Raw genomic sequence first — 62,636 nt, 5'->3', positions numbered from 1 at the left:
CCAGTGTGTGTGTGTGTGTGTGTCCAGTGTGTGTTGAGTGTGTGTGTGTGTGTGTGTTGAGTGTGTGTGTGTGTGTGTGTGTGTTGAGTGTGTGTGTGTGTGTGTGTTGAGTGTGTGTGTGTGTGTGTGTTGAGTGTGTGTGTGTGTTCAGTGTGTGTGTGTGTGTGTGTGTCCAGTGTGTGTGTGTGTGTGTGTGTGTGTGTGTGTGTTCAGTGTGTGTGTGTGTGTGTGTGTGTCCAGTGTGTGTGTGTGTGTGTCCAGTGTGTGTGTGTCCAGTGTGTGTGTGTGTGTGTGTGTCCAGTGTGTGTGTCCAGTGTGTGTGTGTGTGTGTGTGTGTGTGTGTGTGTGTGTGTGTGTGTGTGTGTGTGTGTGTGTGTGTGTGTGTGTGTGTGTCCAGTTATTATTTCAGGGACACTGAAGAGTCAACATTATAAACCCTAAACCCTGGATAGAGGGGCTCAGTGAATGTGGAGGTGAATGTGATCAGGTGGGTCAGTGTGTCAGAGGAGGCTCTATAGAAGGACAGAGTGCCGGCTGGCCAGTCCAGATACACTCCTACTCTGTGGGGGCTGGAGGAGGGGACGTCTATGGTAGTGGAGTTATTATTATACCAGCTGGAGGAGGGGACGTCTATGGTAGTGGAGTTATTATTATACCAGCTGGAGGAGGGGACGTCTATGGTAGTGGAGTTATTATTATACCAGCTGGAGGAGGGGACGTCTATGGTAGTGGAGTTATTATTATACCAGCTGGAGGAGGGGACGTCTATGGTAGTGGAGTTATTATTATACCAGCTGGAGGAGGGGACGTCTATGGTAGTGGAGTTATTATTATACCAGCTGGAGGAGGGGACGTCTATGGTAGTGGAGTTATTATTATACCAGCTGGAGGAGGGGACGTCTATGGTAGTGGAGTTATTATTATACCAGCTGGAGGAGGGGACGTCTATGGTAGTGGAGTTATTATTATACCAGCTGGAGGAGGGGACGTCTATGGTAGTGGAGTTATTATTATACCAGCTGGAGGAGGGGACGTCTATGGTAGTGGAGTTATTATTATACCAGCTGGAGGAGGGGACGTCTATGGTAGTGGAGTTATTATTATACCAGCTGGAGGAGGGGACGTCTATGGTAGTGGAGTTATTATTATACCAGCTGGAGGAGGGGACGTCTATGGTAGTGGAGTTATTATTATACCAGCTGGAGGAGGGGACGTCTATGGTAGTGGAGTTATTATTATACCAGCTGGAGGAGGGGACGTCTATGGTAGTGGAGTTATTATTATACCAGCTGGAGGAGGGGACGTCTATGGTAGTGGAGTTATTATTATACCAGCTGGAGGAGGGGACGTCTATGGTAGTGGAGTTATTATTATACCAGCTGGAGGAGGGGACGTCTATGGTAGTGGAGTTATTATTATACCAGCTGGAGGAGGGGACGTCTATGGTAGTGGAGTTATTATTATACCAGCTGGAGGAGGGGACGTCTATGGTAGTGGAGTTATTATTATACCAGCTGGAGGAGGGGACGTCTATGGTAGTGGAGTTATTATTATACCAGCTGGAGGAGGGGACGTCTATGGTAGTGGAGTTATTATTATACCAGCTGGAGGAGGGGACGTCTATGGTAGTGGAGTTATTATTATACCAGCTGGAGGAGGGGACGTCTATGGTAGTGGAGTTATTATTATACCAGCTGGAGGAGGGGACGTCTATGGTAGTGGAGTTATTATTATACCAGCTGGAGGAGGGGACGTCTATGGTAGTGGAGTTATTATTATACCAGCTGGAGGAGGGGACGTCTATGGTAGTGGAGTTATTATTATACCAGCTGGAGGAGGGGACGTCTATGGTAGTGGAGTTATTATTATACCAGCTGGAGGAGGGGACGTCTATGGTAGTGGAGTTATTATTATACCAGCTGGAGGAGGGGACGTCTATGGTAGTGGAGTTATTATTATACCAGCTGGAGGAGGGGACGTCTATGGTAGTGGAGTTATTATTATACCAGCTGGAGGAGGGGACGTCTATGGTAGTGGAGTTATTATTATACCAGCTGGAGGAGGGGACGTCTATGGTAGTGGAGTTATTATTATACCAGCTGGAGGAGGGGACGTCTATGGTAGTGGAGTTATTATTATACCAGCTGGAGGAGGGGACGTCTATGGTAGTGGAGTTATTATTATACCAGCTGGAGGAGGGGACGTCTATGGTAGTGGAGTTATTATTATACCAGCTGGAGGAGGGGACGTCTATGGTAGTGGAGTTATTATTATACCAGCTGGAGGAGGGGACGTCTATGGTAGTGGAGTTATTATTATACCAGCTGGAGGAGGGGACGTCTATGGTAGTGAGATTATTATTATACCAGCTGGAGGAGGGGACGTCTATGGTAGTGGGATTATTATTATGCCAGGCAATGTATCTGTCGTCATCGCAGAACAGACTCCAGGACTTGTCATTGTATCCAAGACAACAGTCATCACCCCCTCCTCTCCTGCTGATTCCTTTATATGTCACTCCTATACCAGCCCCCATTATCCCACTCCACTCTACCTCCCAGTAACAGCGCCCAGTCAAACCCTCTCTACACAGCACCTGTTCACAGTCCTCAAATCTCTCTGGGTGATCAGGATACGGCTGCTCCTCTGTCCTCCATGTCACCTTTCTGTTCTCCTCAGACAGAGAGAGGAGTCTGTTTACTGTGTTTAGGTCCAGTGTGAGATCACAGACATCTGATGGATGAAACCAGACAAAATATTAGAAATCATCATCATTCACACACACACACACACACACACACACACATTGTTAAAGGAACTCTTTGTAAACGTTGGTGTCCCTGATTTCTGCTTCTGTAGAACTACAGCTGATATTTAATATGACCAAGTCAGTAATGATGGTGGTCTTTGACTTAACTTGAATTAAGACTTATTCTTAGTCATATTGTTCAGCAGTCAACACTCACATTCTCTAAGTCCAGGTTTCATTCTGTTCTCTCCACCATGTTCCACACTGTAGCGGTAAGCAGAAAAACAGACAGTCATTGAGGGATACACCTGAACTCACACACACACACACACACACACACACACACACACACACACACACACACACACACACACACACACACACACACACACACACACACACACACACACACACACACACACACACACACAGTCAGCATATAACATTGTCCAAGTGGTGGTCAGAATGTTTGTCTTAACTAGCCTGAAAAGTCAAACATGTCTGATATGAACATTGACATAAACCCTCTACATACTTGAGTTTCTCCAGTCTGCAGTGTGGATCCTCCAGTCCAGCAGAGAGCAGTCTGACTCCTGAGTCTCCTGGGTGATTGTAGCTCAGGTCCAGCTCTCTCAGGTGTGAGGGGTTTGACCTCAGAGCTGAGACCAGAGAAGCACAGCCTTCCTCTGTGACTAGACAGCCTGACAGCCTGCAAAGAGTCAAATCATATTAAAACCACACTGCTATTCTTTGGTGGTGAAAATAGTGGCAGTATATTTCTTCAACATATTCAGATACATCAGTGTCCTGAAACCTTCCATATCTATTCAGAAATTAATGTATCATATTATAAATTACAAATGATCAACGTTTTGCCTGCAGATAGAAACATGTATAGTACAAATATTTGAGTAGACTGACCAGACCAGTTTAAAAGCAGTATCAGTCAAAAGACAGACAGTGAGGTATCAGATTTAGATTGTATTGAGTATACAGTCCACAACATATCTATTTTGACAGTGAAGATAACATTTTAATTGGGGATAGGGGCCAGTATTGAGAATTTTGAAAAAAATATGTGCCCATTTTTAACTGCCTCCTACACCAACTCAGAAGCTAGAATATGCATATTATTGTTCAGGTTTGGATAGAAAACACTCTGAATTTTTATAAACTGTTTGAATGGTGTCTGTAAGTATAACAGAACTCATATGGCAGTCAAAACCCTGAGACAAATTCTGACAGGAAGTGGATACCTGATGTGTTGAATTACCTTTAAGCCTATGCCATTGAAACACACAGGGGCTTATTAATCTTTTGGCACTTCCTATTGTTTCCACTAGATGTCACCAGCCTTTACAAAGTGTTTTGAGTCTTTTACTGTGAGATCTGACCGAACAAGAGCCTTGGAACGGTGATGGCCGATTAGACTCTGGCGCGCGAGTTCATGTTGGGTACCCTCGTTCCAATACGTTTTAAAAGAGAATGCATTCGTCCGCCTTCAATTTTATTCATGTTCTGGTTGAAAAAGGCACTAATGATTTATGCTATACAACGTTTGACATGTTTGAACGAACGTAAATATTTTTTTTCACGTCTTTCATGAAGAAAAGTCCAGCGGGCTTAGTTCATGTGCTAACGACACAGAGCTTTTTGGACATAAATAATGAGCTTTTTCGAACAAAACTACATTTGTTATGGACCTGGGATTCCTGGAAGTGACATCTGATGAAGAGAATCAAAGGTAATGGATTATTTACATAGTATTTTCGATTTTAGATCTCTCCAACATGGCGGTTAGTCTGTATCGCAAAGCGTATTTTTCTGGGCGCAGTGCTCAGATTATTGCAAAGTGTGATTTCCCAGTAAGGTTATTTTTAAATCTGGCAATCCGGTTGCGTTCAAGAGATGTAAATCTATAATTCTTTGAATGACAATATAATATTTTACCAATGTTTTCGAATAGTAATTATTTAATTTGTTGTGCTGATTGACTGGCGGTTATTGGAGGGAAAAGATTTCCTCAACATCAACACCATAGTAAAACGCTGTTTTTGGATATAAATATGAACATGATAGAACAAAAAATGCATGTATTGTCTAACATAATGTCCTAGGAGTGTCATCTGATGGAGATTGTCAAAGGTTAGTGCATCATTTTAGCTGGTTTTCTGCTTTTGGTGACGCCTGTCTTTGAATTGACAAAACATTACACACAGCTATTTTCAATGTACTCTCCTAACATAATTTAACTTTATGCTTTCGCCGTAAAGCCTTTTTGAAATCGGACAACGTGGTTAGATTAAGGAGATGTTTATCTTTCAAAGGGTGTAAGATAGTTGTATGTTTGAGAAATTTGAATTATGACATTTAATTGTTTTCAAATTTGGCGCTCTTGATATTTCACCTGTTGTTGATAGGGTGTACCAGGGGTGGGACGCTTGCCCATAGAGGTTAAATGTGGCTCTAAACTCCAACATTTTGGATTTCAGATCAAATGTTTCATATGAGGTGACAGTATATAATGTCACCTTTTATATGAGGATATTTTCATACATATCTGTTTCACCATTTAGAAAAATAAAAGCACTTTATCTATCTAGTCCCCCTATACCTGTTAGGGCTAGGGGGCAGTATTGACACGGCCGGATAAAAACGTACCCGATTTAATCTGGTTACTACTCCTGCCCAGTAACTAGAATATGCATATAATTATTGGCTTTGGATAGAAAACACCCTAAAGTTTCTAAAACTGTTTGAATGGTGTCTGTGTATAACAGAACTCAAATGGCAGGCCAAAACCTGAGAAGATTCCATGCAGGAAGTGGCCTGTCTGACAAGTTGTGTTTCATCTTGGCTCTTTTTATTGAAGACTGAGGATCTTTGCTCTAACGTGACACTTCCTACGGCTCCCATACGCTCTCAGAGCCTGGGAAAAAGCTGAACGATATCGAGGCAGCCTCTGGCTGAAACACATTATCGCTTTTGGCAAATGGCCGATCAGAGGACAATGGGCTTAGGCGCGTGCCCGAGTCGACCCCATGCTTTATTTTCTTTCTTCTTTTTACCTAAACGCAGATTCCCGGTCGGAATATTATCGCTTTCTTATGAGAAAAATGGCATAAAAATTGATTTTAAACAGCGGTTGACATGCTTCGAAGTACGGTAATGGAATATTTAGAATTTCTTTGTCACGAATTGCGCCATGCTCGTCACCCTTCTTTACCCTTTCGGATAGTGTCTTGAACGCACGAACAAAACGCCGCTGTTTGGATATAACTATGGATTATTTTGAACCAAACCAACATTTGTTATTGAAGTAGAAGTCCTGGGAGTGCATTCTGACGAAGACAGCAAAGGTAATAACATTTTTCTTATAGTAAATCTGACTTTGGTGAGTGCTAAACTTGCGGGTGTCTAAATAGCTAGCCCTGTGATGCCGGGCTATCTACTGAGAATATTGCAAAATGTGCTTTCACCGAAAAGCTATTTTAAAGTTGGACATATCGAGTGCATAGAGGAGTTGTGTATCTATAATTCTTAAAATAATTGTTGTGCTTTTTGTGAACGTTTATCGTGAGTAATTTAGTAAATTCACCGGCAGTGTTCGGTGGGAATGCTAGTCACATGCTAGTCACATGCTAATGTAAAAAGCTGTTTTTTGATATAAATATGAACTTGATTGAACAAAACATGCATGTATTGTATAACATAATGTCCTAGGTTTGTCATCTGATGAAGATCATCAAAGGTTAGTGCTGCATTTAGCTGTGGTTTGGGTTTATGTGACATTATATGCTAGCTTGAAAAATGGGTGTCTGATTATTTCTGGGTGGGTACTCTGCTGACATAATCTAATGTTTTGCTTTCGTTGTAAAGCCTTTTTGAAATCGGACAGTGTGGTTAGATTAACGAGAGTCTTGTCTTTAAAATGGTGTAAAATAGTCATATGTTTGAGAAATTGAAGTTTTTGCATTTTTGAGGTTTTTGAATAACGCGCCACAGGATTACACTGGCTGTTACGTAGGTGGGACGATTTGGTGCCACCTGCCCTAGAGAGGTTAAAGAAGTCATATGTTTCCTGACCAATTCACTCATAGTGTATTAAATTAGTCAAAAGTTTACTATTTGGTTCCATATTCTTTGACTGCAATGACTACATCAAGCTAACCTCTCACCATTACCAATAACAGAGGCTACAACAAAACATGCTAACCTCTCACCATTACCAATAACAGAGGATACAACAAAACATGCTAACCTCTCACCATTACCAATAACAGAGGCTACAACAAAACATGCTAACCTCTCACCATTACCAATAACAGAGGCTACAACAAAACATGCTAACCTCTCACCATTACCAATAACAGAGGATACAACAAAACATGCTAACCTCTCACCATTACCAATAACAGAGGCTACAACAAAACAAGCTAACCTCTCACCATTACCAATAACAGAGGCTACAACAAAACATGCTAACCTCTCACCATTACCAATAACAGAGGCTACAACAAAACATGCTAACCTCTCACCATTACCAATAACAGAGGCTACAACAAAACATGCTAACCTCTCACCATTACCAATAACAGAGGCTACAACAACACATGCTAACCTCTCACCATTACCAATAACAGAGGCTACAACAACACATGCTAACCTCTCACCATTACCAATAACAGAGGCTACAACAAAACAAGCTAACCTCTCACCATTACCAATAACAGAGGCTACAACAAAACATGCTAACCTCTCACCATTACCAATAACAGAGGCTACAACAAAACATGCTAACCTCTCACCATTACCAATAACAGAGGCTACAACAAAACATGCTAACCTCTCACCATTACCAATAACAGAGGCTACAACAAAACATGCTAACCTCTCACCATTACCAATAACAGAGGCTACAACAAAACATGCTAACCTCTCACCATTACTAATAACAGAGGATACAACAAAACATGCTAACCTCTCACCATTGCCAATAACAGAGGCTACAACAAAACATGCTAACCTCTTACCATTACCAATAACAGAGGCTACAACAAAACATGCTAACCTCTCACCATTACCAATAAGAGGCTACAACAAAACATGCTAACCTCTCACCATTACCAATAACAGAGGCTACAACAAAACATGCTAACCTCTCACCATTACCAATAACAGAGGCTACAACAAAACATGCTAACCTCTCACCATTACCAATAACAGAGGCTACAACAAAACATGCTAACCTCTCACCATTACCAATAACAGAGGCTACAACAAAACAAGCTAACCTCTCACCATTACCAATAACAGAGGCTACAACAAAACATGCTAACCTCTCACCATTACCAATAACAGAGGCTACAACAAAACATGCTAACCTCTCACCATTACCAATAACAGAGGCTACAACAAAACAAGCTAACCTCTCACCATTACCAATAACAGAGGCTACAACAAAACAAGCTAACCTCTCACCATTACCAATAACAGAGGATACAACAAAACATGCTAACCTCTCACCATTACCAATAACAGAGGCTACAACAACACATGCTAACCTCTCACCATTACCAATAACAGAGGCTACAACGAAACACTTGTTGACCAACTACAGGAATACTGACCTCAAAGTCTCCAGTCTGCAGTGTGGATCCTCCAGTCCAGCAGAGAGCAGCTCCACTCCTGAATCCTTCAGGTCATTGTTACTCAGGTCCAGCTCTCTCAGGTGTGAGGGGTTTGAACTGAGAACTGAGGCCAACACTTTACAGGATGTGTCTGTGAGTTTACAGCCAGTGAGTCTGCCAACACAGAAGAAATACAATGACAGACATTTTGTATTAAAATGATACGCTTAGCTTTCTCTGTTTACACTGTTACCCGTTTACAAATAATGTGTTGGGTTTGACCTCAGAGCTGAGACCAGAGAAGCACAGCCTTCCTCTGTGACTAGACAGCCTGACAGCCTGCAAAGAGTCAAATCATATTAAAACCACACTGCTATTCTTTGGCTGGTGAAAATAGTGGCAGTATATTTCTTCAACATATTCAGATACATCAGTGTCCTGAAACCTGCCATATCTACTCATACATTAAAGTATCATATTATAAATGACAAATTATCAAAGTTTTGCCTGCAGATAGAAACATGTATAGTACAAATATTTGAGTAGACTGACCAGACCAGTTTAAAAGCAGTATCAGTCAAAAGACAGACAGTGAGGTATCAGATTTAGATTGTATTGAGTATACAGTCCACACCATATCTATTTTGACAGTGAAGATAACATTTTAAATGTGGCTCTATACTCCAACATTTTGGATTTCAGATCAAATGTTTCATATGAGGTGACAGTATATAATGTCACCTTTTATTTGAGGATATTTTCATACATATCTGATTCACCATTTAGAAAAATGAAAGCACTTTATGCATCTAGTCCCCCTATTTAAAGAAGTCATATGTTTTCTGACCAATTCACTCATAGTGTATTAAATTAGTCAAAAGTTTAGTATTTGGTCCCATATTCTTTGACTGCAATGACTACATCAACCCTGTGACTGCCATGATTGAGAAAGATCATGAATAATAATGAGTGAGAGAGTTACAGAGGCTACAACAAAACATGCTAACCTCTCACCATTACCAATAACAGAGGCTACAACAAAACATGCTAACCTCTCACCATTACCAATAACAGAGACTACAACAAAACATGCTAACCTCTCACCATTACCAATAACAGAGGCTACAACAAAACATGCTAACCTCCCACCATTACCAATAACAGAGGCTACAACAAAACATGCTAACCTCTCACCATTACCAATAACAGAGACTACAACAAAACATGCTTACCTCTCACCATTACCAATAACAGAGGATACAACAAAACATGCTAACCTCTCACCATTACCAATAACAGAGGCTACAACAAAACATGCTAACCTCTCACCATTACCAATAACAGAGGCTACAACAAAACATGCTAACCTCTCATCATTACCAATTTATTTATTTATTTCACGTTTATTTAACCAGGTAGGCAAGTTGAGAACAAGTTCTCATTTACAATTACGACCTGGCCAAGATAAAGCAAAGCAGTTCGACACATATAACAACACAGAGTAACACATGGAGTTAAACAAATGTAACCCTCTCACCAGGCTTGAATATGACTCTCACAATATTAACATATGTAGAGTATCTCAGCAGCATGGGATGTTAGGTGAGAAGGACATCTCCAATAAGAATTCCTATTGTAAACTTTCTAGGGTTATGACAATAGGGTATTAACTTCAGATGAAATGATTATAGGTTTCTGTTATTGAATCAGGATAAACCATCCCGTGCATTAAATTGAAACAATTAATGACTCCACCAAGGCAACATACATAATGTTCCATATGTGTATTAAAACATTTTCAAACACAAATACATGTTCAGACACAACATCAAAAGAAAAAAATAATAATAATAAACCCCAATGAGTCGTGCACAACCCGTGTCCAAATTAAGCACCTCACATTGTGGTTACTCACGAATTGGTAGATATTCCCTCAGCGAAGTATGGCAGTTCCATGCAGGTTTCCTCACCAAGTCCAAGGCAGCACAGCGACCCATGCAGACAGTACTCCTTAGTAACCGATATCCCCATGGCAACACGAACTCGTTAAACTTCCCAAGCAATTATCTCCCGGTGTCACACGATGCTAGGCTAACCTCTAGCTGGCTAATACCTCCACGACGAGTCGGTAGATTCAGTCTTTACAAAAGTTTTAACGAAATTATAACAACTCTTTTATTAAATAAAACATGTATTTCCCTTCATGTCTTAGTAGCTATGGGTTTTGTTGTAGTTCTGTCGTCTTCTTTTATAATTTTTCTTCACCAACCGTCCTGAGGTAAAACGTCCATCCTTTCATCAACGTCTTTTTCCCTCCCGTTAACCAGGTCAACTCCCATTGGCCACAACTTAACAAGCGACCTTATTGGTCAAAACGTAAACTTCAAAGTAAAACAAACTATTCACTTATACATTTAAATAAATATTTCTTCAAAAAGCATAATGCATTAACAACATTACAGTTTAGGAGCAATTCAATCATCTTTTAAATATAATACCAATTAATTATAACAAATGAACTCAATACTTGGTTCAAACAAGAGTATTACACAAACATACAGTCAATAATACAGTAGAAAAATAAGTCTATATACAATGTGAGCAAATGAAGTGAAATAAGGGAGGTAAAGGCAAAAAAAGGCCATGGTGGCAAAGTAAATACAATATAGCAAGTAAAACACTGGAATGGTAGATATGCAGTGTAAGAAAGTGCAAAGTAGAAATAATGGGGTGCAAAGGAGCTAAATAAATAATTACAGTAGGGGAAGAGGTAGTTGGGCTAAATTATAGATGGGCTATGTACAGGGGCAGTAATCAATGAGCTGCTCTGACAGCTGGTGCTTAAAGCTAGTGAGGGAGATAAGTGTTTCCAGTTTTAGAGATTTTTGTAGTTCGTTCCAGTCATTGGCAGCAGAGAACTGGAAGAAGAGGCGGCCGAAGGAGGAATTGGCTTTGGGGGTGACCAGGGAGATATACCTGCTGGAGTGCGTGCTACAGGTGGGTGCTGCTACGGTGACCAGTGAGCGGAGATAAGGGGGGACTTTACCTAGCAGGGTCTTGTAGATGACCTGGAGCCAGTGGGTTTAGCGACGAGTATGAAGCGAGGGCCAACCAACGAGAGCGTACAGGTCGCAGTGGTGGGTAGTATATGGGGCTTTGGTGACAAAACGGATGGCACTGTGATAGACTGCATCCAATTTATTGAGTAGGGTATTGGAGGCTATTTTGTAAATGACATCGCCGAAGTCGAGAATCGGTAGGATGGTCAGTTTTATAAGGGTATGTTTGACAGCATGAGTGAAGGATGCTATGTTGCGAAATAGGAAGCCAATTCTAGATTTAATTTTGGATTGGAGATGCTTATAGTGAGTCTGGAAGGAGAGTTTACAGTCTAACCAGACACCCAGGTATTTGTAGTTGTCCACATATTCTAAGTCAGAACCGTCCAGAGTAGTGATGCTGGACAGGCGGGCAGGTGCGGACAGCTATCGGTTGAAGAGCATTTAGTTTTACTTGCATTTAAGAGCAGTTGGAGGCCACGGAAGGAGAGTTGTATGGCATTGAAGCTCGTCTGGAGGTTAGTTAACACAGTGTCCAAAGAAGGGCCAGAAGTATACAGAATAACACCAATAACAGAGGGGGTCTGATCTTTGTGCCTCTGTAAATTTCTCATTCATCATCATTAATGATTCATTCATGATTATTCATAATCATGGTAGCATCCACATGAATGTAGAAGTGTTCAGAAACATCTTCTATTCTTACTGACAATACAAGTGAAGTGACTCCAAAATGACAGGACATTATTCACCATTCAGTTTCTATTAGGAAAAACATCTTCCAAAACACAACCAAGACAAACTGCAAAATGAATTCAACAAGTTTGTAGAATCACAAGCTTAATGTAATCACTGCAGGCATGGAACATGGGACTAAATACTAAACTTATGACAACTTTAATACAATATAAGTGAATTTGTCCGAATATGTACAACTTTTTCAAATGGGAGAACTAAATACATAAAGTGCTTTCCTTTCTTAACAGTAACACAGCTATGTATGAAAATACCCTCAAATAAAAGGTGACATTCTGTACTGTCACCTAATATGAAACATCTCAAATCCAAAATGCTGGAGCATAGCACCACATTTAAAACTGTAAGCTTCACTGTCCAAACACATATGGTGTGGACTATGTGTGTCCGGTAAACACATGTGGATCTGGTGAACAGTTATCACTTGTTGACCAACTACAGGAATACTGACCTCAGAGTCTCCAGTCTGCAGTGTGGATCCTCCAGTCCAGCAGAGAGCAGCTTCACTCCTGAATCCTTCAGGTCATTGTTACTCAGGTCCAGCTCTCTCAGGTGTGAGGGGTTTGACCTCAGAGCTGAGACCAGAGAATCACAGCCTTCCTCTGTGACTAGACAGCCTGACAGCCTGAAAAGGGTCAAATCATATTAAAACCACACTGCTATTCTTTGGTGGTGAAAATAGTGGCAGTATATTTCTTCAACATATTTAGATATATCAGTGTCATGAAACCTTCCATATCTATTCATAAAATAATGTATCATCATTAAAAATGACAAATTATCAACGTTTTGCCTGCAGATAGAAACATGTATAGTACAAATATTTGAGTAGACTGACCAGACCAGTTTAAAAGCAGTATCAGTCAAAAGACAGACAGTGAGGTATCAGATTTAGATTGTATTGAGTATACAGTCCTCACCATATCTATTTTGACAGTGAAGCAAACATTTTAAATGTGGCTCTAAACTCCAACATTTTGGATTTCAGATCAAATGTTTCAAATGAGGTGACAGTATATAATGTCACCTTTTATTTGAGGATATTTTCATACATATATGTTTCAACATTTAGAAAAATGAAAGCACTTTATGTATCTAGTCCCCCTATTTAAAGAAGTCATATGTTTTCTGACCAATTCACTCATAGTGTATTAAATTAGTCAAAAGTTAAGTATTTGGTCCCATATTCTTTGACTGCCATGATTGAGAAAGATCATGAATAATAATGAGTGAGAGAGTTACAGAGGCTACAACAAAACATGCTAACCTCTCACCATTACCAATAACAGAGGATACAACAAAACATGCTAACCTCTCACCATTACCAATAACAGAGGCTACAACAAAACATGCTAACCTCTCACCACTACCAATAACAGAGGCTACAACAAAACATGCTAACATCTCACCATTACGAATAACAGAGGCTACAACAAAACATGCTAACCTCACCATTACCAATAACAGAGGATACAACAAAACATGCTAACCTCTCACCATTACCAATAACAGAGGCTACAACAAAACATGCTAACCTCTCACCATTACCAATAACAGAGGCTACAACAAAACATGCTAACCTCTCACCATTACCAATAACAGAGGCTACAACAAAACATGCTAACCTCTCACCATTACCAATAACAGAGACTACAACAAAACATGCTAACCTCTCACCATTACCAATAACAGAGGCTACAACAAAACATGCTAACCTCTCACCATTACCAATAACAGAGACTACAACAAAACATGCTAACCTCTCACCATTACCAATAACAGAGGATACAACAAAACATGCTAACCTCTCACCATTACCAATAACAGAGGATACAACAAAACATGCTAACCTCTCACCGTTACCAATAACAGAGGCTACAACAAAACATGCTAACCTCTCACCATTACCAATAACAGAGGCTACAACAAAACATGCTAACCTCTCACCATTACCAATAACAGAGGCTACAACAAAACATGCTAACCTCTCACCATTACCTATAACAGAGGCTACAACAAAACATGCTAACCTCTCACCATTACCAATAACAGAGGCTACAACAACACATGCTAACCTCTCACCATTACCAATAACAGAGACTACAACAAAACATGCTAACCTCTCACCATTACCAATAACAGAGGCTACAACAACACATGCTAACCTCTCACCATTACCAATAACAGAGGCTACAACAAAACATGCTAACCTCTCACCATTACAATAACAGAGGCTACAACAAAACATGCTAACCTCTCACCATTACCAATAACAGAGGCTACAACAAAACATGCTAACCTCTCACCATTACCTATAACAGAGGCTACAACAAAACATGCTAACCTCTCACCATTACCAATAACAGAGGCTACAACAACACATGTTAACCTCTCACCATTACCAATAACAGAGGCTACAACAAAACATGCTAACCTCTCACCATTACCAATAACAGAGGCTACAACAAAACATGCTAACCTCTCACCATTACCAATAACAGAGGGGGTTTGATCTTTGTGCCTCCGTTTCTCATTTATCATCATTCACGATTCATTCATGGTTATTCATAATCATGGTAGCATCCACATGAATGTAGAAGTCACTGACAATAGAAGTGAAGTGACTCCAAAATGACAGGACATTATTTACTATTCAGTATCCATTAGGAAAAACATCATCCAAAACACAACCAAGACCAACTGCAAATGAATTCAACAAGTTAGTAGAATCACAAGCCTCACTGCAGGTGTCAGGAATCCCGCTTCCTGAGTCTGTTTCTGCCTGAGCTGACTGTTTTCTGTTTGGAGTCTAAGGGTGCGTTCAGAAACCTATCTGGTTGCCAGGCGACGAAGTTAGGCGGGAGATCTAGTGATTACCCTACACCTGCATCTCATCAACCTTCTGCACACCTGGTCCTGATCATCACCTCTTCATAAGCCCTGAGCTGACATCCATTCCCTGCTGGTTCGTTAGCAACGAACAGCCTCATGTTTCCTGAGCTAGTCTTGTTGTTTTGTTCTTGTTACTGGTTACTCACCCCCCGTTTACTCTGTCTACAGTCATCCTCCCGGAACATTCAACTCCCTTGCCTGGCCGTCGGTGGATACAGTGACGTCATTGAATCCACCCATCTACTCTCATCAACTCACCTCCGCTGCCGCTCCGTCTCCTGGATCACTCAAATTACACATCAAGACTACCAATAAATACTCACCTTCATTTTACTCACCTTGTCCTGGTCTGCTTCTGCGTTCTGTCTTAGAGAAACGTGACAGCAGGCATGGAATATGGGACAACATGCTAAACTTATGACTACTTTAATACACTATAAGTAATATGTCCGAATAATTACGACTTTTTCAAATGGGAGAACTACATGCATAAAGTACTTTCATATCTGATAATACTGACCTCAGAGTCTCCAGTTTACAGTGGGGATTCCCCAGTCCAGCAGAGAGCAGCATCACTCCTGAATCCTTCAGGTCATTGTTACTCAGGTCCAGCTCTCTCAGGTGTGAGGGGTTTGACCTCAGAGCTGAGACCAGAGAAGCACAGCCTTCCTCTGTGACTCCACAGCCTGACAGCCTGCAACGAGATCATCATGACTTCACAAACACACTGTTTAGTTAACACCAGTAGTGTTGAAGGACAATGGAAGATGCATTTGGTTTATTCTCTCAAACAACATATAGATTCATCTTCCGTCAGCTACAATTGTATGGTCATATTGTTATACTAATGTGAAAATCAATGCATTTATTCAATGTTTTCAATGTAATATTATACACATATTATAATGCATATTTTTCTTTAACCTGAATATTTCTTCCTGATGATTAGATTTTATATGTCATTTTATGTACTCACAGAAATGCACTGGAGGCTTTGAACACTGGCAGCAGCCTCAGAAGACCTTCCTCTGATCTGGAGTATTTCTTCAGGTCAAACACATCCAGCTCCTTTTCTGAAGTCAGCAACACAAAGACCAGAGCTGACCACTGTGCAGGTGACAGGTTGGGTTTTGAGAGACTTCCTGAGCTCAGGAAGCTTTGGATCTCCTCCACTAGAGAATGGTCATTCAGTTCATTCAGACAGTGGAACAGATTGATGCACCTCTCTGGAGAGGGATTCTCCCTGATCTTCTCTTTGATGTACTTGACTGTGTCTTCATGGCTCTGTGAGCTGCTTCTTGTCTTTGTCAGTAGACCTCGTAAGTGCTTCTGATTGGACTCCAGTGAGAGGCCCAGAAGGAAGCGGAGGAACAGGTCCAGGTTTCCCATCTCACTGTGTAAGGCTTTATCCACAGCACTCTTGTAGAAAGAAACTTTAGGCTTGTCTCTGAAGATCACAGAAAAGATCATGGCCTTTGTTTGCTGTTTGTCCATGAGATACAGAGAGAACAGCGCAGAAAGGTTCCTGGACGTTGATTGCGGTTCGGCCATTAGATTCTCATTGTTGTTGATGAATGAGAGGAACACATATAAAGCAGCCAGAAACTCCTGAATGCTCAGATGCACGAAGCAGTACACCTTGTCTTGGTACAGAACACATTCCTCTTTAAAGAGCTGTGTGCACAATCCTGAGTACACCGAGGCTTCATTGACATCAATGCCAGCCTCTTTCAGGTCTTTTTCATAGAAAATCAGATTGCCCTTCACTAGCTGTTGAAAAGCCAGTTTTCCCAGTGACAGAATGCTCTCTTTATTCCAGTGTGGACCTGTCTCTTCTTTCCCAAGATACTTTTCATCCTTCTGTTTGGTATAAAACTCCACAAGGTGTGTGTACATCTCAGTCAGAGTCTTGGGCATCTCTTCTCTCTTATGTTTCAGCATGTGTTCGAGGACTGTTGCAGAAATCCAACAGAAGACTGGAATGTGGCACATGATGTGGAGGCTCCTTGATGTCTTTATGTGTGAGATGATTCTGCTGGCCAGGTCCTCATCACTGAATCTCTTTCTGAAGTACTCCTCCTTCTGTGGGTCGTTGAACCCTCGTACCTCTGTCACCTGGTCAACACACTCTGAAGGGATCCTATTGGCTGCTGCAGGTCGGGTAGTTATCCAGAGGAGAGCAGAGGGAAGCAGATTTCCCTTGATGAGATTTGTCAGCAGAACATCCACTGAGGTTGACTCTGTGACGTCCCAACAGATCTTGTTCTTCTGGAAGTCTAGGGGCAGTCGGCACTCATCCAGACCATCAAATATGAACAGAACTTTGTACTTGTCGTAGTTGGAGATTCTTGATTGTTTGGTTTCCATTGAGAAGTGATTGAGAAGTTCAATCAAAGTGTGTTCATCTCCTTTCATCAAATTCAGCTCCCGAAAAGGGAATGAAAATATAAATTGGACATCCTGATTTGCTTTTCCTTCAGCCCAGTCCAGAATGAACTTCTGCACAGAGACTGTTTTTCCAATGCCAGCGACTCCCTTTGTCAGCACAGTTCTGATGAGTTTGTCTTGTCCAGTTAAGGGTTTGAAGATGTCGTTACATTTGATTGCAGTCTCTGGTCTTGCTTGTTTCCTGGTTGTTGTCTCAATCTGTCTCAGCTCATGTTCATTATTGACCTCTCCTGTTCCTCCCTCTGTGATGTAGACCTCTGTGTAGATCTTATTGAGAAGTGTTGGGTTTCCTTGTTTAGCGATCCCCTCAAATACACATTGAAACTTCTTCTTTAGATTAGATTTGAGTTCACGTTGGCAAATCACAGCAAGCTCATCTGAATGAAGAAATAACACAGAGGATATTAATATTACGTCTGTTTTAATGTCTACAGTATTGAAGGACTGTTAAAGTTTTAAAATAATAATTTATTCTCTTAAGTGACTGTATAAATGTATCAATGTTTTCTTAATGCATTACAGACTGGTGTGACTGATTATATTATTATTGGTATTATTGATGGTATTATTAATGTTGTCTCTCTCTGTCTCTCTCTCTAAATTAATCACCACATCACATCCCTTCTGCTACTTGATGAGGTCACAAGGTGTTGTGTTAAGGTTGCTACAATATCATTGAGTTACACAGCTACTTTAGCTGTACTTTAGCTACAGCTTTTAAATGTTATAAAACAGCATTCAACATGTGGCAGACAGATCTTACATTTCTCCAGTGTCTCAGCAAGCTCCTTCTGGTTCATTTTCCTCAGGACGTGCAGTGTGATCTTCAGAGCCCCCTCTCTGGCACTGCTCTCCTGCTTCTCATCTTCAGCATCCACCACTTCCTCATCCTGCTTCTGACTCTCAAAGCCTTCTGGGAGTTCTGGACTAAGAATCCTCTTGAACATCTTCAGCTCGTTCTTCACAAATGTCATAATTTTCTCTTCAAGCAACTGAAATAAATGAAGTAAATAAGTTAAGCAAGAGAAGAAAGGCTTTCTCATTAACACATTAATGAATGATTGACAGATCAACTTTACTTGAGGTCAACAAAAACAAATGTTCATAACAGGACCACATACACTGAATATGGAGTCCAGGTCTGTTTGATGACTCTGGGAAGACTGACCACTGAGAATCTCTGACTCTGATCTCTCCTGTTGGTTTCTGTGGACAAAACATGAGATTACATCTCCTCAACCAGGGAGTACACACACACACACACACACACACACACACACACACACACACACACACACACACACACACACACACACACACACACACACACACACACACACACACACACACACAAGGGAGGGAACGTTGTGTTTGTTTAATATTGTTTTAGGACTATATAAATGGATAAAAGTATTAGCCTATGGATTATGAAAACAACCAAAAGAAATGTGAAAATGGGAGAGGAGAAATGACTAGAGACAGTGTTGTTTAACTCACTGACCATGACCCATGAGTTCTTCTTACCTTTGTTCAGTAGAAAAGTCTCCCTCTCTAAACCGTATAGGTGTATCCATAGACCGGTCACTCTTCATGGACACACAGCTGGGTACAGGGGAGGCTGGTCTCTCCTGCTTGATTAGTCTTCAACACAACAGAGACAAACATTACATCTCTCATCTACTCTGAGCTCAGATGGGGAACATAAGAAGAGTTTCATTACAAAACGCAACATTTCACTTTACAGAAATGTTCGTAAATTAGTCTTTATTGTTTAAAGAAATTAGTAAAGAGATTGGTGTGTTTTTTCACTATCTAATCATTACATGGGGTAGTTCAACGACAGACATGTATTTGTTTAAAATCTATCACTTGATGGTTTCATTTCAGAGACAAATAATGTTTTTTGCTAAATGCAATATATCTGCCTCACTCTCAGAGAAATCAGTACTACTGCTAGGTTTAATACAGTAATAATATATATCTGCCTCACTCTCAGAGAAATCAGTAGTACTGCTAGGTTTAACACAGTAATAATATATATCTGCCTCACTCTCAGAGAAATCAGTAGTACTGCTAGGTTTAACACAGTAATAATATATATCTGCCTCTCAGAGAAATCAGTAGTACTGCTAAGTTTAACACAGTATTAATATATATCTGCCTCTCAGAGAAATCAGTAGTACTGCTAGGTTTAACACAGTAATAATATATATCTGCCTCTCAGAGAAATCAGTAGTACTGCTAGGTTTAACACAGTAATAATATATATCTGCCTCACTCTCAGAGAAATCAGTAGTACTGCTAGGTTTAATACAGTAATAATATATATCTGCCTCACTCTCAGAGAAATCATACAGTCAAATATAACAAATTACTACATTTTTAATAAAGATATGTACAAATGATACATTTGTGACATCAATATATATATATATTTTTTTAAATATTCAAGAAATGTATATGTGATCTGTTTGTAAATTTTTTACATTTAACAATTTTTTTAGCAGATGTTCTTATCCAGGGCCTGGTTTCCCAAAAGCATCTGAAGGCTAAATTAATCGTTAGAACCTTCATAGGAACATCGTTAAATCTCAGAGCTTGAAAGAGAGCGACCCGTCTCTACCTATTTTACTGGTTTGTGACTCACTGACTCCACCCCCAGCCAGAGGGGAATAAAGTAGCCCAGGAGTTAACACACTCAGGTCAGGGAGAGTTGGAGAGGCAGGTTTATGGTTCCCCCCTAGACTCTCAGGAGTTAACACACTCAGGTCAGGGAGAGTTGGAGAGGCAGGTTTATGGTTCCCCCTAGACTCTCAGGAGTTAACACACTCAGGTCAGGGAGAGATGGAGAGGCAGGTTTATGGTTCCCCCCTAGACTCTCAGGAGTTAACACACTCAGGTCAGGGAGAGTTGGAGAGGCAGGTTTATGGTTCCCCCCTAGACTCTCAGGAGTTAACACACTCAGGTCAGGGAGAGTTGGAGAGGCAGGTTTATGGATCCCCCCCCCCTAGACACTCAGGAGTTAAAACACTCAGGTCAGGGAGAGTTGGAGAGGCAGGTTTATGGTTCCCCTAGACTCTCAGGAGTTAACACACTCAGGTCAGGGAGAGTTGGAGAGGCAGGTTTATGGTTCCCCCCTAGACTCTCAGGAGTTAAAACACTCAGGTCAGGGAGAGATGGAGAGGCAGGTTTATGGTTCCCCCCCTAGACTCTCAGGAGTTAACACACTCAGGTCAGGGAGAGATGGAGAGGCAGGTTTATGGTTCCCCCCTAGACTCTCAGGAGTTAAAACACTCAGGTCAGGGAGAGATGGAGAGGCAGGTTTATGGTTCCCCCCCTAGACTCTCAGGAGTTAAAACACTCAGGTCAGGGAGAGATGGAGAGGCAGGTTTATGGTCCCCCCCTAGACTCTCAGGAGTTAACACACTCAGGTCAGGGAGAGTTGGAGAGGCAGGTTTATGGTTCCCCCCTAGACTCTCAGGAGTTAACACACTCAGGTCAGGGAGAGATGGAGAGGCAGGTTTATGGTTGCCCTAGACTCTCAGGAGTTAACATACTCAGGTCAGGGAGAGATGGAGAGGCAGGTTTATGGTTCCCCCCTAGACTCTCAGGAGTTAAAACACTCAGGTCAGGGAGAGTTGGAGAGGCAGGTTTATGGTTCCCCCCTAGACTCTCAGGAGTTAACACACTCAGGTCAGGGAGAGTTGGAGAGGCAGGTTTATGGTTCCCCCCCCCCTAGACTCTCAGGAGTTAACACACTCAGGTCAGGGAGAGATGGAGAGGCAGGTTTATGGTTCCCCCCTAGACTCTCAGGAGTTAACACACTCAGGTCAGGGAGAGATGGAGAGGCAGGTTTATGGTTCCCCCCCCTAGACTCTCAGGAGTTAACACACTCAGGTCAGGGAGAGATGGAGAGGCAGGTTTATGGTTCCCCCCTAGACTCTCAGGAGTTAACACACTCAGGTCAGGGAGAGTTGGAGAGGCAGGTTTATGGTTCCCCCTTGACGATCAGGCTCTGGTTGTGGGGGATGTTCAGCTTGGGGTTGTGAGGAGCTGATAACAGTAACCCGCATGGATTTCGTAAAAGAGCTGTTTCCCGAAACCATCAATAACATTACACTTGGAAAATGCTTGTGATCTAACACCTGCCTCCGACCACTCGTAGAACAGCTGAGTAATCTACCTCCTGTCTCAGACCACTAGAACAGCTGAGTAATCTACCTCCTGCCTCAGACCACTAGAACAGCTGAGTGATCTACCTCCTGTCTCAGACCACTAGAACAGCTGAGTAATCTACCTCCTGCCTCAGACCACTAGAACAGATGAGTAATCTACCTCCTGTCTCAGACCACTAGAACAGCTGAGTAATCTACCTCCTGCCTCAGACCACTAGAACAGATGAGTAATCTACCTCCTCCCTCAGACCACTAGAACAGCTGAGTAATCTACCTCCTCCCTCAGACCACTAGAATAGCTGAGTAATCTACCTCCTGTCTCAGACCACTAGAACAGCTGAGTAATCTACCTCCTGCCTCAGACCACTAGAACAGCTGAGTAATCTACCTCCTCCCTCAGACCACTAGAACAGCTGAGTAATCTACCTCCTGTCTCAGACCACTAGAACAGCTGAGTAATCTACCTCCTGTCTCAGACCACTAGAACAGCTGAGTAATCTACCTCCTGTCTCAGACCACTAGAACAGCTGAGTAATCTACCTCCTGTCTCAGACCACTAGAACAGCTGAGTAATCTACCTCCTGTCTCAGACCACTAGAACAGCTGAGTAATCTACCTCCTGTCTCAGACCACTAGAACAGCTGAGTAACCTACCTCCTGTCTCAGACCACTAGAACAGCTGAGTAATCTACCTCCTGTCTCAGACCACTAGAACAGCTGAGTAATCTACCTCCTGTCTCAGTCCACTAGAACAGCTGAGTAATCTACCTCCTGTCTCAGACCACTATAACAGCTGAGTAATCTACCTCCTGTCTCAGACCACTAGAACAGCTGAGTGATCTACCTCCTCCCTCAGACCACTAGAACAGCTGAGTAATCTACCTCCTGTCTCAGACCACTAGAACAGCTGAGTAATCTACCTCCTGTCTCAGACCAGTAGAACAGCTGATTGTGTTGTTAGATGCTTTTTGCCCTTCCACGTGACTTTATACACAGAACATCTCAACTAAACATAGAATCACATGGTTTATCAGTCTCTCTGTGACAGCAGATGAATTCAGAACAAAGTTGACTACAAATACGAAGGTGTCAATGTCTTTGTATTTGATTCAAACAAGCGACATATAAAATGATGCTTAAAATGAAAACCTGAGATGACTGCATTAAACAGCAGCTATAAGCCTCTTTCAAACATATTGACATACATTTCATGTTCAATCAGTTGAGTTCTGTTTTGCTACATGTAGGCTACCGTCTAATTTGGCTCAACCAACGTGAATAGAGGTGCAACCAAAAACATTCAATTGTTGAAAAGAAAAAGTTTAGAAATATTAATGTTTCAGCTTTCAATGGCCTTCCTCAGAATAATCACACAAAGGGAATGGACAAGTTCATGTAGGGCATGGGGAAGACAATTAGGGAGAAACTCTCTTCAGCTGGTGGCGCTAATGAGAGAGGGTGTGGTAGACTATACAGGTTGGTCCTCAGGGTGAGGGCTACTGTGGTCAATGTCTCCACCTAGTGGTCAAATACAGTAATGTACCTGAACAACAGTTAGGGAGACAGAGCAAGCATAACTCAACTGCAGTAGATATCATTATTGTAAAACATTGCTATGTAACACATGTCCAATATATTAGGTATTGGAAAATAAACAAGTTAAGTGAAGTATCTATAACACACTATAGTCCTTCTATAGGTTAAGACCTCTGGAACTAAACATACTATAGTCCTTCTATAGGTTAAGACCTCTGGGACTAAACATACTATAGTCCTCTAGGTTAAGACCTCTGGGACTAAACATACTATAGTCCTTCTATAGGTTAAGACCTCTGGGGACTGAAGTATCTATAACATACTATAGTCCTTCTATAGGTTAAGACCTCTGGGGACTGAAGTATCTATAACATACTATAGTCCTTCTGTAGGTTAAGACCTCTTGGACTAAACATACTATAGTCCTTCTATAGGTTAAGACCTCTGGGACTAAACATACTATAGTCCTTCTATAGGTTAAAACCTCTGGGACTAAACATACTATAGTCCTTCTATAGGTTAAGACCTCTGTGGACTGAAGTATCTATAACATACTATAGTCCTTCTATAGGTTAAGACCTCTGGGGACTAAACATACTATAGTCCTTCTATAGGTTAAGACCTCTGGGTCTAAACATACTATAGTCCTTCTATAGGTTAAGACCTCTGTGGACTGAAGTATCTATAACATACTATAGTCCTTCTATAGGTTAAGACCTCTGGGACTAAACATACTATAGTCCTTCTATAGGTTAAAACCTCTGGGACTAAACATACTATAGTCCTTCTATAGGTTAAGACCTCTGGGACTAAACATACTATAGTCCTCTAGGTTAAGACCTCTGGGACTAAACATACTATAGTCCTTCTATAGGTTAAGACCTCTGGGACTAAACATACTATAGTCCTCTAGGTTAAGACCTCTGGGACTAAACATACTATAGTCCTTCTATAGGTTAAGACCTCTGGGACTAAACATACTATAGTCCTTCTATAGGTTAAGACCTCTGGGACTAAACATACTATAGTCCTTCTATAGGTTAAGACCTCTGGGAACTGAAGTATCTATAACATACTATAGTCCTTCTATAGGTTAAGACCTCTGTGGACAACACATGAGATTACATCTCCTCATGCAGGGAGTGCACACACACACACACACACACACACACACACACACACACACACACACACACACACACACACACAGGGAGGGAACGTTGTGTTTGTTTAATATTGTTTTATGAAAATGGACAAAAGTATTAGCCTATGGATTATGAAAACAACAAAAAGAAATGTGAAAATGTGAGAGGAGAAATGACTAGAGACAGTGTTGTTTAACTCACTGACCATGACCCATGAGTTCTTCTTACCTTTGTTCAGTAGAAACGTCTCCCTCTCTAAAGGATATAGGACGACTTATAGACCAGTCACTCTTCATGGACACACAGCTGGGTACAGGGGAGGCTGGTCTCTCCTGCTTGATTGGTCTTCAACACAACAGAGACAAACATTACATCTCTCATCTACTCTGATCTCAGATGGGGAAACATAAGAAGAGTTCCAAAACGCAACATAACACTTTACAGAAATGAGCTTTTATAGTTTAAAGAAATTATGTATTAATTATTACATCTCTCACAGACAAGGATTTGTTTAAAATCTATCACTTGATGGTTTCATTTCAGAGAGACAAAAATCATGTTTTTTTTGCAAAATGCTATATATCTCCCTCACTCTCAAATGTGACCGACCGGCTCAATTTGGTAATTAACTAAATAACTACATATATAGTGATTTCGGTTTATGTCAGTTTAATTGTTTGTTATGGTATAAGTTGTTATTTTATGATTGTAAGTGATAAAATTAACTAGTAATTCTCAGTAATTACTACTTTAGTAAGGAATAACACATTTTTTCAGCACTACTGCAGTTGCTAAATAATTCCAATAGATGGGAACATAAGACCACAATGACATTTCAGAATATTAGTTTAGTTTTCTCCCTGGATACACCACCACTCCCCACACTTCCTGCAGAACCCCTGCAGAACCTCCGCAGACCCTGGATTGAGAACCCCTGATTTAGCAGATGCTCTTATCCAGAGAGATTTACAGTAAGTGCATTCACCTTAAGATAGCTATTTATTTAGGAAATAAACTTAATAAATTATTCATAAAATTGTTATCTCACCTCTTAGCTTTGGTGTCATGTCCCCCAGAGAGATGCATTTTATAGGCAGGAACCCCCTCCTCTCTCTCCCCAGAGAGACTCATTTTAGATGCAGGGGCCCCCTCCTCTCTCTCCCCAGAGAGACTCATTTTAGAGGCAGGGCCGCCCTCCTCTCTCTCCCCAGAGAGACTCATTTTAGAGCACTGACCCCTGTAAACAGAGATCCAGCATGTTGATTGTGGTTAACACAGTGACAACTAAACAGAGAACCAGCATGTTGGTTAACACAGTGACAACTAAACAGAGATCCAGCATGTTGGTTGTGGTTAACACAGTGACAACTAAACAGAGATCCAGCATGTTGGTTGTGGTTAACACAGTGACAACTAAACAGAGATCCAGCATGTTGGTTGTGGTTAACACAGTGACAACTAAACAGAGATCCAGCATGTTGGTTGTGGTTAACACAGTGACAACTAATTATTGAATGTCAATTGTTCTCTTATATTCATTATCTCTTAGAAATAAAACATTTACTAACATACATAGAAACAGTCAGGTGATTTAATTAATAGATAATAATAGATAATAACTAATAATAATAATAATGTCTCACTTTCTCTTTTAATAATTTCTCTCATTCTAGTGTGTTGCTTTGTTTAACAGATATGATATTATTATGCTGTTACTGAATTCAGTTCATAATAACAATGTTAAGAAAAGTATGTTCAGTGGTTTCATACCAGATTACACAGGAAAGAGGAGCTCATTGTAAGTTTGAAAACAAATTTTACGATATTTTGAAAGACGATTTACAACTTATACATAAAAAAATATACAAATTGTAAAATAACCACAATATACGAATATATGAACAATATGTTATTGAATTTGACTTGCCTACGCCCAGTTAGCGCCATTTTGTATGATTGAACTGTCACATAACTGTCCCAGGTGAAATGGACTGTTAGATCTGAGTGTTTTACTGTCAGTCACTATACTAAAAAAACACCATACATTTAATTTCTCTACACACTTTACAATAATCACTGGGAAGATTCTTACCTTGTAGCCTGAATTCACAGCCAGAACATGTCAAGTCATTGAGATATTTTCCGTTGTGCTGAGAGAGCAGCTTCCTGATGACAAGTGGCTCTGTATCTATGTTCTAGGTACAGTTGATCTTTGGATGCAATAATATCTGGTCAAAGTCTAGTGACACAACACCATAGTATATCATAAACATAACAGCAGTTGGCCAGTAAAGGCCATGACATACTATAAAACAGTGTTCATCAACAACACCATAGTATATCATAAACATAACAGCAGTTTAACCTTTGGCTAGTAAAGGCCATGGCATACTATAACATGTAGAATCATTATGATGGATCCAGGTTCATACTATAACATGTAGAATCATTATGATGGATCCAGGTTCATACTATAACATGTAGAATCATTATGATGGATCCAGGTTCATACTATAACATGTAGAATCATTATGATGGATCCAGGTTCATACTATAACATGTAGAATCATTATGATGGATCCAGGTTCATACTATAACATGTAGAATCATTATGATGGATCCAGGTTCATACTATAACATGTAGAATCATTATGATGGATCCAGATTCATACTATAACATGTAGAATCATTATTATGGATCCAGGTTCATACTATAACATGTAGAATCATTATGATGGATCCAGGTTCATACTATAACATGTAGAATCATTATGATGGATCCAGGTTCATACTATAACATGTAGAATCATTATGATGGATCCAGGTTCATACTATAACATGTAGAATCATTATGATGGATCCAGTTTCATACTATAACATGTAGAATCATTATGATGGATCCAGGTTCATACTATAACATGTAGAATCATTATGATGGATCCAGGTTCATACTATAACATGTAGAATCATTATGATGGATCCAGGTTCATACTATAACATGTAAAATCATTATGATGGATCCAGGTTCATACTATAACATGGAGAATCATTATGATGGATCCAGGTTCATACTATAACATGTAGAATCATTATGATGGATCCAGGTTCATACTATAACATGTAGAATCATTATGATGGATCCAGGTTCATACTATAACATGTAGAATCTTTATGATGGATCCAGGTTCATACTATAACATGTAGAATCATTATTATGGATCCAGGTTCATACTATAACATGTAGAATCATTATTATGGATCCAGGTTCATACTATAACATGTAGAATCATTATGATGGATCCAGGTTCATACTATAACATGTAGAATCATTATGATGGATCCAGATTCATACTATAACATGTAGAATCATTATGATGGATCCAGATTCATACTATAAAATGTAGAATCATTATGATGGATCCAGGTTCATACTATAACATGTAGAATCATTATGATGGATCCAGGTTCATACTATAACATGGAGAATCATTATGATGGATCCAGGTTCATACTATAACATGTAGAATCATTATGATGGATCCAGGTTCATACTATAACATGTAGAATCATTATGATGGATCCAGGTTCATACTATAACATGTAGAATCATTATGATGGATCCAGGTTCATACTATAACATGTAGAATCATTATGATGGATCCAGGTTCATACTATAACATGGAGAATCATTATGATGGATCCAGGTTCATACTATAACATGTAGAATCATCATGATGGATCCAGGTTCATACTATAACATGTAGAATCATTATGATGGATCCAGGTTCATACTATAACATGTAGAATCATTATGATGGATCCAGATTCATACTATAACATGTAGAATCATTATTATGGATCCAGGTTCATACTATAACATGTAGAATCATTATGGTGGATCCAGGTTCATACTATAACATGTAGAATCATTATGATGGATCCAGTTTCATACTATAACATGTAGAATCATTATGATGGATCCAGGTTCATATTATAACATGTAGAATCATTATGATGGATCCAGTTTCATACTATAACATGTAGAATCATTATGATGGATCCAGGTTCATATTATAACATGTAGAATCATTATGATGGATCCAGTTTCATACTATAACATGTAGAATCATTATGATGGATCCAGGTTCATACTATAACATGTAGAATCATTATGATGGATCCAGGTTCATACTATAACATGTAGAATCATTATGATGGATCCAGGTTCATATTATAACATGTAGAATCATTATGATGGATCCAGTTTCATACTATAACATGTAGAATCATTATGATGGATCCAGGTTCATACTATAACATGTAGAATCATTATGATGGATCCAGGTTCATACTATAACATGTAGAATCATTATGATGGATCCAGGTTCATACTATAACATGTAGAATCATTATGATGGATCCAGGTTCATACTATAACATGTAGAATCATTATGATGGATCCAGATTCATACTATAACATGTAGAATCATTATGATGGATCCAGGTTTATACTATAACATGTAGAATCTTTATGATGGATCCAGGTTCATACTATAACATGTAGAATCATTATGATGGATCCAGGTTTATACTATAACATGTAGAATCATTATGATGGATCCAGGTTCATACTATAACATGTAGAATCATTATGATGGATCCAGGTTCATACTATAACATGTAGAATCATTATGATGGATCCAGGTTCATACTATAACATGTAGAATCATTATGATGGATCCAGGTTCATACTATAACATGTAGAATCATTATGATGGATCCAGGTTCATACTATAACATGTAGAATCATTATGATGGATCCAGGTTCATACTATAACATGTAGAATCATTATGATGGATCCAGGTTCATACTATAAAATGTAGAATCATTATGATGGATCCATTTTCAGCCTTTACCCATTGCCCTTCATTCTCTAGACTTCCAGGTAATACATAGATCTCCACCAGGTGAATCTCCTTGCTGGATTCATGTTGAAACAGCTATGAACAGGTGATCTTGGTTGGCCACTTGTATATTACTCTAAATTATAAAGCCTGTCTTGTTGTTCTTCTTCTCTGCTGCAGATATAATGTCCAGCTTCTTGGACTTCTGAGACACGTGTGCTGTACAATGTATCACTGTGGCTTTAAATGCCATAAAATCCACTTTCTACACAAAGAGTGTATCCCAGTGCCGGAATTATAACATATATTGGGGGGACACATCCAATATTCAAATATGCTCAAAATATCCCCCAAATATATTGATATAAATAATATAAATAAATAAAAGATTTGCTGTGCTATTTCATTACTTTCAAATGTATTAAAAAGTGTAAAACTAGAATGTAATATGAGTGTTACGTAGGCTATATCACTGTCGATTGTGATGTTTTAACGTCAACGTCAATACGTCATTTTGCGCTGGAACTGTAATTGTGGAAATAAATAATATTTTGCTAAAAAGTGTCAGTAATTGCATGGAGTGGAAACAAACGTTTTTGGTGAAAATGGACCGATTTGCGAGTGCTAATCAATCAACCATCACTAAAGTTAGCTATCATAGCTAAGTTACCTGGAACGTTAATTATCCACACATTCACCCAGCGACCACTAACGTTAGCTATCATAGCTAAGTTACCTGGAACGTTAATTATCCACACATTCACCTAGCGACCACTAACGTTAGCTATCATAGCTAAGTTACCTGGAACGTTAATTATCCACACATTCACCTAGCGACCACTAACGTTAGCTATCATAGCTAAGTTACCTGGAACGTTAATTATCCACACATTCACCCAGCGACCACTAACGTTAGCTATCATAGCTAAGTTACCTGGAACGTTAATTATCCACACATTCACCCAGCGACCACTAACGTTAGCTATCATAGCTAAGTTACCTGGAACGTTAATTATCCACACATTCACCTAGCGACCACTAACGTTAGCTATCATAGCTAAGTTACCTGGAACGTTAATTATCCACACATTCACCTAGCGACCACTAACGTTAGCTATCATAGCTAAGTTACCTGGAACGTTAATTATCCACACATTCACCCAGCGACCACTAACGTTAGCTATCATAGCTAAGTTACCTGGAACGTTAATTATCCACACATTCACCCAGCGACCACTAACGTTAGCTATCATAGCTAAGTTACCTGGAACGTTAATTATCCACACATTCACCTAGCGACCACTAACGTTAGCTATCATAGCTAAGTTACCTGGAACGTTAATTATCCACACATTCACCTAGCGACCACTAACGTTAGCTATCATAGCTAAGTTACCTGGAACGTTAATTATCCACACATTCACCCAGCGACCAACAATGGTGCTCACGGACGTATTCAACTAACGTTAATGTCTTTATTACGTTCTATTGGTCAGAAAGCCCAGGTGAAGTCTGAGTAAAGTGTCAATCATTTATGTTGTGCTGCATCTGTAATTTATGTAGACAGTAGTAGCTTTAATTTATTACATATTCCTATAGTATACTGTATAGCTGTTCTGTATAACTGTACTGTATAGGATACTGTATAGCTGTACTGTATAACTGTACTCTATAGTATACTGTATAGCTGTTCTGTATAACTGTACTGTATAGTATACTGTATAGTATACTGTATCGCTGTACTGTATAACTGTACTCTATAGTATACTGTATAGCTGTTCTGTATAACTGTACTCTATAGTATACTGTATAGCTGTTCTGTATAACTGTACTGTATAGTATACTGTATAGTGTACTGTATAGCTGTACTGTATAACTGTACTCTATAGTATACTGTATAACTGTACTGTATAGTATACTGTATCGCTGAACTGTATAGGATACTGTATAGCTGTACTTCCTTATGATAAATAGCATTATTAGTGTTTGTTTGATTAAAGTGAAATCAGTTTTATTACAGTCAGCTTTCATTCACAGTGATGTCATCATGAGGAAGAGGAAGGGTGGCAGTGACCTTCATCAGTTTAGTAGAACAAGAGATGAGTCAACGTTTCTATAATAATCACCTGTCAGATGATAGAAGTCTACAGTAGAACAAGAGATGAGTCAATTTTTCTATAATAATCACCAGTCAGATGATAGAAGTCTACAGTAGAACAAGAGATGAGTCAACGTTTCTATAATAATCACCAGTCAGATGATAGAAGTCTACAGTAGAACAAGAGATGAGTCAATTTTTCTTGATATAATAATCATTGCCGTTCAGATTAGAAATGGTTAGTAATCCATTCCACATCATGGCAAGAAACACCACTTGTTTACTGATAATAATTATTTCATGTTCACTCTGGTGCGTTCAGAGAAAAGAGAGAGAGGGAGAGAGAGAGCATGAGGATGGTGACAGGGCAGGGAGAGAGAGAGCATGAGGATGGTGACAGGACAGGGCAGGGATAGAGAGAGCATGAGGATGGTGACAGGACAGGGAGAGAGAGAGCATGAGGATGGTGACAGGACAGGGAGAGAGAGAGATCATGAGGATGGTGACAGGACAGGGATAGAGAGAGAGCATGAGGATGGTGACAGGACAGGGAGAGAGAGAGCATGAGGATGGTGACAGGACAGGGAGAGAGAGAGCATGAGGATGGTGACAGGACAGGGAGAGAGAGAGAGAGAGCATGAGGATGGTGACAGGACAGAGAGAGAGAGAGCATGAGGATGGTGACAGGACAGAGAGAGAGAGAGCATGAGGATGGTGACAGGACAGGGAGAGAGAGAGCATGAGGATGGTGACAGGACAGGGATAGAGAGAGAGCATGAGGATGGTGACAGGACAGGGAGAGAGAGAGCATGAGGATGGTGACAGGACAGGGATAGAGAGAGCATGAGGATGGTGACAGGGCAGGGAGAGAGAGAGCATGAGGATGGTGACAGGACAGGGAGAGAGAGAGCATGAGGATGGTGACAGGACAGAGAGAGAGAGAGCATGAGGATGGTGACAGGGCAGGGAGAGAGAGAGCATGAGGATGGTGACAGGACAGAGAGAGAGAGAGCATGAGGATGGTGACAGGACAGAGAGAGAGAGAGCATGAGGATGGTGACAGGACAGAGAGAGAGAGAGCATGAGGATGGTGACAGGACAGAGAGAGAGAGAGCATGAGGATGGTGACAGGGCAGGGAGAGAGAGAGCATGAGGATGGTGACAGGACAGGGAGAGAGAGAGCATGAGGATGGTGACAGGACAGGGAGAGAGAGAGCATGAGGATGGTGACAGGACAGGGAGAGAGAGAGCATGAGGATGGTGACAGGACAGGGATAGAGAGAGCATGAGGATGGTGACAGGACAGGGAGAGAGAGAGCATGAGGATGGTGACAGGGCAGGGAGAGAGAGAGCATGAGGATGGTGACAGGACAGGGATAGAGAGAGCACGAGGATGGTGACAGAACAGAGAGAGAGAGCATGAGGATGGTGACAGGACAGAGAGAGAGAGAGCATGAGGATGGTGACAGGACAGGGAGAGAGAGAGCATGAGGATGGTGACAGGACAGGGATAGAGAGAGAGCATGAGGATGGTGACAGGACAGGGAGAGAGAGAGCATGAGGATGGTGACAGGACAGGGAGAGAGAGAGCATGAGGATGGTGACAGGGCAGTGAGAGAGAGAGAGCATGAGGATGGTGACAGGACAGGGAGAGAGAGAGCATGAGGATGGTGACAGGACAGGGAGAGAGAGAGCATGAGGATGGTGACAGGACAGGGATAGAGAGAGAGCATGAGGATGGTGACAGAACAGAGAGAGAGAGAGCATGAGGATGGTGACAGGACAGGGAGAGAGAGAGCATGAGGATGGTGACAGAACAGAGAGAGAGAGAGCATGAGGATGGTGACAGGACAGGGAGAGAGAGAGCATGAGGATGGTGACAGGACAGGGAGAGAGAGAGAGCATGAGGATGGTGACAGGACAGGGATAGAGAGAGCATGAGGATGGTGACAGGACAGAGAGAGAGAGAGCATGAGGATGGTGACAGGACAGAGAGAGAGAGAGCATGAGGATGGTGACAGGACAGGGAGAGAGAGAGCATGAGGATGGTGACAGGACAGAGAGAGAGAGAGCATGAGGATGGTGACAGGACAGGGAAAGAGAGAGAGCATGAGGATGCTGACAGGGCAGTGAGAGAGAGAGAGCATGAGGATGGTGACAGGGCAGTGAGAGAGAGAGAGCATGAGGATGGTGACAGGACAGGGAGAGAGAGAGCATGAGGATGGTGACAGGACAGGGAGAGCGAGAGCATGAGGATGGTGACAGGACAGGGAGAACAGGTGACATGGAGGTGAGGGAGAAAAGGAGCAAATATTGATGGTTAAGACTGAATAATGACATCACAACAGTCTAATCCTAATGTTAATTTAAACTGAGATATTCCTCTAAGTATGGCTCCTCGTGTGTTTCAGATAATACATTCAAGCAGAGAGAGAGAGTTTGAGAGAGAGAGAGAGAGAGAGAGAGAGAGAGAGAGAGAGAGAGAGAGAGAGAGAGAGAGAGATATGAAGGTGCAGGACAGGGAGGGGAGGAGCTTGGACCAAATCAGCCAAATGTGAATGTCATACCTAGTCCAACCCTGTCAAATAGGACACTCTAGTTTCAGGAGTAATGGTATAACGATTATACTGGTCTCCATTACAACCTTGTCAAATAGGACACTCTACTTTCAGGAGTAATGGTATAAAGATTATACTTGTCTCCATTACAAACCTGTCAAATAGGAATCTCTGCTTTCAGGGGAAATGGTTTAAAGATTATACTTGTCTCCATTACAACCCTGTCAAATAGGACACTCTACTTTCAGGAGTAATGGTATAAAGATTATACTGGTCTCCATTACAAACCTGTCAAATAGGAATCTCTGCTTTCAGGGGAAATGGTTTAAAGATTATACTTGTCTCCATTACAACCCTGTCAAATAGGACACTCTACTTTCAGGAGTAATGGTATAAAGATTATACTTGTCTCCATTACAAACCTGTCAAATAGGAATCTCTGCTTTCAGGGGAAATGGTTTAAAGATTATACTTGTCTCCATTACAACCCTGTCAAATAGGACACTCTACTTTCAGGAGTAATGGTTTAAAGATTATACTTGTCTCCATTACAACCCTGTCAAATAGGACACTCTACTTTCAGGAGTAATGGTATAAAGATTATACTGGTCTCCATTACAGCCCCTCCTTAAACGGGGTCATCTGTTTCTATTGTGCTAAATACACTGCTCAAAAAATAAAGGGAACACTAAAATAACACATCCTAGATCTGAATGAATGAAATCATCTTATTAAATACTTTTTTCTTTACATAGTTGAATGTGCTGACAACAAAATCACACAAAAATAATCAATGGAAATCCAATTTATCAACCCATGGAGGTCTGGATTTGGAGTCACACTCAAAATTAAAGTGGAAAACCACACTACAGGCTGATCCAACTTTGATGTAATGTCCTTAAAACAAGTCAAAATGAGGCTCAGTAGTGTGTGTGGCCTCCACGTGCCTGTATGACCTCCCTACAATGCCTGGGCATGCTCCTGATGAGGTGGCGGATGGTCTCCTGAGGGATCTCCTCCCAGACCTGGACTAAAGCATCCGCCAACTCCTGGACAGTCTGTGGTGCAATGTGGCGTTGGTGGATGGAGCGAGACATGATGACCCAGATGTGCTCAATTGGATTCAGGTCTGGGGAACGGGCGGGCCAGTCCATAGCATCAATGCCTTCCTCTTGCAGGAACTGCTGACACACTCCAGCCACATGAGGTCTAGCATTGTCTTGCATTAGGAGGAACCCAGGGCCAACCGCACCAGCATATGGTCTCACAAGGGCTCTGAGGATCTCATTTCGGTACCTAATGGCAATCAGGCTACCTCTGGCGAGCACGTGGAGGCCCCCCAAAGAAATGCCACCCCACACCATGACTGACCCACTGCCAAACCGGTCATGCTGGAGGATGTTGCAGGCAGCAGAACGTTCTCTACGGCGTCTCCAGACTCTGTCATGTCTGTCACATGTGCTCAGTGTGAACCTGCTTTCATCTGTGAAGAGCACAGGGCGCCAGTGGCGAATTTGCCAATCTTGGTGTTCTCTGGCAAATACCAAACGTCCTGCACGGTGTTGGGCTGTAAGCACAACCCCCAACTGTGGACGTCGGGCCCTCATACCACCCTCATGGAGTCTGTTTCTGACCGTTTGAGCAGACACATGCACATTTGTGGCCTGCTGGAGGTCATTTTGCAGGGCTCTGGCAGTGCTCCTCCTGCTCCTCCTTGCACAAAGGCGGAGGTAGCTGTCCTGCTGCTGGGTTGTTGCCCTCCTACGGCCTCCTCCACGTCTCCTAATGTACTGGCCTGTCTCCTGGTAGCGCCTCCATGCTCTGGACACTACGCTGACAGACACAGCAAACCTTCTTGCCACAGCTCGCATTGATGTGCCATCCTGGATGAGCTGCACTACCTGAGCCACTTGTGTGGGTTGTAGACTCCGTTTCATGCTACCACTAGAGTGAAAGCACCGCCAGCATTCAAAAGTGACCAAAACATCAGCCAGGAAGCATAGGAACTGAGAAGTGGTCTCTGGTCACCACCTGCAGAACCACTCCTTTATTGGGGGTGTCTTGCTAATTGCCTATAATTTCCACCTGTTGTCTATACCATTTGCACAACAGCATGTGAAATTTATTGTCAATCAGTGTTGCTTCCTAAGTGGACAGTTTGATTTCACAGAAGTGTGATTGACTTGGAGTTACATTGTGTTGTTTAAGTGTTCCCTTTATTTTTTTGAGCAGTGTACCTTGCAACACAAAGTCTAAGCTTGCATCAAAAGTAGATTCAGCTTTTGTCAAGACTGGCTTTCAAAATTGGAGGAAGGCACTGGAGAAATGTAGTGCTCATAAAGACAGGCAGTGTCATAAATGAGCTGTGATGACTCAGATTCAGGAGCCAAAGCCTGTTAATGTGCAACTTTTACGTGAGCATGAAAGACAGCAGCAACAAGCGAGGAGAAATCTGATGAAGATTGTTGGGGGTGTGAAGTACTTGGCGCGGCAAGGTCAGGCTTTTCGAGGCGTTGATAAGGAGAGTGGGAATTTCAGCCACCTTCTAAAGTACAAGGCAGAGGGCGATGCAGAGCTGACCACCTGGCTGAAAGGTCACTTTGATTTCACCAGTCCCCAAAGGCAAAACTACATTTTGAAGCTGGTGGGCAATACAATCGTCAAAGAAATTGTGTCGGAAACAACATCAATGCCAGTGTTCCAGTTCGCACGTATCATTGATGGAACCCAGGATATACCAGGAGTTGATCAGGAGTCAATATGTTTGAATCCACACAGGATATATCAGGAGTTGATCAGGAGTCAATATGTTTGAATCCACCCAGGATACATCAGGAGTTGATCAGGAATCAATATGTTTGAATCCACCCAGGATACATCAGGAGTTGAACAGGAGTCAATATGTTTGAATCCACCCAGGATATGTCAGGAGTTGATCTGGAGTCAATATGTTTGAATCCACCCAGGATACATCAGGAGTTGATCTGGAGTCAATATGTTTGACTCTTTGTAGATGCAGATCTACAACCAAAGGAAGAATTCCTGGGACTCTACGAAGTGTCATCAACGACAGGGCAAAATATAGCCCAGATGGCATGTGATGTGATGATGCGTCTAGGCCTTCCTCTGTCCCAACTTCCAGGACAAACCTATGAGGGTGACACAAACATAGCTGGATGATTGCAGGGGGTGCAAGACATTTAAAGGAAAGAACAACCGCTGGCTATGTATTGTCACTGTGGTCCACACTGAGTTAACTTAGTTACGCATGCTGCCTGTGTAGCCTCTCCACTAGGAAGAGATTCAATGGGTCTGGTGCATGAATTGGGGGGCTTCTTTAATGACTGTCTCATCTCTGTACTCCACACATACAATTATCTGTAAGGTCCCTCAGTCGAGCAGTGAACACAGATGCAATCACAAAGACCAGGGAGGTTTTCCAATGCCTCGCATAAAAGGGCACCTACTGGTAGATGAAAAAAAGGGTGAAAAAAGACATTGAATATCCCTTTGAGCATGGTTGAGTTATTACACTTTGGATGCTCTATCAATACACCCAGTCACTACAAAGATACAGGCGTCCTTCCTAACTCAGTTGCCGGAAAGGAAGGAAACCGCTCAGGGATTTCACCATGAGGCCAATGGTGACATTAAAGCAGTTACAAAGTGTAATGGCTGTGATAGGAGAAAGCTGAGGATGAATCAACATCATTGCAGTAACTCCACAGAGTGAAAAGAAGGAAGCCTGTACATAATACAAATATTCCAAAACATGCATCCTGTTTTCAACAAGGCACTGAAGTAATACTGCAAAAACTGGGGCAAAGCAATTCAAATTGTCCTGAATTCAAAATATGTTTGGGGCAAATTCAACACAAAACCTTAACGGGTACCGCTCTCCATATTTTCAAGCATAGTGGTGGGTGGATCATGTTATGGGTATGCTTATAATCCTTAATGATTGGGGAGTTTTCCAGGATAAAAAGAAATGGAATAAAGCTAAGCAAAGGAAAAATCCAGCGTTCTACCAGACGCTGGGAGATGAATTCACCTATCAGCAGACAATAATCTAAAACACAAGGCCAAATCTACACTGGAGTTGATTACCAAGAAGACAGTGAATGTTCCTGAGTTGCAGAGTTCTGGGCTAGGTGGCACCAAATCGTCCCACCTACGTAACAGCCAGCTGTGGCGCGATTTTCAAATACCTTAGAAATGCTATTACTTCAATTTCTCAAACATATGACTATTTTACAGCTATTTAAAGACAAGACTCTCGTTAATCTAACCACACTGTCCGATTTCAAAAAGGCTTTACAACGAAAGCAAAACATTAGATTATGTCAGCAGAGTACCCAGCCAGAAATAATCAGACACCCATTTTTCAAGCTAGCTTATAATGTCACATAAACCCAAACCACAGCTAAATGCAGCACTAACCTTTGATGATCTTCATCAGATGACAACCTAGGACATTATGTTATACAATAAATGCATGTTTTGTTCAATCAAGTTCATATTTATATCAAAAAACAGCTTTTTACATTAGCATGTGACGTTCAGAACTAGCAAACTTCCGGGGAATTTACTAACAATTTACTAAATTACTCACAATAAACGTTCACAAAAAGCATAACAATTATTTTAAGAATTATAGATACAGAACTCCTCTATGCACTCGATATGTCCGATTTTAAAATAGCTTTTTGGTGAAAGCACATTTTGCAATATTCTAAGTACATAGCCCAGCCATCACTGGCTAGCTATTTAGACACCCAGCAAGTTTAGCCTTCACCAAAATCAGATTTACTATAACAAAAATGTTATTACCTTTGGTGTTCTTCGTCAGAATGCACTCCCAGGACTTCTACTTCAATAACAAATGTTGGTTTGTTCCCAAATAATCCATCGTTATATCCAAACAGCGGCGTTTTGTTCGTGCGTTCTAGACACTATCCGAAATGGTAAATCAGGGTTACGAGCATGGCGCATTTCGTGACAAAAAAATTCTAAATATTCCATTACAGTACTTCGAAGCATGTCAACCGCTGTTTAAAATCAATTTTTATGCAATTTATCTCGTAAAAAAGCGATAATATTCCGACCGGGAATCTGCGTTTCGGTAAATAGAGGGAAAAAAAGAAAGACGGGGGCGACCAGTGCATGCGCCTAAGCCCACTGTCCCCTGATCGGCCACTTGACAAAGGCAATAATGTGTTTCAGCCTGGGGCTGGAATGACGACATTCAGCTTTTTCCCGGGCTCTGAGAGCCCATTGGAGCCGTGGGAAGTGTCACGTTACCGCAGAGATCCTTTGTTTTGGAAAGAGATGTCAAAGAAAGCCAACAAATGGTCAGACAGGCCACTTCCTGTAAAGGAATCTCACAGGTTTTGACCTGCCATTTGAGTTCTGTTATACTCACAGACACCATTCAAACAGTTTTAGAAACGTTGGAGTGTTTTCTATCCAAAGCCAATAATTATATGCATATTCTAGTTACTGGGCAGGAGTAGTAACCAGATTAAATCGGGTACGTTTTTTATCCAGCCGTGTCAATACTGCCCCCTAGCCCTAACAGGCTAAGAAAAGGAATTACTTATAAAACATGTATATGTAGGATTGTTCAATAATAACGTGTAATATGTATGCATTTAGGAACTAAAGATGAAAAAAAATGTAATTTACATAGCCTGATATTTCATTCAATCTCTGTGTCTCTCTCTCTTTCTGTGTGTGTTGACAAGGATCTGTAGCGTCAGGGGGAGCTAATGACCTCTGTCACCCCCCAACATGTGGTTGTGTTGTAATGACCTGTTACCCCCCAACATGTGGTTGTGTTATAATGACCTGTTACCCCCCAACATGTGGTTGTGTTATAATGACCTGTCACCCCCCAACATGTGGTTGTGTTATAATGACCTGTCACCCCCCAACATGTGGTTGTGTTGTAATGACCTGTTACCCCCCCCAACATGTGGTTGTGTTATAATGACCTGTTACCCCCCAACATGTGGTTGTGTTATAATGACCTGTTACCCCCCAACATGTGGTTGTGTTATAATGACCTGTTACCCCCCAACATGTGGTTGTGTTATAATGACCTGTTACCCCCCAACATGTGGTTGTGTTGTAATGACCTGTTACCCCCCAACATGTGGTTGTGTTATAATGACCTGTTACCCCCCAACATGTGGTTGTGTTATAATGACCTGTTACCCCCCAACATGTGGTTGTGTTATAATGACCCCTGTCACCCCCCAACATGTGGTTGTGTTATAATGACCTGTCACCCCCCAACATGTGGTTGTGTTATAATGACCTGTTACCCCCCAACATGTGGTTGTGTGTTGGGAGGTCGTTCGGTTACAAACAGAGAAACATGCTGATAACATTATTTTCTAAGAAAGGAATTAAAGAATATGTAAACATTTAAAGGATATAAATGGCATATATGTATTAACATTTCAGGGTTATAATAAAGGGTTTTAAAAAACACAAGTGTATTTATCTTCAATGAATGACCCTTCAATGAATGACCGCTCTTCCTGTTGCCCTATGTCACTTTCTCTCTCTCTCTCTCTGTGTGTGTGTGTGTGTGTGGGGGGGGGAGGCCTTTGAAACAACTGTCTGAAAGCAGTAGGCTGTTGCGGCCAAGGACCTCATGACCTCTGAACCTCCGAAAGACTTCTCAGCAAAAACAAATGGGGGGTCAGAAAAAAATTCTAATAAAAAAATAAAAAATGTCAGAATTGGTTCTCAGGAAGTGTCATGATGTGGTTGTTACAATCAATCAGATCATCCTCTTAAACAAAGATGATACCTGTCCCCTACTCCCCTATAAGCAGAGAGTCCCTACATTGTCTCATTGAGGACACTGGAGCTTTGCAGCTCTGAAGACAGAACAGCTAAAAGATGATCAGGGAATCCTTTATCCCCCCATGGAGAGTTCTGAAGGTGAGTTGAAATTACAATATAATGAATGCTTTTTATATTTAAATATGTCTGTTTATAAATACGTATATATTGTATATTATATAAGGAATGTTTTTCAATAAGGTATTATATAACCATATATATTTATATTAAATGAGAGGAGGGGTTATTGATACATGATTTATTTATGTGTTAAACCAGAATGGACTAGGGCCTACACAGGGGTTAATCCCAAAATATTTTGGATAAAACATATTTATCAGGCAGTTAAATAGCAATCACTAACTCAGGGAGGCTGGTGCCACCTAGTGGACCAATGGCGCCACCTAGTGGATGTTCAGTTACATAACCAAACACCACTGGTACCTCCTAGTGGATGTTCAGTTACATAACCAAACACCACTGGTACCTCCTAGTGGATGTTCAGTTACATAACCAAACACCACTGGTACCTGCTAGTGGATGTTCAGTTACATAACCAAACACCACTGGTACCTCCTAGTGGATGTTCAGTTACATAACCAAACACCACTGGTACCTCCTAGTGGATGTTCAGTTACATAACCAAACACCACTGGTACCTCCTAGTGGATGTTCAGTTACATAACCAAACACCACTGGTACCTCCTAGTGGATGTTCAGTTACATAACCAAACACCACTGGTACCTCCTAGTGGATGTTCAGTTACATAACCAAACACCACTGGTACCTGCTAGTGGATGTTCAGTTACATAACCAAACACCACTGGTACCTCCTAGTGGATGTTCAGTTACATAACCAAACATTACATTACTTTTCATTTTAGATGTGTGCGTGTTGAATGTAGATACAATGTCAGCATAATAATCTCTCGCTCTCTCGTTTTATATCTGGTGTTCTGAAGACATTTTAAGAGTTAATGACATCCCATGTTCAGGTCATTAATATTGTTACTATTTGGTGTTTTACGTCAAATGTATGTGTTTTTTAAGTAAAAAAAGGTATATATTTTTGTAAATAGATACATATATTTTAATATTATTTAAAACATCTATAGGATACCCTACATTTACCCAGGTGTTACCAGCAATAATTGATTTGGATCATCAACCATCAGAAGTGATCATTATAGAAGTCGATGATTTTGAGGACCAACAGACTGCAGGTGTATCTTTACTCAGTCCCACACCATCAAGATACTATAGAGGTGAGTCAATAATAAAATGACTAATAACAGACTACAGGTGTATCTTTACTCAGTCCCACGCCATCAAGATACTATAGACGTGAGTCAATAATAAAATGACTAATAACAGACTACAGGTGTATCTTTACTCAGTCCCACGCCATCAAGATACTATAGACGTGAGTCAATAATAAAATGACTAATAACCTTCATCCGTTAAGCATTAAACACATTGTGTACACTATTTTAAAAAGCTAATCTGGTGTTTACAGCTGACAGCCCCCAGACAAGAGCACCCGAGACATTATGGGCTCTAACCGTGAATGACTTCGAGGGTATTGAAAATGACGATATTCTACCGTTTTGTACGGCCGGCTTTGACAAAACTCAAAACAGCCCAAGAATAGAAGATTTATCACACATATACACACCTCCAATCAGCTCTAGGCATTAAGTATTTAATCAGGCCCTACACCATATCGTAGTCCTGCAAAGCTCCCCAGAACCCTAGACATTCAGTATTTAATCAGGTACCTACACCATATCATAGTCCTACAAGGCTCCCCAGAACCCTAGACATTCAGTATTTAATCAGGCCCTACACCATATCATAGTCCTGCAAGGCTCCCCAGAACCCTAGACATTCAGTATTTAATCAGGTACCTACACCATATCATAGTCCTGCAAGGCTCCCCAGAACCCTAGACATTCAGTATTTAATCAGGCCCTACACCATATCATAGTCCTGCAAGGCTCCCCAGAACCCTAGACATTCAGTATTTAATCAGGTACCTACACCATATCATAGTCCTGCAAGGCTCCCCAGAACCCTAGACATTCAGTATTTAATCAGGTACCTACACCATATCGTAGTCCTGCAAGGCTCCCCAGAACCCTAGACATTCAGTATTTAATCAGGTACCTACACCATACCGTAGTCCTGCAAGGCTCCCCAGAACCCTAGACATCCAGTATTTAATCAGGCCCTACACCATATCATAGTGCTGCAAGGCTCCCCAGAACCCTAGACATTCAGTATTTAATCAGGTACCTACACCATATCATAGTCCTGCAAGGCTCCCCAGAACCCTAGACATTCAGTATTTAATCAGGTACCTACACCATATCATAGTCCTGCAAGGCTCCCCAGAACCCTAGACATTCAGTATTTAATCAGGCCCTACACCATATCATAGTCCTGCAAGGCTCCCCAGAACCCTAGACATTCAGCATTTAATCAGGTACCTACACCATATCATAGTCCTGCAAGGCTCCCCAGAACCCTAGACATTCAGTATTTAATCAGGCCCTACACCATATCATAGTCCTACAAGGCTCCCCAGAACCCTAGACATTCAGTATTTAATCAGGCCCTGCTGTTGTGTAGGTGGGAAGATTTCATCCCGCCTAGCCCAGAGAGGTTAATCAGGCCCTACACCATATCATAGTCCTACAAGGCTCCCAGAACCCTAGACATTCAGTATTTAATCAGGTACCTACACCATATCATAGTGCTGCAAAGCTCCCCAGAACCCTAGACATTCAGTATTTAATCAGGCCCTGCTGTTGTGTAGGTGGGAAGATTTCATCCCGCCTAGCCCAGAGAGGTTAATCAGGCCCTACACCATATCATAGTCCTACAAGGCTCCCCAGAACCCTAGACATTCAGTATTTAATCAGGTACCTACACCATATCATAGTCCTGCAAGGCTCCCCAGAACCCTAGACATTCAGTATTTAATCAGGTACCTACACCATATCATAGTCCTGCAAGTCTCCCCAGAACCCTAGACATTCAGTATTTAATCAGGTACCTACACCATATCATAGTCCTGCAAGGCTCCCCAGAACCCTAGACATTCAGTATTTAATCAGGTACCTACACCATATCATAGTCCTGCAAGGCTCCCCAGAACCCTAGACATTCAGTATTTAATCAGGCCCTACACCATATCATAGTCCTGCAAGGCTCCCCAGAACCCTAGGCATTGAGTATTTAATCAGGTACCTACACCATATCATAGTCCTGCAAGGCTCCCCAGAACCCTAGGCATTCAGTATTTAATCAGGTGCCTACACCATATCATAGTCCTACAAGGCTCCCAGAACCGTAGTTGAAGTACAACGAGCGGCGTCACCTCTGACCGAGAAGTACGACTGGTCTGAAAACCTTTGGATTGATGAGCTCTTTATGGATACGCCCTGTTTTTATTATAGTTATAATTTTTTGAAAGATTATCTTATAACATTTTCAAATATTGTTATTTGTTTCAGACTCCAATCTTGCCGAGTGTAGACATCAAGAGGACAACGGGGTAGGAAACAACATCGACTCCTCTGAAAAACAGGCATCAAACAACCAAAGGTAATTTAACTAAAAAAGGCCTAACAGTGAGAAACAGAAACAGGGAGTTAGGATATATTGAAATGTTAATTTATTTTAAAACGTACTGTTTAAAAAAATATATAATAATTAAAAAAAAATTAAAAGCATTTTCTCGTTTATCACTATTATTGGTTATTTAATATTATTATTATAGATATTTTATTTTTAATACACTATTTTGTATGTATTTTTCTTTCAGACTCCTCCAAGCCCTATACAAACACAGAAGACCCAATACAACAAGAGGAAGAGGAGGAAGAGGACACTGATGACATACTGAGTTAAACACCTAAACCGGTTGATACATTCAATGGTGTTAATGTCAAGGATGATGAGGTCAATGATGGTTCTGATGAAGGGTTGAGCTATGATGAGGATGATCTGTTGATGAGGACGATGTGTTGATGTTGATGAGGACGATGTGTTGATGAGGACGATGTGTTGATGAGGACGATGTGTTGATGAGGATGATGTGTTGATGAGGATGATGCGTTGATGAGGACGATGTGTTGATGAGGATGATGTGTTGATGAGGATGATGCGTTGATGAGGACGATGTGTTGATGAGGACGATGTGTTGATGAGGATGATATGAGGATGATGAGGATGATGTGTTGATGAGGACGATGTGTTGATGAGGACGATGTGTTGATGAGGATGATATGAGGATGATGAGGATGATGTGTTGATGAGGACGATGTGTTGATGAGGACGATGTGTTGATGAGGACGATGTGTTGATGAGGACGATGTGTTGATGAGGATGATGTGTTGATGAGGTTGAAGTGTTGATGAGGATGATGTGAGGATGATGTGTTGATGAGTATGATGTATTGATGAGTATGATGAGGATGATGTGTTGATGAGGATGATGTGTTGATGAGGATGATGTGTTGATGAGGATGATGTGTTGATGAGGATGATGAGGATGATGTGTTGATGAGGATGATGTGTTGATGAGGATGAGGATGATGTGTTGATGAGGATGATGTGTTGATGAGGATGATGTGTTGATGAGGATAATGAGGATGATGTGGATGATGTGTTGATGAGGATGATGTGTTGATGAGGATGATGAGGATGATGTGGATGATGTGTTGATGAGGATGATGTGTTGATGAGGATGACGTGTTGATGAGGATGATGTGTTGATGAGGATGACGTGTTGATGAGGATGACGTGTTGATGTGGATGATGTGTTGATGAGGATGATGTGTTGATGAGGATGATGAGGATGATGTGGATGATGTGTTGATGAGGATGACGTGTTGATGAGGATGACGTGTTGATGTGGATGATGTGTTGATGAGGATGATGTGTTGATGAGGATGATGAGGATGATGTGGATGATGTGTTGATGAGGATGATGTGTTGATGAGGATGATGAGGATGATGTGGATGATGTGTTGATGAGGATGACGTGTTGATGAGGATGATGTGTTGATGTATGATGCAGCTAAACAGCTTGATACAATCATTTCTGAGGTAGAGCCTCTACTGATTGAAGATATCATCAATGAGGACACTGATCAGGATACAGATCTTCAAGATAGGCTTCTCACAGCCTTTTACAGGACTCTAAAAGACAGAGGTCCAGTTACTAGATAGGTTTCTCACAGCCTTTTACAGGACTCTAAAAGACAGAGAGGTCCAGCTACACAAACAAACGGTTGCTTTACTAAGACGTCAGTACAGTCAAGACCTATCCGTCTGGCATAAAAACATACCATGCTTGATAAGCATCAATCTGATTAAAAAACACCCAAACAAACGATAAAAGCCATATGTAACATGGATACTTTTAGAATAACGGCAGAACTGATCTCCTTAATTAACCAAATTAATGAGCTCACCCCTCCTTCAACACCACCCCCCCCACACACAACACCCCCATCCTATAACTCATACACATGATCACACATTATCACAGGTCCCCCCACAACTGATCTCCTTAATTAACCAAATTATTTAACCAAATGAATGAGCTCACCCCTCCTTCAACACCACCCCCCCACACACATCCACATGGCCCCTACAACCCCAAATTAATGAGAGCACCCCGCCTTCAGCAGCCACACACACACATACACACATACCCAACTCCAATAACCCGTACACATGATCACACATTATCACAGATCCCCAATGAACTTATATCCTTAATTAACCAAATGATTGAGAGCACACTGTCTTCAGCCCCTCCCCCCCACACTCCTATACCTATACCTATAACTCCTATACATGAGGACAATGAGCAACCACACACCTCCTATACATGAGGACAATGAGCAACCACACACCTCCTATACATGAGGACAATGAGCAACCACACACCTCCTATAACTCCTATACATGAGGACAATGAGCAACCACACACCTCCTATAACTCCTATACATGAAGACAATGAGCAACCACACACCTCCTATAACTCCTATACATGAAGACAATGAGCAACCACACACCTCCTATAACTCCTATACATGAAGACAATGAGCAACCACACACCTCCTATAACTCCTATACATGAGGACAATGAGCAACCACACACCTATAACTCCTATACATGAAGACAATGAGCAACCACACACCTCCTATAACTCCTATACATGAGGACAATGAGCAATCACACACCTCCTATAACTCCTATACATGAAGACAATGAGCAACCACACACCTCCTATAACTCCTATACATGAAGACAATGAGCAACCACACACCTCCTATAACTCCTATACATGAGGACAATGAGCAACCACACACCTCCTATAACTCCTATACATGAAGACAATGAGCAACCACACACCTCCTATAACTCCTATACATGAGGACAATGAGCAACCACACACCTCCTATAACTCCTATACATGAAGACAATGAGCAACCACACACCTCCTATAACTCCTATACATGAAGACAATGAGCAACCACACACCTCCTATAACTCCTATACATGAGGACAATGAGCAACCACACACCTATAACTCCTATACATGATGACAATGAGCAACCACACGTTGATTTTGATGAATTGGTAAATTGTGTAATCAATCAAATGGGGGACGGTCTTGATAGAAGTGTCCATGTTTTGTATCGCAATAAATTTAACAATACAGAGATTCGTCAGTTTTCTAATTTCACATGTATGAATCAGAGACATGATTTTGCAGTTTTTTTATGTGATGATTTTGGATAGTCTAGGATAACTTTTAGAAAGGACTACAGATTTAGCTGAACCTCAGGATGTCTTACAGCTTGAAATATGTGGTGATAGTCTGCAGAACACAGTATCACTTGTTTTACCTCACGTCTTGTTCAATCTAATTTATCCATCATAGCTGATAGGACCTTAGAACTTGTTATACAAATAATCTGCCGACCCCTAGGAGGAGGGGGTCAGAGAAGGAAACTAGATAGTCTCACGCAATCAGAAATCATTAAAAATATGAAGACATATCTCATAAACGTTAACAATCCTGGTAATCAGTTATGTTTTGCAATATGTCTATCACATTTACTCCTTCCTGGATGTACTGATCTAGAAGCTTTACAAAAGGCTAGTGACCTCCAAAAGGCTGTAGGTCTATCACATTTACTCCTTCCTGGATGTACTGCTCTAGAAGCTTTACAAAAGGCTAGTGACCTCCAAAAGGCTGTAGGTCTATCACATTTACTCCTTCCTGGATGTACTGATCTAGAAGCTTTACAAAAGGCTGTAGGTCTATCACATTTACTCCTTCCTGGATGTACTGCTCTAGAAGCTTTACAAAAGGCTAGTGACCTCCAAAAGGCTGTAGGTCTATCACATTTACTCCTTCCTGGATGTACTGCTCTAGAAGCTTTACAAAAGGCTAGTGACCTCCAAAAGGCTGTAGGTCTATCACATTTACTCCTTCCTGGATGTACTGATCTAGAAGCTTTACAAAAGGCTGTAGGTCTATCACATTTACTCCTTCCTGGATGTACTGCTCTAGAAGCTTTACAAAAGGCTAGTGACCTCCAAAAGGCTGTAGGTCTATCACATTTACTCCTTCCTGGATGTACTGCTCTAGAAGCTTTACAAAAGGCTAGTGACCTCCAAAAGGCTGTAGGTCTATCACATTTACTCCTTCCTGGATGTACTGCTCTAGAAGCTTTACAAAAGGCTAGTGACCTCCAAAAGGCTGTAGGTCTATCACATTTACTCCTTCCTGGATGTACTGATCTAGAAGCTTTACAAAAGGCTGTAGGTCTATCACATTTACTCCTTCCTGGATGTACTGCTCTAGAAGCTTTACAAAAGGCTAGTGACCTCCAAAAGGCTGTAGGTCTATCACATTTACTCCTTCCTGGATGTACTGCTCTAGAAGCTTTACAAAAGGCTAGTGACCTCCAAAAGGCTGTAGGTCTATCACATTTACTCCTTCCTGGATGTACTGCTCTAGAAGCTTTACAAAAGGCTAGTGACCTCCAAAAGGCTGTAGGTCTATCACATTTACTCCTTCCTGGATGTACTGATCTAGAAGCTTTACAAAAGGCTGTAGGTCTATCACATTTACTCCTTCCTGGATGTACTGCTCTAGAAGCTTTACAAAAGGCTAGTGACCTCCAAAAGGCTGTAGGTCTATCACATTTACTCCTTCCTGGATGTACTGCTCTAGAAGCTTTACAAAAGGCTAGTGACCTCCAAAAGGCTGTAGGTCTATCACATTTACTCCTTCCTGGATGTACTGCTCTAGAAGCTTTACAAAAGGCTAGTGACCTCCAAAAGGCTGTAGGTCTATCACATTTACTCCTTCCTGGATGTACTGCTCTAGAAGCTTTACAAAAGGCTAGTGACCTCCAAAAGGCTGTAGGTCTATCACATTTACTCCTTCCTGGATGTACTGCTCTAGAAGCTTTACAAAAGGCTAGTGACCTCCAAAAGGCTGTAGGTCTATCACATTTACTCCTTCCTGGATGTACTGCTCTAGAAGCTTTACAAAAGGCTAGTGACCTCCAAAAGGCTGTAGGTCTATGTATACAGGAGCCTGTGGCTTCTCTGACATAGTCACATTAGAACATTTGATGAACATCAAGATTGTGGTTTTATACCATAGTAGAGTTAATTCAGCTCGCTTGAAATCCCAGAACAACCCTCATCCTCATATTCTGTACTTTTATGTGAAAAACAACCATTTGTTGTATGGTATTACCAACATCAGAGCTTTCTAAGGAGCTCCCTGTGTTTGTCCAACATGTCATTCAGGCTACACCAGACAGTATAACTGTTCAGTTTGTCAGGATGAAACATGTCTGATGCAAACCGTACAACTAACACCTTGTGAGGATTCTCATCTGACATGTCGTTCCTCCTACTGCTACGAAAAACACAAACTTGAAACATTGCATCACAAAGCATGTAAATCTGTCAGCAGTTTTGACATTAACAAGAAATGTCCAAAATATCATCGCAATTACAACGTTAAAATAGACAACCCCCAACCTCACGTATGTGGTATCCTACACTGCCCTGTCTGTAAAGGTATGTGGTATCCTACACTGCCCTGTCTGTAAAGGTATGTGGTATCCTACACTGCCCTGTCTGTAAAGGTATGTGGTATCCTACACTGCCCTGTCTGTAAAGGTATGTGGTATCCTACACTGCCCTGTCTGTAAAGGTATGTGGTATCCTACACTGCCCTGTCTGTAAAGGTATGTGGTATCCTACACTGCCCTGTCTGTAAAGGTATGTGGTATCCTACACTGCCCTGTCTGTAAAGGTATGTGGTATCCTACACTGCCCTGTCTGTAAAGGTATGTGGTATCCTACACTGCCCTGTCTGTAAAGGTATGTGGTATCCTACTCTGCCCTGTCTGTAAAGGTATGTGGTATCCTACACTGCCCTGTCTGTAAAGGTATGTGGTATCCTACACTGCCCTGTCTGTAAAGGTATGTGGTATCCTACACTGCCCTGTCTGTAAAGGTATGTGGTATCCTACACTGCCCTGTCTGTAAAGCTATGTGGTATCCTACACTGCCCTGTCTGTAAAGGTATGTGGTATCCTACACTGCCCTGTCTGTAAAGGTATGTGGTATCCTACACTGCCCTGTCTGTAAAGGTATGTGGTATCCTACACTGCCCTGTCTGTAAAGTTATGTGGTATCCTACACTGCCCTGTCTGTAAAGGTATGTGGTATCCTACACTGCCCTGTCTGTAAAGTTATGTGGTATCCTACACTGCCCTGTCTGTAAAGGTATGTGGAATCCTACACTGCCCTGTCTGTAAAGGTATGTGGTATCCTACACTGCCCTGTCTGTAAAGGTATGTGGTATCCTACACTGCCGTATCTGTAAAGGTATGTGGTATCCTACACTGCCCTGTCTGTAAAGGTATGTGGTATCCTACACTGCCCTGTCTGTAAAGGTATGTGGTATCCTACACTGCCCTGTCTGTAAAGGTATGTGGTATCCTACACTGCCCTGTCTGTAAAGGTATGTGGTATCCTACACTGCCCTGTCTGTAAAGGTATGTGGTATCCTACACTGCCCTGTCTGTAAAGGTATGTGGTATCCTACACTGCCCTGTCTGTCAAGGTATGTGGTATCCTACACTGCCCTGTCTGTAAAGGTATGTGGTATCCTACACTGCCCTGTCTGTAAAGGTATGTGGTATCCTACACTGCCCTGTCTGTAAAGGTATGTGGTATCCTACACTGCCCTGTCTGTAAAGGTATGTGGTATCCTAAACTGCCCTGTCTGTAAAGGTATGTGGTATCCTACACTGCCCTGTCTGTAAAGGTATGTGGTATCCTACACTGCCCTGTCTGTAAAGGTATGTGGTATCCTACACTGCCCTGTCTGTAAAGGTATGTGGTATCCTACACTGCCCTGTCTGTAAAGGTATGTGGTATCCTACACTGCCCTGTCTGTAAAGGTATGGGGTATCCTACACTGCCCTGTCTGTAAAGGTATGTGGTATCCTACACTGCCCTGTCTGTAAAGGTATGTGGTATCCTACACTGCCCTGTCTGTAAAGGTATGGGGTATCCTACACTGCCCTGTCTGTAAAGGGCCTTTGAAAAGCAGAGACACTGAAGTGGTTCAAGAAGTGGAACATGAGTGCTACCTTCAACCATTGGATGAAGATGAACATTCAGAGACATTTGTCTTTTATGACTTTGAGAGTAATCAACAATCAGGGGTTCATCTGCCTATTGTTGTTTCCACCATGACTTTAAGGCTGAAATGTGGTCAGCAGACGGCCTCAACTGTGCACTACTCTGTCTAAAACACTTCTAAAACACCAGTACTAAAACTTTTATTTTTAACCCAATTCTAGATCCTATGATTCCTATCTTCTTTTGAATCCCTTGATCAAATCAAATCATATTTGTCACATGCGCCGACTACAACAGGTGTCGAAATTACAGTGAAATGCTTACTTACAAAACCTTAATCAACAATGTATTTTTAAGAAAAAAGATTTTAAGAAAGTAAAAAAAAAAAAAAAATTGAAAACAAGTTAATAATTAAGGAGCAACAAAAATAACTGTTGTGCGGCAGTACAGAGTCAATGTGGAGGCTATATAGAGGGGGTACCAGTACAGTGTCAATGTGGAGGCTGTATACAGGGTATTACGGTACAGAGTCAATGTGGAGGCTATATACAGGGTATTACGGTACAGAGTCAATGTGGAGGCTATATACAGGGGGTACCGGTACAGAGTCAATGTGGAGGCTATATACAGGGGGTACCAGTACAGTGTCAATGTGGAGGCTGTATACAGGGTATTACGGTACAGAGTCAATGTGGAGGCTATATACAGGGTATTACGGTACAGAGTCAATGTGGAGGCTATATACAGGGGGTACCGGTACAGAGTCAATGTGGAGGCTATATACAGGGGGTACTGGTACAGAGTCAATGTGGAGGCTATATACAGGGGGTACTGGTACAGAGTCAATGTGGGACTATATACAGGGGGTACTGGTACAGAGTCAATGTGGAGGCTATATACAGGGGGTACTGGTACAGAGTCAATGTGGAGACTATATACAGGGGGTACTGGTACAGAGTCAATGTGGAGGCTATATACAGGGGGTACCGGTACAGAGTCAATGTGGAGGCTGTATACAGGGTATTATGGTACAGAGTCAATGTGGAGGCTATATACAGGGGGTACTGGTACAGAGTCAATGTGGAGGCTATATACAGGGGGTACCGGTACAGAGTCAATGTGGAGGCTATATACAGGGGGTACCGGTACAGAGTCAATGTGGAGGCTATATACAGGGGGTACCGGTACAGAGTCAATGTGGAGGCTAAATACAGGGGGTACCGGTACAAAGTCAATGTGGGGGCTATATACAGGGGGTACCGGTACAGAGTCAATGTGGAGGCTATATACAGGGGGTACCGGTACAGAGTCAGTGTGGAGGCTATATACAGGGGGTACCGGTACAGAGTCAATGTGGAGGCTATATACAGGGGATACCGGTACAGAGTCAATGTGGAGGCTATATACAGGGGGTACCGGTACAGAGTCAATGTGGAGCCTATATACAGGGGGTACCGGTACAGAGTCAATGTGGAGGCTATATACAGGGGGTACCGGTACAGAGTCAATGTGGAGGCCTTATACAGGGTATTATGGTACAGAGTCAATGTGGAGGCTATATACAGGGTATTATGGTACAGAGTCAATGTGGAGGCTATATACAGGGGGTACCGGTACAGAGTCAATGTGGAGGCTATATACAGGGGGTACCGGTACAGAGTCAATGTGGAGGCTGTATACAGGGGGTACCGGTACAGAGTCAGTGTGGAGGCTATATACAGGGGGTACCGGTACAGAGTCAATGTGGAGGCTATATACAGGGGGTACCGGTACAGAGTCAGTGTGGAGGCTATATACAGGGGGTACCGGTACAGAGTCAATGTGGAGGCTATATACAGGGGGTACCGGTACAGAGTCAATGTGGAGGCCTTATACAGGGTATTATGGTACAGAGTCAATGTGGAGGCTATATACAGGGTATTATGGTACAGAGTCAATGTGGAGGCTATATACAGGGGGTACCGGTACAGAGTCAATGTGGAGACTATATACAGGGGGTACCGGTACAGAGTCAATGTGGAGGCTGTATACAGGGGGTACCGGTACAGAGTCAGTGTGGAGGCTATATACAGGGGGTACCGGTACAGAGTCAATGTGGAGGCTATATACAGGGGGTACCGGTACAGAGTCAATGTGGAGGCTATATACAGGGGGTACCGGTACAGAGTCAATGTGGAGGCTATATACAGGGGGTACCGGTACAGAGTCAATGTGGAGACTATATACAGGGTGTACTGGTACAGAGTCAATGTGGAGGCTATATACAGGGTATTACGGTACAGAGTTGTCATGACTGTCCTGATCAGGTCAGGGTACAGGAGACCACCACCCTACAGATTATCTCCCAAACCCCCAACAGAGGAGGAGAGATCTAGGGGTCTGAAGATGGAGGTTTTATGACACCTCACGCCCATAATAAAACTTAGGCCACAGAGAAATTCCTTTGTCCTAACAATGGAGAACTGGCCTCAGAACATTAAACATGCAATAAAGGGACTTTGGAACAATGGTTTCCGTCAGCCACAATGGTGGTTATGACGAAAAGTGGAATATTAAAATGTATGTAACTTTTGTATTTGTTTTTAAAGGTTAAGAGATGACGTTATTATGAAAACATTGTACCTTTAAGAGTTTTCCCAGTATATGCCTGATGTTTATACATTGTACGTTGAGTGGAAAATATCCAAATCAAACAGAATGTTTTGGTAAAGATGAAATGTGAAGTTAGTGTCTAAAAGTGGAATATTAAAATGCCTTGCCCCTTTACTTGGTCCGCCCAGGGAATTGCCCTAAAGGCGGTTACACCCACTTCTGACCCGAGGGTATAAGACTGGAGAGTGAAGAATTAACATAGGAGACTATTGACCCCAAGCTGCAGCGAAGGTCTAACAAAGTCGACGAACCCCAAAACGAAACACAAGGTTGAAGACAAAGAAATATTTTTCTACACGAGCTACGGACGAGTAGCTGTGTCTAAGCGGGTGAATTCAAGCCGAACCACCCAGCCTCCACTCTCCATTGAATCGTGATATCGACCCCGTTCGGGCCGAAGCTGTGAGCTCTGAGCTACAGAGCTGTCTGTCCTCAGAAGACCCCTTTCAGATCAAGGGAGAGGGATCAGACCCCTAAGCCAAGAAGGACACTGACATCGTGAGGACAACCAGAGAGTTGCGCCGGAGAAGTGCGTCATTTAGAAGCCTAAACAACCCACGCGGAGCTTCCCACCTGAGACCTCCAACACGTAATTACATCATTATATTCTGACCCATAAGAGCGGCAGTTCTGGGCAAGGCTAGTTAAATAAGCATGGCTGACAAATGAACCCAAATGTATATTTCTCTCGTGTACTTCCTTTGTTTCTCTCTCCTTAAAATCCCCATTTTGGGTAACAAGCGCCATAGTGTGTTGGCCGTTATACTAAGTCCTAATCAATATCTAGACTGTGTTTTGTGTATGTGTATTTTTATCGTCATTTTAGCTTGCTAGTAAATAAATAATCAACTAAGATTGGTGTGGTAAATTCAGTGGTAAAGCCCGGGTCCGTGCAGATTCCCGGATTATACGACGTTCAGATTATGAGACTGTAGAGGAAATTGATTAATTTAGCGACTGTTGTAATCGATATTCTGATATCCTTTGAGTTAATTTGGGAAATAGAAACTCAATCAAAATAATGTTCCCATGGTGCCCCAGGTTGATGAGTTAATAATTGCTTGATTCATCGCTTAATTCATTTAATCACGCAATTATAAACCGTTAATCATTCGATGAGCAACAGTCGTCACATTAACTAATACAACGTCACGACATATGGCGCCCCGTGTGAGGCATCTAAGATAGGACTAGGCCGCACTGTTGTGTTATTCCATATCAATTGTGTAGCAATATATATACATTCCATAGCTATAGGCAGGACTAGTGCGGGAGAGAAGTGTGGGTGTCGTTCCATTTCACCCAGATACTGGTCGGGAGAGAACGACCCCTGTTGTATATCTGACCAAAGCCAGTGTGAAGGGGGGCCTACTGAATGCTACGAGCTAGGGCATATGTACCAGCCGATGCAGGCATTCTGAGAAATAATACTAGTTGGGCCTAACGTAGTGTTATTTCTGTCGATCGCTTTCAGGAGTGATCTGACTCGGTCATAAGTAATTCCTAGAGCAGAGGACATATGAGCCAGCCATTACGGAAATTAGAGTAGATATATTCGTTTGACCGAAGCGAAGTTATTATCTCTCTACCTCTCGCGTTGGGTAACGGGGAGAGGTTAAGGGTTGAACGTGAGACGTCACCAAGTAAACCTGGTCCCTTGTTGGAGGGAACATCCCTTGTGCGGCGGGGGGGAAACCCCGCGCAAGGAAAGCTAAGCATTGCGCCAGATGCTAAGCTAACAAAGATCTCAGCTTGGGCTATCCGTAACCTCTGGCGAAGAAACGCCAGTCATTTTTCGTGAAATAAGTCAGGTTACGCTGTACGATATCCAACCAGTCTCAACTGATTGGATATCATTGTCTCGTTCAATTTAATATACATTAAATTGCTCCACGACCTGGTTATGGTTGGTACACTATGGTTGGTTATGGGAATAATACACACACGAATGTGCCATAACCAATGAGACATGGTTAAACTGTTCCACGTTAACTTAGATATAGCAACTATTTCAGGTTAATTAAAGCTAATTCCTTTAGCCTATACGGGGTTGACTAATCATTCAAATTGATTAATAGATTAAAGCTGTTTTACCAGCTTAATGGTGTTTAGGTAGACTTTTTAACAGTATTGTAAAATTCTATTTTCACTGGTACCCTGTCGATTTTAGCTTGTGTTAACAGTGACCTCCGGTGGTGAAGAATCACCAGTAATTATTTTTAAATAATTCAGGTTATGCTGTACGATATCTAACCAGTCTCAACTGATTGGATATCATTGTCTCGTTCAATTTAATATACATTAAATTGCTACACTACCGTCCAGGTTGGTTATTGGAATAATACGCAAACTAATGTGTTCTAACCAATGAGACATAGTTAAACTTTTCAACGTTAACTTAGAGATAGCAACTCTTTCAGGTGACTTAAAATTAAAATTCCCAAATAGCCGATACAGGTTAGATTTATCATTAAAATCGATTTAATCAATTAAACCTGTTTTGGCAAGTTCAGTAATAACCAACTCACATTACTGACCCAGTCTTGATGATTCATTGACGTTTACAAACTGAGTTAAATCGTGTTTGCAGCCTCCAACTAAAAAAAACCCAAACATTACGTAAATTGAAATAACTGACAATCATAATAATGAGCAATCCATCAGATGGGTTTCCACCCATTTCCCCTCTAATCAGTGGACCTTCACCCACGGAAAGATTGATCACGGACCTCAGCAGCGATGCAAATCCTAACTATGCCGAGGAGCTGAAAATGTTAGATTTCAATGCCATAAGCGAGAAAAATGCAGACATTGCGACAGACGCTGTTCAAAATAGACCATCAGGCGGAGGCCTTGTGAAGGTTCTCTCCAGTTTAGCCCACCAGCAGAGATGGACAGTGCACCAGTACCTCAGTGCCCAGCAGAGGCACGAGCAGGAAGCTGGGGAGTTCAAGGTACAGGTGGAGAGAACCAGGGAGCTGGCATCGAAAGCCGAAAAAGATAAGCTACTGCTAGCTGAGGAACTGTGTGTGAGAACAGATAAATTGGAAGATCTGTCTAACACTTATAACAAAGAACGCAAACAAACTCTTGACCAAGTCCGTATTCTAAAAGAACAACTCGGTTTAGCCAAAACTAAATACGATGAAGTCCACGCGAAACTAGATGAATCGGACGAGCTAGCTAGAAAACGGGGCGAGCAAATTGATGCCCTACAAACGGTTGTGAATGAAACCACTCGAAGCAATAATGCTCTATTCCAAAAGCTGCAGACCAAAGACGATCAGTTAACCTGTTAGGGCTAGGGGGCAGTATTGACACGGCTGGATAAAAAACATACCCGATTTAATCTGGTTACCACTCCTACCCAGTAACTAGAATATGCATATACTTATTACATATGGATAGAAAACACCCTAAATTTTCTAAAACTGTTTGAATGGTGTCTGTGAGTATAACAGAACTCAAATGGCAGGTCAAAACCTGAGAGATTCCTTTACAGGAAGTGGCCTGTCTGACCATTTGTTGAACTTCTTTTCCATCTCTATCATTTACTAAGGATCTCTGCTCTAACGTGACACTTCCCACGTCGTCCATAGGCGCTCAGAGCCCGGGAAAAAACAGAATGTCGTCATTCCAGCCCCAGGCTGAAACACATTATCGCCTTTCTCAAGTGGCCGATCAAGGGACACTGGCTTATGCGCGTGACCCCGACCGCCCCCGCCTTTGGGATTTTTTCCTCTGTTTGCCGAAAAGGAGATTCCCTGTCAGAATATTATCGCTTTTCTATGAGAAAAATGTCGTAAAAATTGATTTTAAACAGCGGTTGACATGCTTCGAAGTACGGTAATGGAATATTTAGAATTTTATTGTCACGAATTGCGCCATGCGCGTGACACTTCTTTACTATTTCGGATAGTGTCTGGAACGCACGAACAAAACGCCGCTATTCGGATATAACGATGGATTATTTTGGACCTAACCAACATTTGTTATTGAAGTAGCAGTCCTGTGTGTGCATTCTGACGAAGACAACAAAAGGTAATCAAACTTTTATAATAGTAAATATGATTATGGTGAGTGCTAAACTTGCCGGGTGTCTAAATAGCGAGCCCGTGATGCCTGGGCTATGTACTTAGAATATTGCAAAATGTGCTTTCACCAAAAAGCTATTTTAAAATCGGACATATCGAGTGCATAGAGGAGGTCTGTATCTATAATTCTTAAAATAATTGTTATGCTTTTTGTGAACGTTTATCGTGAGTAATTTAGTAAATTGTTAGTAAATCCCCGGAAGTTTGCGGGGGGTATGCTAGTTCTGAACGTCACATGCTAATGTAAAAAGCTGTTTTTTTTTATAAATATGAACTTGATTGAACAAAACATGCATGTATTGTATAACATAATGTCGTAGGGTTGTCATCTGATGAAGATCATCAAAGGTTAGTGCTGCATTTAGCTGTCTTCTGGGTTTTTGTGACATTATATGCTAGCTTGAAAAATGGGTGTCTGATTATTTCTGGCTGGGTACTCTGCTGACATAATCTAATGTTTTGCTTTCGTTGTAAAGCCTTTTTGAAATCGGACAGTGTGGTTAGATTAACGAGAGTCTTGTCTTTAAATAGCTGTAAAATAGTCATATGTTTGAGAAATTGAAGTAATAGGATTTTTAAGGTATTTGAAAATCACGCCACTGGATTACACTGGCTGTTGCGTAGGTGGGACAGCAGAACTCATTGAAGTCGCTGATTTAATGAAGGATGAGAAAGACCAGGTGAGAAAGTTGGAAAATGTGACCTCTAAACAAGAGGACATCGCATCACTGGATCTCTCACTCCACACTCGCGCCCTCTCCCTGCAAACCATGACAGATAAGTATTAGGCCGAGCGAAAAAAGGGTGACACCTACGTGTCGAAATAAACACCCTCAACTCCCAGGTGGACTCTGCGATGCAGCATAACACCACCCTTAGGTATCATCTGGAGGAACTCCAGAACAGTCACGCGCTATCGCGGGACAACCAAACCAAGCAACCTAGCTCACATCCGGAGCTAAGAGAACGAGGGAATGTAGATGACAGGAGATTTCAGCCTCTTTCTCTTGGCCATTTGGCCCACAGTGAATTGGGGCCTCCTCGCCAACACAACCACAGCTTGACTTTTCCTCTTGGCCTCTCGGCCCACAATTCTCCACGGGAGAGTGCAGATGCTCCCCGCGCACTTGGTGAGGATCGCCTTGACAAAATCGTCAAAAACTTCCGCCTCTTCGATCCCGTTCCGGGAAAGCCAAACGACACTGAGACATTCTTAGCAGACATAGAGGACGCCTTGGATGGCTACCCAAATGCTACGAATGCAGACAGGCTCTATCTTTTGAAGCGAACGTCCAACAGACACGTGACAAGGTTCATCCGTCTACAAGAGCAACACGGGCAAAACGACTATGCTAAACTTGCCACGGTTTTGAAAATAGAATTCAGTGGTTCTGCGACTCGCAAACACGATAGTTCGTTGGCTAACAATATCAGACAAGCTCGAAATGAACACCCACAAGCCTACTATCACCGGCTTCGTTCAGCTTACTTTGGCATGCTCACTGAAACAGGAATGGAAGACCTATTACCGTTCAAACAACTTTTTCTGTCAAACATGTCTCCCAACTTCATTAACTACTTGGGCCCTACTGCCCACGTCGGGTTGCCAATCTCGACGCTCCGAGAGCTGGCAAGCACCGCTTTTGAAGCATCAAAAGCAAGCCGGGCTAAGAGCCCGGACACCTCGACTTTTGAGCTTAGGCGGGAACCATCACTCGAATTAGAAGGGGCTGCATCAGGGACATATGCTGGAAAAGAGGACGATCAAAGGGGGTGGCTACCAAGTAACCACCACCCCGACAACCACCACCGTAACAATAGCTACGATGAACGTCCCCAATCTAACAGGTCCCGTAGAGATCAACCTAGCCGACATGCCCCTCCGCCTAACTCTCACAAAGGGTCAGGACACAAGGGTAACAAGCGTAACAAGGGCAACAAAGTGTTCAACAATGATTTAAACGCTAACCGAAATGATATAGAAGCTCTGATAAAAGATGTACTGCATCGTAAGAAATTTGAGAAAGAGGACAAGGATAAATCCTCATGACTAGGCGTAAAATCGTTGGAAACCGAGTCCGCCGAAATTCATGCAATTCAAGAGGACGCAAACATTTCCATTACCCCCGCCCCCACTCAAATCCCTGTCCAGGTACCGCCCGTTCTAGACACAAGCCCGCAGGTTTTGTCTACAGACTTGGACACGGAGGTGGAGATGCACGAGATAAGCAGCTTTGCAACAGATGATTCCTCTACCATTCCGATAGAGGACCCACTGGGTCACGTAGGTGACTTATCTGTCTTGGAAATCGACGCAGATTACAAACCGCTCCGTTCTCCCAACCCACTCCATTTTGTTGGGGATATGACGAGAAAAACCAACTCGAACAGGCCATACCTTAGAACAGTCCTGGAGGACTGTGTGACCTGTCACGCTCTGATAGATTCGGGTTCAACAATTTCCCTCATATCTGAAACCTTGCTGGATGAACTAAAAAGGGCAGTGGACCCAACAAAACGTTGGTTGAAAACGGAACATTGCGATACGAATCTTCGAGGTTTCACTCAAGCTACCTCGCCCCTAACCAAACGTCTCCTACTTAAACTCAACTTCGAAAGCGTGTCACTGATACACCCCGTGTATGTGACTAGCATCGAAATCGAACGAATGCTGATTGGGAGTGATTTAATTGACCGTTTGGTACCACTAATGGATTGGAAAACCAATCAAATCTGGTCACAAATACCTATGCCAACTCCGTTGACTTCGCCGCATTCTTCCAAGGCTACCTGCCATACATTGTGCAACGATGTGGGTCCGACGTCAGCATCTGACGCAAACCCTGTGAACTTGGCCATGAGCCCGCCATTTGTGGCAAAGGACAATGTGAGTTCGACTCGGAACTTAACCGAACATGTGGTTTTCTTGTGCGGCTTGGGTGATTCACCAGCCTCACTTACCGCCCTCCTCTGATAGGGGGCGTGTGCCTAAACGGCACTATGGCTGAGGATACCAGGCTGGCCACCTGGTCAGAAAAATCCGCAATCAGTTTGGAAATGTTCAACGAAATTTCGAAAACGGCTAACTGCCATCCCCTTGTGCCGAAAACGTTTAGATTTCCACTGGGAACGACTCCCCAGACAACACTCACCGCAATAGGGGTGTGTGCGCTATCGATCCGCATTGGAACCAAGGAATTATCCCACTACCTACTGGTTGTCGCGGACCTCCCACATACAGTCTATGTGGGAGCGGACATTTTGGTAAGATTGGGTGTTAAACTTGATACCCTACACCAAGTTCTTTGGTCTTTGGCGCAGCCAAACCAACATGCCTTGTCTTTCGACCCGGTGCGAATGGCTTCCGGGCAGACTATTCCTGAAGCTTGCAAGACGATAACTGAGTCCGCCATGTTGATACCGGCAAGAACCACAGAGGTTTCTGTAAGACTGAACCTGGCGCCCGGATACCGGATGGAAGGCACCACTGCGTTCTTCCAACCCTCCCCAAAACTATTCGACTTGGGGCTAACTATCAATGGCAACCCACTGTTGGAACTAACCGCTAGATCCACTTACCTCCTGGTACAAAATCTGACTCAAGCAGATATTTCCATTCCTCGGCACACTCAGCTAGGAACATTGATCGATTACGCCTTCCATGATTTTGAACTAGTTGTTCCTGTGATTGGGCCTCTTCCGTCCTCCCTAGACCTAGATGGCGAGGGAGGTACGCTGTTTACTTGTCAGTCAAAAGCAATAGCACTAACTCCTGTCTTGCCACTGGACGACACATCGGCATTCCGGCTGGATGTCGATCCTGACAGCAACCTGTTAATATACTCCATCGTCACGGAGGATGATATTGCGTCTCCTCCTGCATGCGAAGTACACTCTTGTGAGGAAACAACCGATGACTCTTCCAAAGGTGACATGCCGTCACCACCCGATGAAGACCTGTACAATGTCGCCGAACCATATCCTGGTTTCCATGCACAGGTAATACAACTACTGTCGGAGACTGATGCTCTTGTCAATGACACTGAACGCCATCAGTTGAGAGAATTGTTTAACAAACACAGTGAGATCTGGTCGACAGACTCGCTGGATTGCGGGGTTACGGGTATCCATGTGGTGCGTATTCCTAAGCCACCCGGAGCAACTCCTACGTTCGTTAGACAATACAAAATCCCGCTCGCAGCATACGCAGCAGTACAAGAGATTATCGATTCCTTATTAGCTAAACGGATAATCAGGGAATGTAACAGTACGTACAGCGCTCCCGTGTGGCCCGTTCTGAAACCAACGGGTAAATGTCGTCTTACCATTGACTATAGACAACTCAACAAACTGGTTCCGTTGTCTCGTTGGCCAA

General features: G+C 42.0%; 1 protein-coding gene and 2 long non-coding RNA genes across 3 annotated transcripts; all 3 read right to left on the bottom strand.

Moving 5' to 3' along the window:
* Positions 1-2,238: 2,238 nt before the first annotated feature.
* Positions 2,239-7,033, bottom strand: LOC145876421 (uncharacterized). The gene is made up of 3 exons (XR_014391538.1): positions 3,285-7,033; positions 2,967-3,013; positions 2,239-2,733 (listed from the first exon to the last, which is right to left on the bottom strand). It is a non-coding gene; the product is annotated as an uncharacterized LOC145876421 (long non-coding RNA).
* A 7,292-nt stretch (positions 7,034-14,325) lies between these two features.
* On the bottom strand, positions 14,326-18,878 carry LOC145876420 (NLR family CARD domain-containing protein 3-like). The gene is made up of 2 exons (XM_082972193.1): positions 18,298-18,878; positions 14,326-17,911 (listed from the first exon to the last, which is right to left on the bottom strand). The coding sequence occupies exons 1-2, from the start codon at positions 18,575-18,577 to the stop codon at positions 16,059-16,061; spliced, it is 2,133 nt and encodes a 710-aa protein (XP_082828319.1). The 5' UTR covers positions 18,578-18,878; the 3' UTR covers positions 14,326-16,058.
* A 124-nt stretch (positions 18,879-19,002) lies between these two features.
* On the bottom strand, positions 19,003-25,645 carry LOC106593321 (uncharacterized). Its single transcript, XR_014391540.1, has 3 exons — positions 25,439-25,645; positions 24,619-24,735; positions 19,003-19,175 (listed from the first exon to the last, which is right to left on the bottom strand). It is a non-coding gene; the product is annotated as an uncharacterized LOC106593321 (long non-coding RNA).
* Positions 25,646-62,636: the final 36,991 nt, after the last annotated feature.

This window comes from Salmo salar, unplaced genomic scaffold, assembly GCF_965601325.2.
Source record: "Salmo salar unplaced genomic scaffold, fSalSal1 ptg000587l, whole genome shotgun sequence".
Lineage (NCBI taxonomy): Eukaryota > Metazoa > Chordata > Actinopteri > Salmoniformes > Salmonidae > Salmo > Salmo salar.
Note: the sequence above shows the minus strand (reverse complement) of the source record. Positions and strands in the feature narration are given on the sequence as shown.

What these genes read in the sequence shown, in the direction of transcription:
- LOC145876420 (XM_082972193.1), bottom strand. Translation starts at nt 18,577, where the DNA reads ATGAGAAAGCCTTTCTTCTCTTGCTTAACTTATTTACTTCATTTATTT. An exon ending in TGCTGAGACACTGGAGAAAT is followed by an intron (nt 17,912 to 18,297) that starts GTAAGATCTGTC and finishes TTCTTCATTCAG; the next exon opens with ATGAGCTTGCTGTGATTTGC.